Source organism: Heptranchias perlo, chromosome 40 (genome assembly GCF_035084215.1).
Source record: "Heptranchias perlo isolate sHepPer1 chromosome 40, sHepPer1.hap1, whole genome shotgun sequence".
Classification (NCBI taxonomy): Eukaryota; Metazoa; Chordata; class Chondrichthyes; order Hexanchiformes; family Hexanchidae; genus Heptranchias; species Heptranchias perlo.
The window spans coordinates 3250894-3322456 of NC_090364.1; the positions used below are offsets into that span (position 1 = coordinate 3250894).

A 71563-nucleotide genomic window follows, 5' to 3' on the forward strand; every position below is an offset into this window, starting at 1 on the left:
GAGTCTGACAACAAGCTCCCATCACAGCCCAACAGAGGCAGGAACAAACTGACATAACAGAGAATGTGGGAGAACACCTTCAACGAATAATGACCCAAACCAACCCAAGCACATCTTATTCCACCTCACTCACCCCACCTCACTCACCCCACCCCTCCCTACTCACCCCACCTCACTCACCCCACTCATCCCAATCAACCCCACCCAACCCAACTCCACCCCTCCCCACTCCACCTCACTCACCCCACCCCTCCCTACTCACCCCACCTCACTCACCCCACCCCTCCCTACTCACCCCACCTCACTCACCCCACTCATCCCAACCGACCCCACCCAACCCAACTCTACCCTCCCCACTCACCCCACCCCACTCACCCTACCCAACCCAACTCCACCCCTCCCCACTCACCCCACCCAACTCCACCCCACCCCTCCCTACTCACACCACCTCACTCACCCCACTCATCCCAATCAACCCCACCCAACCCAACTCCACCCCACTCACCCACCAACACCCCACCCCTCCCCACCCCTCCCCACTCCACCTCACTCACCCAACCCCACCCCACCCCACTCCACCTCACTCACCCCAACTCCACCCCTCCCCACTCACCCCACCCCACCCCACTCACCCCACCCCACCCCACTCACCCTACCCCACCCCACGCCACGCCACCCCACCCCACTCACCCTACCCCACCCCACGCCACGCCACCCCACCCCACTCACCCCCACCCCACTCCACCCAACTCCACGCCAACGTACCCCACCCCCCACGGCATCCCTAACCCTAACCCTGTCCTGATATGTTCCTCTCCCCACCACCCCACCACCCCACGACCCCCACCTTACCCCAAACCTCTCCACTCCACCCCTCCACCCAACACACACCCCCCACCCCACTCCCCCCCCAGCCCACCCCTCCCCTCAACTGCCTTGAGCCCAAAACATGTCACACTCCAGTATGAGTGTGCTCAGCTACATTGACAGATTCAGTGTGTCGGTGTCCATCTCTGTGAACATGGAGTAAGCAAAATGTACAATAACTACGTCAATATGTTAAACACCGACACCAAGTGGGGGAGAAAGTGACGTGTGTGCGATTGACCTTTGCTCAATGATGTCACTCAAATCGATCCACCCAGTGAGCTCTGACCGTCCCTGTTCACCGGCTGGCCTCGGAAGGGTCTTGATGACCATGTCAGAGGCAGCGGCCTCACTCAGGCAGCCTGACCGGGGGGGGGGGCCCAGGTGACCGCGGGAACCAAGGAGGCGCAGATAACCAGGCAGGGGTCAAAAAGGTTCCCAAACGTGACCCAGGGCAGCTGGGAGGAAGGGAGAGAGACCGAATTCAAACTGTAAAAATGACACAATTTTGTCGTGGTGTCACAGACTGCAGTCAGAAACTGTTCACCAGAAAAAGACAACTTCATTTAACAAAACGGGACCGTGCTTTCATCTGATTTTTAAAAGGACTAATGGAAAACTGGTCTGATTTGACCTTTTTAATGATACACTCAGCTCCAATGTTGCGTCCGTCTCCAGATCCCTACCAACTCTATTTTTAGCTGTTTTGTTTCAAGAATCCTTTTTAAATGCAAAAAAAAAATAGCTCGCACTCCGTGATTTACTGCTGCCTGGTAATGTACAGCCTGCGTGTGTCTCACTGCCTCTCAGTCCAGTTCCCAGCAGAGATCGGCTCATAACAAAGGCTCACTGATTGGTAGAAATAAATTGCTAATGACACTGAGAGGGCCGAGGATGACGGGAGTAAGAAGTGGAGAAGTCGCCTGGCACCAGTAGCAGAAACTCATGAGGTTGGGGCAGAGGAGATGGAGTCGAACTCTGAGTTTAACCCGTGCTGTACCTGCCCTGGGAGTGTTTGATGGGACAGTGTAGAGGGAGCTTTACTCTGTATCTAACCCGTGCTGTACCTGCCCTGCGAGTGTTTGATGGGACAGTGTAGAGGGAGCTTTACTCTGTATCTAACACGTGCTGTACCTGCCCTGGGAGTGTTTGATGGGACAGTGTAGAGGGAGCTTTACTCTGTATCTAAGCCGTGCTGTACCTGCCCTGGGAGTGTTTGATGGGACAGTGTAGAGGGAGCTTTACTCTGTATCTAACACGTGCTGTACCTGCCCTGGGAGTGTTTGATGGGACAGTGTAGAGGGAGCTTTACTCTGTATCTAAGCCGTGCTGTACCTGCCCTGGGAGTGTTTGATGGGACAGTGTAGAGGGAGCTTTACTCTGTATCTAACACGTGCTGTACCTGCCCTGGGAGTGTTTGATGGGACAGTGTAGAGGGAGCTTTACTCTGTATCTAACCCGTGCTGTACCTGCCCTGGGAGTACTGACAACGGGGCAATTTTAACCTAACTCGCTTGGCAGGAAACCAAGGGGATCGGGTGAAATGTTGGATTTACATCCTGCCTGATATTGTCTCTATCGCCTTTCACAACCTCAGGACATCCCAAAGCATTTGATAGCCAATGAAGTATTTTTTGAAGTGTAGTCACTGTTGTAATGTATGTAGTAGAGTACAAAAGCAAGGGAGTTACGCTAAACCTTTATAAAACGCTGGTTCGGCCTCAGCGGGAGTATTGTGTTCAATTCTGGGCACCACACTTTAGGAAGGATGTCAAGTCCTTCGAGAGGGGGCAGAGGAGATTTACCAGAACGGTACCAGGGATGAGGGACTTCAGTTATGTGGAGAGACTGGAGAAGCTGGGATTGTTCTCCTTACAGCAGAGAAGATTAAGGGGAGATTTAATAGAGGCGTTCAAAATCATGAGGGGTTTTGAGAGAGTAAATAGGGAGAAACTGTTTCCACTGGCAGGAGGGTCGGTAACCAGAGGACACAGATTTAAGATAATTGGCAAAAGAACCAGAAGGCAGTGAGTTGTTATGATCTGGAATGCGCTGCCTGAAAGGGCGGTGGAAGCAGATTCAATAATAACTTTCAAAAGGGAATTGGATAAATACTTGAAAAGGAAAAATTTGCAGGGCTATGGGGAAAGAGCAGGGGGAGTGGGACTAATCGGATAGCTCTTTCAAAGAGGCAGCACAGGCACGATGGGCTGAATGGCCTCCTTCTGTGCTGTAAGATTCTTTGATCCCCGCTGGAAAGGTATGGGCGTGGACATCAGATCCGATCACGGCTGCGATGCCCCCTGTAGTCAAATAGCCCGTCGGCACCGATCGCCCAGGCTCGCACGTGACGCGTGGCGGTTTAGGCAGACGGCACCTGGTCCCCGATGGGAGCCAGCACCTTTAGGCTATGTGGATTTATCAAAGCAATAAATGCAGAATTGCTGCTTGACTATCCAGAGGAATGGAACTGCGAGCTTGGTCCTGATCTTCCAAAACTCTTCAGTGTTTCCAGGGCTGCTGCTTGTTTATGTTAAAGTCCCTCCAAGGAAAAGAAAATACTCACTGGAGATGGGGAGAGAAAATGGAATGCCACAAGTAATATCGCTTAAACAGCCCAGAGAGCAGGAGAGCCTGATTAAAGTTGATCATCTCGGCGTAGAGTTGAGTAGAGTTGAGTACCATATAAAAGCTTTATTTCTTCCGCTGTCTCAGTAAACTGTCACTTGAACAAGACAAAGTGCAAATGCAGCAGAGCTGCTCCAGGAACAGATGCAACCAGTGCTCTCAAATTCCAATCACAAGCTTCCCGCACAACGTGCACCCCTCCCCCGAACCAGGCCTCCCCTCCCCCGAACCAGGCATCCCCTCCCCCCGAACCAGGCATCCCCTCCCCCCGAACCAGGCATCCCCTCCCCCCGAACCAGGCATCCCCTCCCCCCTCACTGTGCACCCCTCCCCCCACTCCGTGCACCCCTCCCCCCTCACCGTGGGCCCCTCCCCCTCTCTGTGCACCCCTCCCCCTCACCAGGCATCCCCTCCCCCTCACCGTGCATCCCCTCCCCCCTCACTGTGCACCCCTCCCCCCTCACTGTGCGCCCCTCCCCCTCTCTGTGCGCCCCTCCCCCTCTCTGTGCGCCCCTCCCCCTCTCTGTGCGCCCCTCCCCCTCTCTGTGCGCCCCTCCCCCTCACCGTGGGCCCTCACCGTGCCCCCTCCCCCTCACCGGGCACCCGCTCACCCCACACTGTGTACCCCCTGCCCCAAAACCGTACTCCCCCTCCCCCACATCGCCCTCACCCCACACCACGCGCCCCCCCACACCATGTGCCACCTCCCCCACACCGTGCGACTCCTCCCCCCAAACCGCGCACCCCTCCCCCCACACCGTGCCTCCCCTCCCCCCACAGCGTGCCTCCCCTCCCCCCAGACTGTGCTTCCCCTCCCCCCAGACGTCACCCCCACATGCATGGATTGCTAACTGCTTTTTTCACATGAATACAATTGGTGCATCGCTGTGTTCGGTCACCTGCAAACCTACTTGGTGTTTGCTCGGTATCAGCCGCGGCTCAGTGGGTCTGACTCAGAAGGCCATGAGTTCAAACGCCACTCCACAGACTGGGGCACGTGATCCAGACTGACACCGGTGCAGTACTGAGGGAGTGCTGCACTGTCGAAGGTGCCGTCTTTCAGATGTGACGTTAAACCGAGGCCCCGTCCGCCCTCTCAGGTGGATGTAAAAGATCCTGAGGCCACTCTTTCGAAGAAGAACAGGAGAGGTGTCCTGGGCCAATATTTATCCCTCAACCAACGTCAGTAAAACAGATAATCTGGTCATTTATCACCTTGCTGTGAGCAAATTGGCTGCTGTGTTTCCTACATTACAACAGTGGGCAATACATCATTGGCTGTAAAGTGTTTTGGGATGTCCTGAAGGTGCTGTATAAATGCTTTCTTTCTTTGACAATCTTCAGTGCTACCCAAGTTGTACATGGGCCTGTTCTAATTGACTGGAGATGTTCCCCTCTTCATTGTTAAGCCTGCTTTAAATAAGGTTTTACAAAGACACAGTTAAGCAGCTGATGGCCGATCCTCCCTCTTTCCTCCCGCAGAAAGGAATACCTACTCGGGCCTCCTTATCGGAACTCAATTTGCTTTTCCTCTCAGCTGAAGTATGGCACCTCGAACAATGCAGCACTCCCTCAGCTCTGCACCGGAGAACCGGCCGAGGTTCAACAGCACCCTAGGGCCTTGACCCTGCAGCCCTGTGACCCCGAGTCCAATATGCCAGCAGGTAAGTCATGTAGACGCCTTTCATCTCGTTTATGGCAAATTAAACAGCAATAAAAAAATAACATTGCAGTTGTGAAAGGGAGAGGCACCACCTGGTGGTCACCAACGATGGAGCCAATTCACATGGAAATAAAAAATAGCAAATAAAGCATCAGGGACAATTGAAGGTCGACAGTGGTACTTAGGCCCCAATATGGGAAGAGGAGAATAAAAAGAGCAATATTCAGGGAGGGGTAATCTATGGAATGGTAATTAGGTAGTTAGATACAGATTATTTTTGTTGACACCTATCTGAAGTGACAAGGCCCCAGGCCTTCCGCCCGTGATTTAAGAAAAATAGGAGAGAAGATGAAAAGTTTCGGTGACACCAAACTTTTTTGTGTCAACAGCCTGTGGAACATCGGAGGAAGGGAAGATTGAGGGAGATTTTGAGGTCCCGAGAAAGAATTATTATATAGGGTGGAATTAACCAAGCAAGAACAAAGAAGAAAGGGTTGTGTAAGGCACTTGCACACTGTTAACTGAGCACTAGGTGGCCCCCCCGATGGGAGTAAGCACATCGCAGCAATGACACTCTTGTATTTCTTTTGTTATTCTTTAATGGAATATTCCAAAGGGTCTGGAACTAAAAAAAAAGCAGCTAGTTATTACCACACCAATTCGAGTGTTTATTTGGACATAACAGAAAGATCAGATGAGTACGATTGAGAAAAGAGGAGACCAGGAAGAATGTAATTGAGAAAGAGGTTGGAGGCCAGAGATGAGAGAGGAATCAACTAGCAGATGACAAGCTTTTTCTTGTAATTGATGATTACACAACAGGGGGAGGGGGAAGTGAGAGGAACAGCATGGGGAGGAGGCTAGGTTTGTCGAATGCTCAGAATTAAAATTTAAGATGATCTCCGTAACAAAAAAGCAGCAATTATCAAACAAAATTTTGAGCCACTTAAAGAGATATTAGGACAGGTGACCAAAAGCTTGGTCAAAGAGGTAGGTTTGAAGGACCGTCTTAAAGTAGGAGAGAGAGGTAGAGAGGCAGAGAGGTTTAAGGAGGGAATTCCAGAGCTTAAGCTAGGCGGCTGAAGACACGGCCGCCAAATGGTGAGGGAAGATAATTGGGGTTGCACAAGAGGCCAGGATTGGAGGAACACAGATATCACAGAGGGTTGTAAAACTGGAGATGGTTACAGAGATGGGGAGTGAAGAGGCCATGAAGAGATTTGAATACGAGGATGATAATTTTAAATTCGAGGCGTTGCTGGACCGGGAGCTAATGTAGGTCAGTGAGCACAGGGGCAAACGGGACTTCGGATATGGGCAGCAGAGATTTGGACAAGCGGAACTTTACGGAGATCATAGTGTGTTTTATGGTCTTCATATTAAGACCATTAATGATGGGCGTACGGGACTTAAGATATTTATCCATCTATGGTATATTAAAAGCCTTGCACATAGTTTGCACTTCAAGTAGACATCACACTTACTTCTTGTCACACTTTAATTGTCACACCTTAGCATATCCTCCGACTCACTAATGAGCAGAGTTAACTTTACTCAACAGAGCATTAACTCATTGCAACTAACGAGTTAACAGTCTTTTGACTGTCTCGAACATCCTTTGACTCCTATAAGCATCGAGGCCCCTCCTTACGGCTCAGGAAACACAAAGTACATTTCCAGACACCGTCTTTAGAGACACTGCATTAATTACTCATCACCAACATCCCCAGTGCAGTCTATTATCTCTGACTTGTCCCCTAAACCTCTCAGATGCTCAGCTGCTGAATTATTTAAACTTTAATCTTTTCAATCCCCAAGATATAATGTTCTCAGACAGCTAAATATAACAAGTGTAATTATGCTTCTCTAATTTTCCTTCCAGCGTTGATAAAAGATTATCAATTTTTTGTGAAACATTTTTTTTCAAGAGCTGAAGGAATATAATTAAATGCAAACTTGTATTTCTTTTTGAAATCCTTGGTCATTTAAGGGGTGTAGAGTTGAGGGGTAGTGTGATGCCTCTATAGTGACCTGTGGATGTTATTTGACTGCCTCTTATAAAGTAGCAGTTATATTTTACACAGTTAACTCATCACGTTTGTTCTAAGCAATGTCATGTTATCCCATTTCAGCCACCCAGTGACTTCATCACCCCATATATGGGTGCGATAGTATCGTGGTTATGTCACTGGACTAGTAATCCAGAGAACGTGAGTTCATAATCCCACCACGAGCAGTTTGAGAATTGAATTCAGCTGTAGAATTGTAAATACCCATCTGTTTCACTAATGTCCTTAAGAAAACTTGCCGTCCTTACCTGGTCTGGGCCTAAATGTGACTCCAGTCCCACACTGAAGTGGTTGGCTCTTAACTGCCCGCTGAAGTGGCCGAGCAAGCCCCTCAGTTGTAGGAAACCGCTTAAGAAGAAGGCCCACTACCATCTTCTCAAGGGGCAACTAGAAGGAAGGATAATGAATGCCAGCCTTGCCAGCGACGCCCACATCCTGAGAATGATTTTTTTTTAAACCCCCAGGTCAGGCAGGTGTAGAGTGAAGCTCCCTCTACTCCGCCCCCAAATAGGTGCCTTAGGTCCAACCTCAGAGGAGCAGCCCCTCCTGTACCCAGGTGAAGTCTCCATTTCCCACACCAGCTCTTGCGGCCTCTCTGGGTGAAGCTACCAATTTGCCCCAGTTTTGTGCCATGAGACCCAGACCCATCAGGAACTGGGATGAGGCCGTCCAAACTAATTTGGTTTGGTAGGGTAGGTAGAGAGAAACTATTTCCTCTGGTGGGGGGAGTCCAGAACAAAGGGGACATAACCTTAAAATTAGAGCTCGACCATCCAGGGGTGATGTCGGGAAGCACTTCTTCACACAAAGGGGAGTGGAAATCTGGAACTCTCTCCCCCAAAAAGCTGTTGAGGCTGGGGGTCAATTGAAAATTTCAAAACTGAGATTGATAGATTTTTGTTGCGTAAGGGTATTAAGGGTTAGGGAATCAAGGCAGGTGGATGGAGTTAAGATACAGATCAGCCATGATCTAATTGAATGGCGGAACAGGCTTGAGGGGCTGAATGGCCTCCTCCTGTTCCTAAACTAAGCAGCCATTCCCTCACTGGTACTACCTGCTATAGATTATTCACTACAGTTCAGAAAACTCATCACATTTCATTACACTGTGATTTTGCATATTATTCAAACATTGTAATATGTAATATATGGGTATACCAGATGGTTGAGATTGAATTACCAAAGTGTATGTAGATGCTCAGAATGTACCCCTCAAGCACATACCAGCCACAAACCAACTCAAGACAGCACGCTACAGAGAATATCCTTATCAGGAAAGACTGAACAGGCTGGGGCTCTTTTCTCCAGAAAAGAGAAGACTGAGGGGTGATCTGATAGAGGTCTTTAAGATAATGAGAGCGTTCGATAGGGTAGACGTAGAGAAAATGTTTCCACTTGTGGGGGGAGATCAAAACTAGAGGTCATAAATATAAAATAGTCGCTAATAAATCAAATAGGGAATTCAGGAGAAACTTCTTTACCCAAATAGTGGTTAGAATGTGGAACTTGCTACAACAAGGAGTAGTTGAGGCAAATAGCACAGATGCATTTAAGGGGAAGCTGGATAAACACATGAGGGAGAAAGGAATAGGAGGATATGCTGATAGAGTAAGATGAAGTAGGGTGGGAGGAGACTTGAGTGGAGCATAAAGGCTGGCATAGATCCGTTGGGCTGAATGGCCTGTTTCTGTGCTGTAGTTTTGATGTAACGCAATGAAATTCCTCAAACGCCCCCTCTCTCTGCACCACCAGTGAATGGGAAGCCTTCTTGTCTCCACACTCTGGATTACTTTCCCACCTTGTTGTATCTCTCCCCCCATCCCTTCCAAACCGCTGCAGTTTCCACACAACTCGATGTACTTCTTAATATGTTTCCCGCCAGCTGTCGTCTATCTGCACTGAACCATTGGCCGTCTCTCTTAGGGCTGCGACTCTGGACAGGCTCAGCGTTTCTCCGGGATCATTCAAATCAAACCAGAAACCGGAGCTCCATCAATCCCATTAAAAACACTCGGCCAAACCACACCAAACATGCCCCAACAAATCAAACCAAAAGTACACCAACAAACACTCCAGCAAATCGACACCTAACACATGCGCAAATCTAACTAGACAAGGTAGACTGTGACAGGCTTGTTTCTCCTTGTCCAGAACAGTAGATCCCGAGGACACGGCCCGCGCTTGAAGGGGGTAAATTCAAAACTAATCTGTGGAAACAATCTCTCAGTGAGCGAGTGGTCAGTCTATGGACCGGGCTCCCTGGGGAGACAATGGAAGCAGAGAGTGTTGATTCATTCAAATGCAAATTAATATTTTGCGATACAGTATATGAATGATTTGAGACATGACGTGGTGAGTGTAACAGGCTCGGGAGGAACGGGTGACTTTGGACCTATGGTTCGCAAAGCTCTCCACCACTGGGGGTTTTCCTCGTGTCAATATCCATATCATTGTGTCGTGTGACTACCAGGATGGCAGAAGGTGAACTTGGTCTTCTTGCATCTAGCAATTTCTATATTCTTACCCAAAATACACCAGCAAACTTGAGGGAGCTTTACTCTGTATCTAACCCGTGCTGTACCTGCCCTGGGAGTGTTTGATGGGACAGTGTAGAGTGAGCTTTACTCTGTATCTAACCCGTGCTGTACCTCCCCTGGGAGTGTTTGATGGGACAGTGTAGAGGGAGCTTTACTCTGTATCTAACCCATGTTGTATCTACACTGGGAGTGTTTGATGGGACAGTGTAGAGGGAGCTTTACTCTGTATCTAACCCGTGCTGTACCTGCCCTGGGAGTGTTTGATGGGACAGTGTAGAGGGAGCTTTACTCTGTATCTAACCCGTGCTGTACCTGCCCTGGGAGTGTTTGATGGGACAGTGTAGAGGGAGCTTTACTCTGTATCTAACCCGTGCTGTACCTGACCCTGGGAGTGTTTGATGGGACAGTGTAGAGGGAGCTTTACTCTGTATCTAACCCTGTACCTGCCCTGGGAGTGTTTGATGATGAAATGGTTCGTTTTCCAGTGGCGGCTCCTTTCGAAAAAAAAATTAAAAACAGTAAAACAAGAATCCTTTCAAAGGTTAGACTATAAACAGTGACTGAGTGGTATAATTTTTCCAGGTCAGTTAAACTGTGTTCTTTCACACAATGGAATGAGCCAGGTGCTTCTAATATTCAGTTTGTAAGTGATTTTTTGTGTTACATTGTGCACTCAACCTGGCTGTGAATGTTTCAGTTAACAATGGGGTAGATTCCACAGACAATAAGACTCTAATCATCCCATTACCCGTAGAATAAACAGCACTAAAAAAATAATTAAAAGGATTGTGCAATGTTGCAGTTCCTTGATGCTCAACCCTGTGCCACCTGGCAGAATGGCATCATGTAGACACATCTCCTACCAATCCTGGAGTGTCGGTAAGACAATAAAAGTGAAGCCAGAGGGTTTCATACTGTGCCAGCTTGGCTCAGTGGGTCGCACTCTCACCTCTGAGTCAGAAGGTCGTGGGTTCAAGTCCCACTCCTGAGACTTGAGCACAAAATCCAGGCTGACACTCCCGGTGCCTCGTACAGAGGGAGCGCTGCACTGTCCGAGAGGTCGAATTTCAGATGAGTCCTTAAAACGAGGCCCCGTCCGCCTGTTCTGGTGGATACCAACACATGTTGTGCAAGAAAAGACAGGCTGGTCCAGTAAGCCTACCCTACACTCAAAATGCCTCAAGCATCAGAACCAGACACTTCTAACCCTCACTCCCCAGCAACCATATAATCCCCTGGGGGAGGCCAGAGAATGAAATCCAGGGCCAGATAAGGAAAAAAATAAAATCTGGAAAAATTCCTCTCCAATGCCCTCAGGTGATCAAAACCAGTCCAAGAGGCGAAAGATCCCGTGCCACTAGTTGAAGAAAATCAGGCCGTTCTCCCAGTGTCCTGGCCAGTGTTCCTCCCTTAACCAACACCACCCAAAAAATCTCATTTGCTGTTTGTGGGACCCAGCTGTGCATTTATTGGATTTCACCTTTGGCTACATGAGAACAGTAATTACACTTCAAAAATTAATGAATTGGCTGTGAGACACTTTGGGGATATGAGGCATTACATAGAATTTACAGCACAGAAACAGGCCATTTGGCCCAACTGGTCTATGCTGGTGATTATGCCTCCTCCCTCCCTACTTTATCTCACCCGATCAGCATATCCTTCTGTTCCTTTCTCCCTCATGTACTTATCTAGCTTTTCCTTAAATGTATCTATGTTATTCACCTCAACTGCTCCTTGTAGTGAGTTCCACATTCTCACCATTCTCTGGGTAAAGAAGTTTCTCCTGAATTCCCCATTGGATTTATTAGTGATTATCTTATATTTACGACCTCTAGTTCTGGTCTCCCCCACAAGTGGAAACATCTTCTCTACGTCTACCCTATCAAACGTCTACCCTTCCCTACATCTACCCTACCCTTCCATAATTTTAAAGTCCTCTAGCAGACCACCCCTTGGCCTTCTCAACCCCAGGCCTGTTCAGCCTTTCCTGATAGGTATAACCTCTCAGTTCTGGTATCATCCCAGTAAATCTTCCTTTAATATAAAGTTCTTTCGTTACACGCTGAGGTCAAGGCCTCAGAGATTGGTTTATCAGCAATCCTCCCAACCCGTGAGGGGAAATTCACCCCCAAGGGTGGGAAAAGGTACGGAAAATTAAATTAAAGCAACAGCAACAAAAAAAATGTACTTGCCTCAAGAATATTTGAGAAACAATTATTTGATTAGTCTCAGATCTCCCGAAGGAAATCAGACTAGGCAAGATCACTAGATCTTTGTAATTTAAATTACATTAACCACTTGCCTGAAATAATACATAACATTCATTAATGTTGTTTTTTATTAAGATTAACTGTCACCCTGTACAGTAGACTCAGAGAGATCGGTGTCCTCCTCTTGAGTAGGGTTACAATCTTTGCAGGTCCGGGCAGAGTAAGGGAAGGGGGCAGAGGATGGGTAGAGAGTTTGGGCACTGAGGTGTTGCTTTGGAGCTGATGAAATGGGGACACAGAAATGAGCAGAAATGTGGTCTTGTTTCAAGTGCCAGGTTGTGGGAGGTAGAATTTCCTCTCTGTTGCCGGGGTGTAAGGGATTGGGAGGGCAGAAACCTGCATCACAAAAACTGGGCATAAGATGCTCATAATTTAGCACCACTCTAACGATCCTCATTTAGGAGATCGCAGCCTTGTCAACAACAACAACTTGCATTTAAATAGCACCTTTAGTGTAGTAAAACATCCTAAGGCGCTTCACAGGTGCCATTGTCAACTAAAACTTGGCTCCGAGCCAAATAAGGAGGCATTAGGACAAGTGACCAAAAGTTAGGTCAAAGAGGTCGGTTTTAAGGAGCGTCTTAAAGGAGGAGGTTGAGAGGTTTAGGGAGGGAATTCCAGAGCTTAGGGCCCAGGCAGCTGAAGGCACGGCCGCCAATGGTGGAAAGATGAAAATCGGGGATGCGCAAGAGGCCAGAATTGGAGGAGCGCAAAGATCTCGGAAGTTTGTAGGGCTGAAGGAGGTTACAGAGATAGGGAGGGGCGAGGCCATGAAAACAAGGATGAGAATTTTAAAATCGAGGCGTTCCCAGACCGGGAGCCGATGTAGGTCAGCGAGCACAGGGGATGATGGGAGAACGGGACTTGGTGCGAGTTGGGATACGGGCAGCAGAGTTTTGAATGAGCCTCAAGTTTACAGAGGGTGGAAGATGGGAGGCCGGCCAGGAGTGCGTTGGAATAGTCGAGTCTGGAGGTAACAAAGGCACGGATGAGGGTTTCAGCGGCAGATGGGCTGAAGCAGGGACGGAGACGGGCGATGTCAGGCCAGACCTGAGCTTGGATATGATGCCAGCCGACTCCTGTGTGGGCTCTGATCCAAAGAATGGGCTAGGCGTACGGGAGGATTCGAGCCAGGGCAGCAGCCGGAGGTGGAACCTTCGAGGTGGGGGGGGGATAAAAGGAACAAAATTCTCCAATTTCACGGTTAAAGTTGCTCAGAGAAGCTTCACAGTGATGAGATCAGAGTGGGTTCAACAAACCTAATAATCTCGGAGAAATGAAAACGATGTCAGTAATTTAAAAGTGTGAAGTGAGGCAGTTACTGTCAACCGGGTCAATGGAGAGAGTTTGGTCCAACAAAGCAGATAGACACAATTGATTGTCCGTCCAACTCCATCACAGCGTCTTCATGCTGAAATACGTTTGATAATCTCACTCCTATTAAAGAGAGGAGCTGGCCATCAGTATCCTTCCCTTCTTCCTCCCCTCCCTCTCCTGAAGGCACTGCTGCACACCGGGCTCCAGTTCTGAAGGGAGTCATGCACCTATCAGACTCCCCCAGCCCCTTCAAATGGTGACTCTTTATGTGGGAGACTAAACACTAGGGGGTTGCCAACCCTCCAGGATTGTCCTGGAGTCTCCTGGATTTGAAGATTAATCTTCAGGTCACTGCTGCCAGCAAAACCCAGGGAGAAAAATTATAGGGGCATAAAAAAAAACTGTGTATAATTTTCATTTTCTTTGAACATTTTCATTTTTTAGTTGCAAAAATATTGGCGATGGGGGGGGTAAAAGTGCAGTTTCACTAATGGTCAAGATTAATCCCATTGGGTAACAAAGAGTCCGTTCGCTTTCCCATTGGCCGTGGGGAGGCAATGACGCCTGGAGGATGAACCAATGGCGGGAGTGTGGGGCGGGGCAGTTCGAGGCAGGAGGTCATGTGACGAGACCTCCAGGAATACGGCCAACCAGAGCTGTCAGGCTATTGGACCTCAGGAGGGCATCACAGCCAAGCTGAGTTCTGTCCTCGCCCAACACCTACACGTACATCAACTTTCCAGCGGAGGTCACGGGATAGCGATCAGGAGAAGGAACTCTGGCTAATTTAATTCTCCTTAGCCCAGTGGGTCAGACACCAAGCAGTGCACCCGAACCATGTCCTGGCTGAGGCCGGTTAACGCAGTGCAGAGCTCATGATTTGTATGGCTCAGTACCGCACCGTTAATCTCCCCACGATTGATACTGCACTGGGAGTGTTAGCCTGGATTATGTGGTCAAAGTCTCTGGAGTGGGGGCTCAAACCCACGACCCCCTAACACAGAGGCAGGAGTGCTATTCACTGAGCCACAGCTGGCACCTAAATAGCAAAGAGAGGAATTTAATACAGATGTGTTCTGTGCTCGCGCAATAAGGTCGTTCCACAACTTCGGAGGCTACAGTGTGTCTCCCTCTGTGATTTTAGCCCATGGTTTAGGAGGAAAATGAGCTCGTCAGAAAAACAATGAAAACCCATTCTGATAGCAACACATCTCTAAGGAAGGGGACGCAGTTCATTTAAAATATGGGATTTATTATTTTAAAGCTGAATTACCATGTGGCAAAAACCAGAACAATTTAGACATGCGAAATGAAATATGTTGTTGACTGTCAAACCATACAAAAAACACTTTATAGCGTAAACTTTACTAGAATGACTATTGACTCCAAGATATGCTTTGGAAATAGATTGGAGGTGCCCAGGTGGTCTGGAGGCCAACACGCAGTGTATCTTTTAACAGGGAGAGTGAAACTCATTTTGAATTTCATTTAGATATCCAATTCAGTCCTGACAACCTCTTGCATTAAATCACAGCCCGGGCTCCTTTGTGAGATCAGATCTGCGGACTGACAATACAAGTCTCATTATAAAGTCATTACTTTGGTGTCAGTTTTCCAAACACATGGCTCTTGATGGACAGGTGGGGGCGTTCAGGGGGTGCCGCAAGTTTCAAGGGAAATATTAATCTTTGTCAAAAAAAGAAACAGGCCAGTGTGGAGGCCACACATAGTAGAGTTACTGTAGTGTTGAGGCGATGGGCTACTAGTTTGGTATAGCATAGTGGTTACCTCACTGGACGTCAAGAGTTCAAATCCCACCATGGGCGGTTTGAGAATTTGAATTCAATTTTATAAAATGCTGATCCCAGTAAAAGTAACCGTGAAGCTGTCGGATTGTCATAAAAACCCAACTGGTTCACTGATGTCCCTTTAGGGAAAGAAACCTGCCGTCCTTACCCGGTCTATGTGACTCCAGTCCCACACCAACGTGGTTGACTCTTTACTGCCCACCGAAGTGGCCTACCAGTTGTATCCAGGGCAACTAGGGATGGGCAATAAATGCCGGCCTTTCCAGCAACACCCACATCCCGAGAATCAATAATCTTGCAGCACCAATGAGGGCTTGTGCCAATTAAACTCAGTAGCACAGTAGGCTAGAGCATTAACCCCAATGGCTAAGACATGGATTAAAATCCAGTCCGCAATGATAGGAGAAAAGTCTCCCCTAGTAAGGGACCTGCACCAGATTAATTAGAAGCATCAGTGGGTCGCACTCTGGCCTCAGCAGGTCGTGGGTTCAAGTCCCACTCCAGAGACTTGAGCACATGATCCAGGCTGACACTCCCAGTGCCAGCACCGAGGGAGTGCTGCAGTGTCGGAGGTGTCGTCTTTTGGATGAGACGTTAAACCGAGGCCCCGTTTGCCCTCTCAGTTGGACGTAAAAGATCCCACAGCGCCATTTTGAAGAACAGCAGGGTCCTGGGGCCAATATTTACCCCTCAACCAACATCGCTAAACACAGATTATCTGGTCATTTACCTCATTGCTGTTTGTGGGATCTTGCTGTGCGCAAATTGGCTGCCGCGTTTCCTGCATTACAACAGTGACTACACTTCAAAAAGTGCTCCATCGGCTGTGAAGCACTTTGGGACGTCCTGAACTGGTGAAAGGCGCTATAGAAATGCAAATCCTTTCTTTCATACGGATGAGCACCGCTCTTGTGGTGTGGCCGGTTGTACCTGTCGCGGCCGCGGGGAGGCGGTGCCGGACCGCTCTTGTCAGTTTCCATTGAAAGTGACGAGCTCACTGTTTCAGTGTCATTGAGGAATGCGGAAAAGCAGGTCTCACAGTCCCTGCCTCTCGCACACCTCGCCTGCCACTTCCTACGATCCCAGATTTTGTTGCACACCAAAAAAAAAAGAGAGAGAAAAAAGTCATCGTTCCTGTCCTGCAGAATCCGAGGAAGGGGAAAAACCAGCAGCTCGGACCGTCACAGCAGGTGGTCGCTTAAAAAGGACTCTCGTTTTATTTAAGTTTTCTTTTGCAACTTGCAATTGAACCAAAAAAAAAGTTATGTCAGCTGAAAAAGAACGGATTTTCAGAGCTCTTAAGGAAATTGTGCAGAAACCTGGGAATGGGATCTGCGCTGATTGTGGGCTCCCAGGTAAGTGATACTTTTACCATTACAAAATCAGACTCTCACCTGTTACAAGTCTATTTTAAACTCCACAAGCTTTCGGAGGCTTCCTCCTTCCTCAGGTGAATTCACCTGAGGAAGGAGGAAGCCTCCGAAAGCTTGTGGAGTTTAAAATAAATTTGTTGGACTATAACTTGGTGTTGTGAAATTGTTTACAATTGTCCATCACCGGCATCTCCACATTATAGTTACAAGGACGGTTCTCTCTCTCTCTCTCTCAGTGAGACAGACCCGAGTGGGCAGCAGCACAGCTCATGCTTTATTACAAAGTTTTTATGCAACAGCTGGATGATTGCAATCAGGAGGCTCCTGAAGAGGAGGGGAGGTCTCGGAAGAGAATTCCAGAGGGAGATAGCATGCTGACTGAGTCAGAACTGTCGGAGGAGTTCAAGTCCCCACTCCAGAGACTTGAGCCCCATAATGCAGGCTGACACTCCCAGTGCAGCCCTGAGGTGCCGTCTTTCGGACGGGACGTTAAACTGAAGCCCCGTCTGCCCTCTCAGGTGGGTGTAAAAGATCCCATGGTGCTACTGTGAAGAGGAGCAGGGGAGTTCTCCTCTGGGCCCTGGCCAATATTTATCCCTCAACCAACATCACTCAAAATCAGGATTATCAGGTCATTGCTGTTTGTGGGATCTTGCTGTGCACAAATTGGCTGCCGAGTTTCCTTACATTACAACAGTGACCACACTTCAAAAAAAAGAAGTTACTTAATTGGCTGTAAAGCTTTGGGACATCCTGAGGTTGAGGGTTATTCTCGGGACAGCTGCATCACACGGTGATGGGACGGGGGTCTGTGTCTGTGATTCCCCCACACGGTGATGGGACGGGGGTCTGTGTCTGTGATTTCCCCTCACGGTGATGGGACGGGGGTCTGTGTCTGTGATTTCCCCCCACACGGTGATGGGACGGGGGGTCTGTGTCTGTGATTTCCCCCCACACGGTGATGGGACGGGGGGTCTGTGTCTGTGATTTCCCCCCACACGGTGATGGGACGGGGGTCTGTGTCTGTGATTTCCCCCCACACGGTGATGGGACGGGGGTCTGTGTCTGGGATTTCCCCCCCACACGGTGATGGGACGGGGGTCTGTGTCTGTGATTTCCCCCCACAAGGTGATGGGACGGGGGTCTGTGTCTGTGATTCCCCCACACGGTGATGGGACGGGGGTCTGTGTCTGTGATTCCCCCTCACAGTGATGGGACGGGGGTCTGTGTCTGTGATTCCCCCCTCACGGTGATGGGACGGGGGTCTGTGTCTGTGATTCCCCCTCACGGTGATGGGACGGGGGGTCTGTGTCTGTGATTCCCCACATGGTGATGGGACGGGGGGTCTGTGTCTGTGATTCCCCCACAGTGATCCAAACTACAAGGAGCACTAGGTCAGTGGGCTTCAGGTGAGTGGGAGATTGGTTGCAAATGGCAACCAAGCTTTATTATGTCAAGCACTGCAGTTAATTATACACGGGTTGAGAAGGGGGGATGGGTTTGATGGACCAAATGATCATCATAGAATTGTACTGCACAGAAGGAGGTCATTGAGGACCTAAAAGGCACTTTCTAAACACAAGTTCTTCTTTAGTACGGTGCAGTCATACTGATAGAGAGCAGCGTTTCAAAATAACTCCCGACTCTGCAGTCTGCTGACCAGCGATGCTGCACAGTTTGGATGAGCGCACAAGACAAACCAAGACTGAACTGAGCTGTTTAATTTGGGTGCAAAGATTCTTGCAAGGCCTTTAGGCAAGAGGTGAGAGACCAATCTCAGTAGGTCTTCGAGCCAAGTTTTAACTTTCATCTTTAATGAAGCAAAGAGTCCTATCAGTGACCTCCAGACATTAAATATCACCCAGCATTTGGATCACTTGTCACCCATCTGGTTTTAAGACTAGATGTTTCATTTTTATGTAAACTGGCCATCAAGTATGGTCTTCATTTGGCTTTCCAACCCATACAACAACAACTTGCATTTATATAGCGCCTTTAATGTAGTAAAACGTCCCGAGGCGCTTCACAGCAGCGATTATCAAACAAAATTTGGCACCGAGCCACATAAGGAGATATTAGGACAGGTGACCAAAAGTTTGGTCAAAGAGGTAGGTTTTAAGGAACGTCTTAAAGGAGGAGAGAGAGGCGGAGAGGTTTAGGGAGGGAATTCCAGAGCTTAGGGCCCGGGCAGCTGAAGGCACGGCCGCCAATGGTGGAGCGATGAACAGCCGAGCTTTAATTTTAAGGTTACAAGGCCCCCGCTTCGAGACACCACACCCAGGATACAGGAGCGTGAATATATCACTGGCTTAATCATGATGCCTCGGGGCAGTATATACTTTGTCTGGTGCCAATAATTCTCTTCAATCCTTCACTCGCTACAGTGAGACAGATTTGGGCTTGTGCGCTCGAGGTTCACCAGCTTGCCCTGACACGCCAGGAGTGATCACGTGGCAATCAGGAGAGGTGATGTGGGGCCCACGCGTCTGTGCTCGGGGATGTTCATGTCAAATCAACACCACTTGTGAAGATATTTGCTCTGAATCGCCTCTCACCGTGCCTCAGGCAGCCCTGCCGGGGGATGATAATTGCAAGCCGCCCCCTCCTCACGGTTGCCATAGCTACTTGTTCCTGGAATGGGCATGGCATTATGGTTTGGGTGTGTTGCATGGTGTGTTCAAAGTGTTTATTAAAAATAAACAGTGAATTACGGTGTTTGTCAAAGTTGCCGAAATTAAGGCTGGGGAATAGAACGCTTGCAATTTCAGGCCCGCAGTGTCCCATCAAACACTCCCAGGGCAGGTACAGCACGGGTTAGATACAGAGTAAAGCTCCCTCTACACTGTCCCATCAAACACTCCCAGGGCAGGTACAGCACGGGTTAGATACAGAGTAAAGCTCTCTCTACACTGTCCCATCAAACACTCCCAGGGCAGGTACAGCACAGGTTAGATACAGAGTAAAGCCCCTCTACACTGTCCCATCAAACTCTCCCAGGGCAGGTACAGCACGGGTTAGATACAGAGTAAAGCTCCCTCTACACTGTCCCATCAAACTCTCCCAGGGCAGGTACAGCACGGGTTAGATACAGAGTAAAGCTCCCTCTACACTGTCCCTACAATGTGCCTCAGCTTGAAGCGCAGGATAGCGCGCCGTACTGCATCAGCCTCCGTTAGTCCTGCTGTCAATTCGTGCGGACAGTTTTGTTCTGTAGGTCAATGCCCACGAGAAACTAGGCTGAGGCTTCCAGTCGATCAGTTTGAGCTGGATTCAGACCTAGGTTCAGGGATGTAAAAGGACTGTACGCCAACCCATCCCCCAGAGAGTGAGTTAGCAAATTGCAGTTACCTGCGGAATTCTATTCCCCCAACCCCCTCCCCACAGATAGTCCAAACAGCCAGTAAAACTCATCAGTCACCTCTTGGACCAGTGCACAAATGGAGCGGGGGGCATTCAGAGGAGGGGAGGGGGGTCTCTGATGATGAGACCACCCCCCTCATCAAACCATTAAGTTTCTGCGGTGCGCTAATCTTGGATTCTTACTTTCAGAACCTGAATGGGCCTCATACACGCTGGGCACCTTCATTTGCCTAAGCTGCTCAGGGATTCATCGGAACATTCCAGATGTGAGCAAAATCAAATATCTACTTCAGGACCCCTGGGACGATGCCCAAATTCAGGTAAAAGACAACTGGATAAAGCTCACCTCTGGACAGGGGATCATCTGACATTTAATCCTTCTCTCACATCTGGTTTATTTTTTAATTTTTTCTCGGGATGTGGGCATTGATGCCAAGGCCGGCATTTATTGCCCATTCCTAGTTGCCCCTTGAGAAGGTGGTGATGGGCCTTCTTCTTGAACCGCTGCAGTCCGTGTGGTGACGGTTCTCTCACAGTGCTGTTAGGAAGGGAGTTCCAGGATTTTGACCCAGCGACAATGAAGGAACGGCGATATATTTCCAAGTCGGGATGGTGTGTGACTTGGAGGGGAACGTGCAGGTGGTGTTGTTCCCATGTGCCTGCTGCCCTTGTCCTTCTAGGTGGTAGAGGTCGCGGGTTTGGGAGGTGCTGTCGAAGAAGCCTTGGCGAGTTGCTGCAGTGCATCCTGTGGATGGTACACACTGCAGCCACGGTGCGCTGGTGGTGAATGTTTAGGGTGGTGGATGGGGTGCCAATCAAGCGGGCTGCTTTGTCCTGGATGGATTTGGTCCATTTTAACTGCCCACACCCACCCCCCAAACCCCACTCTGCTCCTTTCCCACTGATCAGCAAGAGATAAAATTTCCCCTTCTCTCTCTGTGTCTCTCTCACTCTCTCGATCTCCCTTTCAATCTTTCATTCTGTGTCACTCTCTCTCACTCTTTCACTCTCTCTCACTCTCTTTCACTCTCTCTCGATCTCTATTTCAGTCTTCCTCAAATAAGGAAATGACAGACTTGTTGAATTATTACTTTGTGTCAGTCTTCACAGTAGAGAAAGAGGATAATATACCTGACATTCCAGGGAAAATAATAATAAATCAAGGACTGGAACTCACTGAAGTTAACGTAAACAAGAAAACAGTATTAGAAAAAATAATGGCACTAAAGACTGACAAATCCCCAGGACCTGATAGTTTCCACCTCAGGGTTTTAAAGAAAGTCAATGAGAAAATTGCAGATGCTTTAGCCATAATCTTCCAAAGCTCCCTCGATTCAGGAATTGTCCCTTTAGATTGGAAAATTATAAATGGAACTCCATTATTTAAGAAAGGTGAGAGCAAGAAACCAGAAAATTATAGACCTGTGAGTCTAACATCTGTTGTGGGGAAGTTATTGGAATCTATAATTAAGGACAGGATGACTGAGCACTTGGAGAAATTTGAGCTGCTTAGAGAGAGCCAAAATGGATTTGTAAAGGGCAGGTCATGTCTAACGAACCTAATTGAATGTTTTGAGGTCGTAACTAAAGTAATAGACAGGGGAATGTTTATGGATGTAAATTATATGGCCTTCCAGAAGACATTCAATACGGTTCCACATAAGATAAGACAGGACAAATCCAATCCGGCCAATTACCGCCCCATCAGTCTACTCTCAATCATCAGCAAAGTGATGGAAGGTGTCGTCGACAGTGCTATCAAGTGGCACTTACTCACCAATAACCTACTCACCGATGCTCAGTTTGGGTTCCGCCAGGACCACTCGGCTCCAGACCTCATTACAGCCTTGGTCCAAACATGGACAAAAGAGTTGAATTCCAGAGGTGAGGTGAGAGTGACTGCCCTTGACATCAAGGCAGCATTTGACCGAGTGTGGCACCAAGGAGCCCGAGTAAAATTGAAATCAATGGGAATCAGGGGGAAAACTCTCCAATGTCATACCGAGCACAAAGGAAGATGGTAATGGTTGTTAGAGGCCAATCATCTCAGTCCCAGGACATTGCTGCAGGAGTTCCTCAGGGCAGTGTCCTAGGCCCAATCAGCTGCTTCATCAACGACCTTCCCTCCATCATAGGGTCAGAAATGGGGATGTTCGCTGATGATTGCACAGTGTTCAGTTCCATTCGCAACCCCTCAGATAATGAAGCAGTCCGAGCCCACATGCAGCAAGACCAGGCTTGGGCTGATAAGTGGCAAGTAACATTCGCGCCAGACAAGTGCCAGGCAATGACCGTCTCCAACAAGAGAGAGTCTAACCATTTCCCCTTGACATTCAACAGCATTACCATCGCTGAATCCCCCTCATCAACATCCTGGGGGTCACCATTGACTAGAAACTTAACTGGACCAGCCACATAAATACTATGGCTACAAGAGCAGGTCAGAGGCTGGGTGAGTGACTCGCCTCCTGACTCCCCAAAGCCTTTCCAACATCCATAAGGCACAAATCAGGAGTGTGATGGGATACTCTTCAGTTGCCTGGTTGAGTGCAGCTCCAACAACACTCAAGAAGCTCGACACCATCCAGGACAAAACAGCCCACTTGATTGGCACCTCATCCACCACCTTAAAAATTCACTCCCTTCACCACCGGCGCACCATGGCTGTAGAGTGTACCATCTACAAGATGCACTGCAGCAACTCGCCAAGGCTTCTTCGACAGCATCTCCCAAACCCGCGACCTCTACCACCTAGAAGGTCAAGGGCAGCAGGCACATGGGAACAACACCACCTGCATGTTCTCCTCCAAGTCACACACCATCCTGACTTGGAAATATATCGCCGTTCCTTCATTGTCGCTGGGTCAAAATCCTGGAACTCCCTTCCTAACAGCACTGTGGGAGAACCTTCACCACATGGACTGCAGCGGTTCAAGAAGGCGGCTCACCACCACCTCCTCAAGGGCAATTAGGGATGAACAATAAATGCCGGCCTCGCCAGCGATGCTGAAATCCCATGAATGAATTAAAAAAAAGAGACTGTTAGCTAAAACTAAAGCTCATGAAATTGAAGGCAAATTATTGACCTGGTTAGGAGATTGGTTAGGCGGTAGAAGACAGAAAGTAGGGAGAATGGGTATGTACTCGAATTGGAAGGAAGTGGGTAGTGGCGTCCCACAAGGATCTGTGCTGGGGCCTCAACTATTCACTATATTTATTAATAACTTAGATAACACAATAAGGAGCCATATATCCAAATTTGCCAATGACACAAAGATTGGTGGCATAGTAAGTAATGTAGATGGAAGCATAAAATTACAAAGAGATAATGATAGATTAAGTGACTGGTCAAAACTGTGGCAGATGGATTTCAACGCAGGTAAGTCATCCATTTTGGACCAAAAAAGGATAGATCCGAGCATTTATTAAATGGTGAAAAGCTAGGAACAGTGGAGGACCAGAGATTTAGGGATCCATGTACACAGATCACTAAAATGTAGTGGTCAGGTACAAAAAATAATCAAAAAGGCTAATGGAATGTTAGCCTTTATAACTAGAGGGCGAGAATGTAAAGGGGAGGAAGTTTTGCTACAGTTATACAAAACCTTGGTTAGACCTCATCTGCAGTACTGTGTACAGTTCTGGGCACCGCACCTTACAAAGGATATATTGGCCTTGGAAAGAGTGCAGCCCAGATTCACCAGAATGTTCCCAAGACTCCAAGGGTTAAATTATGAGGAGAGATTCCATAAACTAGGTTTGTATTCCCTGGAATATAGAAGGTTAGGGGGTTATTTGATTGAGGTTTTTAGGATTTTGAAGGGAATTGATAGGGTAGATAGAGAGAAACTTCTTCCACTGGTGGGGAGTCAAGGACAAGGGGACATAACCTTAGAATCAGAGCCAGGCCATTCAGGAGAGAAGTTAGGAAACACTTCTTCACAAAGGATGGTAGAAGTGTGGAACTCTCTCCCACAAAAAGCAGTAGACACTAGCTCAATTAATTTTAAATCTTGAGATCAATCGATTTCTGCTAGCCAAGGGTATTAAGGGATATGGAGCCAAGGTGGGTGGATACAGATCAGCCATGATCTCATTGAATGGTGGAACAGGCTCGAGGGGCTGAATGGCCTCCTCCTGCTCCTATGTTCACTATGTCACTCTCTCACTCACTCTTTCACTCTCTCGATCTCTGTTTCCGTCTTACACTCTGTCACTCTCATTTTCTCTCACTGTGTCACTCTCTTGCACTCTGTTTCAGTCACTCCCTCTCACTGTGTCACTCTCTCTTGCTCTCTGCTTCCATCTCTCTCTCACTCTGTGTCACTCTCTCTCACTCTGTTTCACTCACCCATCTCACTCTCTGTTTCACCCATCTCACTCTCTGTTTCACCCATCTCACTCTCTGTTTCACCCATCTCACTCTCTGTTTCACTCACTCACTCTCTGTTTCACCCATCTCACTCTCTGTTTCACCCATCTCACTCTCTGTTTCACTCACTCACTCTCCCTCACACTCTCTCATCTCTCATGCTGTCGCTTCCTTCCACTCCCTTGGACCTTGAAAGTCCCCCTAGCGTCATGAGGTATAGGTCTGAAAACATCCTGTGGGTGATTTGCAAATAAAGACTAGCAGCCATGGGCAGACCAGATGTAAACCACAGGCAGACCAGGAACGGAGGCACACAGATCGGGGAAATGTCACTGTACTTTTGCGGTGTTCATTTTCTGTTTCTCAGCAAAAGACAGAACGAATTAGGCAGCTCACAGTCTGACAGCCAACGAGACTGGGAGGGGCGATTGCAATTTTGAACTGGAATATGAGGGTTGCTACTTAGGACTCACAATAGACAGCGTCCAGGGGCGGGGGCGGGGGGGGTAGGGAATGTGAAATTGCACAGATCAGCCTTTCTCGGTTCAGCTGCGTGCGGTGCGGAGGGTCGCCAACTCTCCAGGATTGCCTGGAATCTCCAGGAATCAAAGATTAATCTCCTGGACGCTGCTGCGAGCAAAACCCGGGAGAAAAGTCATAGGGACGTTAAAAGACAATTGTGTGTTTTTTATAGAAATATTGGAGATGGGAAAAGACGACGGGGGGTTGGAGGTGGGAGGTCGGAGGTGGGAGGTCATGTGATCAAACCTCCAGAAATAGGTCCAATCAGAGTTGGCAACCCCTGGCTGTGAGTGATTGTTTTGTGTGTGTGTGGTGCACTGGTTGTAATCTGTGATTTCAAAAAGGCTAATAATATATAGACCTCCCAATTTTCTCAACCCTTTCTCCTTAGGACAATAACAACAACTTGCATTTATACTGTGCCTTTACCGTAGAATAAAATGTCCAAAAGCACTTCATGGAGGGAAAAAATGGACAACGGACCAAAACAAGGAGACTTTGGGAGGGGTGACCTAAAGCTTTGTCAAAGAGTTTTAAGGAGGGTCTTAAAGGCGGAGAGAGAGGGGTAGAGTTCCTGAAGACTTTATAGAGGGAATTCCACAGCTTACGGCCTAGACGGCTGAAGGCACGGCCACCAATGGGGGGGTGAAAGGAGAGGGGGACGCAAAAGTCGCCGGAGTTGGCAGAACACAGAGGTCTCAGAGGGTTGTAGGGCTGGAGGAGTTTGCGGAGATTAGGTGGGGCGAGGCCACGGAGGGATTTAAACCCAAGCTGCTGATCTCGCTGGTGTATGATTCCACAGGTACAAACTGCACTCTTCATGTGAGAGCCTGGACCAAGGAGAGTAGATGAGCTATTTGACTGTGACAGGTATCACAACCAAACCTAATCGTGTTCCACACCCAGCATTCAGACACGCCCACTTCTGACACATTTCTGCCCTTTAAGGAAAGTCAGTGCCACGTCTGAGTGGAGCGGTAACTGCCCCTGTGGTTATCACACTCATTGAAGCACCAATGTAGAGAACGAATTCTCAATGTAGAGAACGTGCAAAATTAAAGTTGCACGTGGAATTTATTCCGATAGTTTAGTGGTGAGAAGCAGCTTAACTTTCACAAGAACAGGGGGCGTGTTGGTTGTTGGTGATAATATTTTTCTGGATTTACACCAGTTGGAGTAGAATCCGATTTCGCAGGATCCGTTCAGTTGAAGAAAAGCCCTCAGCCCTTCAGATGCCGTCCTTCCAGAGCACCAACCCAGCCCACCCACCCCGCAGTACAGCATCCAGCTGTTTCTTTGACAGCACCTCCCAAACCCGCCACCTCCACCACTTAGAAGGGCAAGGGCAGCAGGTCCATGGGAACACCATCACCTGCACGTTCCCCTCCAAGTCACACACCATCCCGACTTGGAGATATATCGACCGTCCCTTCATGGTCGCTGGGTCAGAACCTTCACCGGTTCAAGAAGAAGGCGGCTCACCACCACCTTCTCGAGGGCAATTAGGGATGGGCAATAAACGCCAGCGATGCCCACATCCCGAGAATGAGCCAGCGTCCTGGTACCCCTGTTCCAGATGTTGAGCGGACTCTGCAAAAGGGAACACCCTCTGTCCTAAACTTATCGGGTTATCTCTCTTCCAGTATATGGACCAACATGGAAACAAAGCAGCCAGAGCAAAGTATGAAGCATTTGTGCCTGCATATTACTACGTCCCAACCTACACCGACTGCCAGTGAGTACAGTACACCACCTAACGCTGCTTGTGTGTGTCTTTCTATTGGATTTAAGGATGGAAGGTGACCGTCATTAGGAAAGGATTTGAGTCGCTCGTACCAGTTCACCTAAGACATTTTTTGGCAACATTGTTCATTTTTATTTTGCTCCTTTCTTTTGGTTTACGCGTGCCCTGTGTGGCACCAGCCGCACTGCACACTGGGCTACCTGTGCCCCACACTGGGCTACCTGTGTCACACACTGGGCTACCTGTGTCACACACTGGATTACCTGTGTCACGCACTGGGCTACCTGTGTCACGCACTGGGCTACCTGTGTCACGCACTGGGCTACCTGTGTCACGCACTGGGCTACCTGTGCCACACACTGGATTACCTGTGCCACACACTGGGCTACCTGTGTCACGCATTGGGCTACCTGTGTCACACACTGGGCTACCTGTGTCACACACTGGGCTACCTGTGTCACACACTGGGCTACCTGTGTCACACACTGGATTACCTGTGTCACACATTGGATTACCTGTGTCACACACTGGGCTACCTGTGTCACACACTGGATTACCTGTGTCACACATTGGATTACCTGTGTCACACACTGGGCTACCTGTGCCACGCATTGGATTACCTGTGCCCCACACTGGGCTAACTGTGCCCCACACTGGGCTAACTGTGCCCCACACTGGATTACCTGTGCCCCACACTGGATTACCTGTGCCCCACACTGGATTACCTGTGCCCCACACTGGATTACCTGTGCCCCACACTGGATTACCTGTGCCACACACCCTACAATCTATTGGGTGGGTTGGGGAAAGTGGAGAGGAACAGATAGCATGGGATAGGAGGAGGAAGGGTAAGGAGAGGGTGGGAATGGGGAAAGGAGAGGGTGGGAATGGGGAAAGGAGAGGGTGGGAATGGGGAAAGGAGAGGGTGGGAATGGGGAAAGAGGAAGGGAATGAAGTGGAATGGGTAGGATGGGGAAGAGAAGCAGAGGAAGATTTTGACAGCAGGGTAAGAATTGCTGACATTGATTTCCTTTGGATGCTGTAGGGTTCTGCGAGAGCAGTGGATTCGGTCCAAGTACGAGCGCAAAGACTTCATAGAGGCAAATAAACCCCTGCCATACGCTACTGGTAAGTGGGGCAGCTTGGACCATTTCTCAATATTCCCCCCTCCCCAAAAGGTGCTGACTCGTGCTTGGCTATACTTCCACAGGGGCCCTCAGTACCTCGAGCCGGGTGATCTTCATGTGCTGGAGTTTTGGTGGAGAGGTAGACCTGGAGTTTTGGTGGAGAGGTAGCGCTGGAGTTTTGGTGGAGAGGTAGCGCTGGAGTTTTGGTGGAGAGGTAGCGCTGGAGTTTTGGTGGAGAGGTAGAGCTGGAGTTTTGGTGGAGAGGTAGAGCTGGAGTTTTGGTGGAGAGGTAGATCTGGAGTTTTGGTGGAGAGGTAGAGCTGGAGTTTTGGTGGAGAGGTAGAGCTGGAGTTTTGGTGGAGAGGTAGAGCTGGAGTTTTGGTGGAGAGGTAGATCTGGAGTTTTGGTGGAGAGGTAGATCTGGAGTTTTGGTGGAGAGGTAGAGCTGGAGTTTTGGTAGGCTATTTGGCCAGTTCTGATCCTGTCCTCACCCAAGCTCCACATGACAGGGGTCACCAGCTAGCATTAGGAGCAGGGACCCTGGCTTGTTTTCCTTCTCCCTATTGACTACGGTTCCCCTACAGGCATGGGGGTACAGTACCATAGTGGTTATGTTACAGGGTTAATAATCCAGAGAAGGGAGTTCAAATCTCACCACAGCAGTTAGAGAATCAGATTTTAAAAATGGGACCAATAAAAGTGACCAAGAAGCTGTTGGATTGTCATAAAAACCCAACTGGTTCACTAGTGTCCCTTTAGGGAAGGAAACCTGCCGTCCTTACCCGATCTGGGACTACATGTGACTCCAGTCGCACACCGACGCGGTTGACTCTTAACTGCCTTCCAAAGGGGCCGAGCAAACCACTCGGTTGTATCCAAACCGTTACATCAGCAGTTCAAGAAGAAGGCCCACCACCACCTTCTCAATGGGCAATAAATGCCGGCCTTGCCAGCGATGCCCACATCCTGAGAACGAATAATGGAAAAGAAAACAGAGATCAGCTCACTCAGTGTAGATCAGGGATCCAACATGGAACCTTCTTCTCTGACTGGCTCAGCTGAACACTGGCTACAGCAACTCAGCAATCTAGGGAGCCAGAGCAATGATTCCTATCAGGGATATAACACCCAGAATATTGTAAGTTGTACACTTCTGTTGAGTGTTTTTGAGTTTCCAGAACTGAATGGCTGACTGACACAGCGCAGTGTGGTTCAATAATTTGCAAATGTTCATTTTTAGATACGTATTTAGAAGCCGCAGTCTTATCAGTTAATCAGCCTGCCTGAAATTAGTACAGTTTTTATAAAGAGGAACTGCATTCCTCAGAATTACCATAAGCAATTTAATAAGACAAGTTATCTGCACGCTGCTTGCTGTCTCTCAGTGCCCCTCCCTCGAAGGGGTGTTGGTCGGGCTTGTTTTGTTGATCAGTCATGTGTCTGACACCCATGGAATCCCATCCCCCGCGTCTCCAAACCAAACCAAACCAGTGGGAAATCCGCACAGGAAGAGTTTCTGTCAGCCTGATCTGGAGTGCACACTCTCTCTCTCTCTCTCTCTCTCTCTGTAGGGGTAAACTCCATTTACCCAAGACCAGAGGGCTTTGGTGGAGTTTGGCCCAGCCAAGATTTAGGGACTTAAAAAAGAAAGACTTGCATTTATATAGCGCCTTTTACAACCTCAGGACGTTCCCAAAGTGCTTTATAGCCGATGAAGTACTTTTTGAAGTGTAGTCACTGTTGTAATGTAGGAAACGCAGCAGCCAATTTGTGCACAGTCCCCTCTCTCAGAGAGATATCTGTTCACTGACTGGTGTCTCTCAGTCCCCTCTCTCAGAGAGATATCTGTTCACTGACTGGTGTCTCTCAGTCCCCTCTCTCAGAGAGATATCTGTTCACTGACTGGTGTCTCTCAGTCCCCTCTCTCAGAGAGATATCTGTACACTGACTGGTGTCTCTCAGTCCCCTCTCTCAGAGAGATATCTGTTCACTGACTGATGTCTCTTAGCCCCTGTTCCTCAGGGAGATATCTGTACACTGACTGGTGTCTCTCAGTCCCTCTCCCTCAGGGAGATATCTGTACACTGACTGTTGTCTCTCAGTCCCTCTCCCTCAGGGAGATATCTCTGCACTGACTGTTGTCTCTCAGTCCCTCTCCCTCAGGGAGCTATCTGTACACTGACTGGTGTCTCTCAGCCCCACTCCCTCAGGGAGATATCTGTACACTGACTGGTGTCTCTCAGTCCCCTCTCCCTCAGGGAGATATCTGTACACTGACTGGTGTCTCTCAGTCCCCTCTCCCTCAGGGAGCTATCTGTACACTGACTGGTGTCTCTCAGCCCCACTCCCTCAGGGAGATATCTGTACACTGACTGGTGTCTCTCAGTCCCCTCTCCCTCAGGGAGAAATCTGTACACTGACTGGGATCTCTCAGTCCCTCTCCCTCAGGGAGAAATCTGTACAGCATCTCAACCTTTGACGAGTCATGGTTTGAAGAGGTCTGTTTGGAGACAAAGAGAAAATAAGTGGTGGTGGGGGGGGAGTGGAGAAGAAGCATAACCCTTGAAATAGCAACAAGTTGTAAGAGGTTACCGGGGAGGAGATATTTTATACAGAAGCCCTGTCCAGGGAAATAATCAGGGCCACTGGTTCTTAGTGACTGAACACATCAAGTAGCAATTTATCACATGGGACTTGGGGAACTTTACCAGGATTTTGGGGATTGCTTCACCCGATTCTATTATTTTTTTTAGTTAAAGCTGCGAAGTAATGGACTTGGGTCTGGCTGAAATCAAATTCAGGACTGTGAATATTCACTCCTGTCCAATAAAAAAATACTTCAGGCAACATACTCCTGACAACACACACCCATCAAGCCCTGTCAGCAGTCAGCTCGGTTCCCAGCGAGCTCAGGGTGTGGCAAAATCATCTCAAAGTTCAGTTCTTTTTTGAAAAAAAGGAAAAGATTGCTAGAATTCTCAATGAGTTTTATCCGATTGTGTGAACCATAAAATAGAGCTAGCTGTTGATACAGATCCTGTGTCGGCCAGCCTCGCGAAAACAAGGAGGGGGCAAACTCCTGCCCGGAACGTAGAGGGGAATTTGCAGACAGAAACCTCAGGGTTAATCGGGCTTTAGTCAGTCTGGCCGAGAAAGTGGGTAATCCAATCTGAATGGGAATGAGAAGGAAAGCAAACTTCTTAAGGTTAAGGTTGGCTTCAGTACTGGTTAAAGACTCTACATCAAGTAGGTGCAAAGGAGCACACACCCCACACCCACATGGCTCAGTTGGTAAAGGCAGACTGTGTAACTGAACCCAACAACTTTGATCCCTGGTCTGTGCTGAGTTAATGGGAGCACCACCACCTCCAAGATGCCCTCCAAGTCACACACCATCCTGATTTGGATAAATATCGCCGTTCCTTCATCGTCCCCGGGTCAATATCGTAGAAACTCCTCTCCAATACCCTTCAGAAAGAAAGAAAGGTCTTGCATTTATATAGCGCCTTTCACAACCTCAGGACGTCCCAAAGCGCTTTACAGCCAATGAAGTACTTTTGAAGTGTAGTCACTGTTGTAATGTAGGTTTGCTTTTACATAGAATGATACTTCAGCTGCCATGTGCTTTCTCCCCCAGGTTACAGAGAAGGGTTTCTATGGAAACGCGGCCGGGATAACGGACAGTTCCTCAATAGGAAGTTTGTACTGTCAGAGGCCGAGGGAGTCCTGAAGTACTTTACGAAGAATGACGTAGGTTTAGCCTTGTTCTGGGATTATTCCTGACTCAATCATCCAGTTTGGAGGGTGGGGGTGGGGAGAGGGCCTCAGGGACTGTGACAAAAGTGTGGAGAAGTCCCACAGATCCCTTTCTTCCACTTTTTTCAATGCAGACGCTTAACATAAGAACTAGGAGCAGGAGTAAGGCCATTCGGCCCCTCGAGCCTGCTCCGCCATTCAGTAAGATCATGGCTGATCTTCTACCTCAACTCTACTTTCCCCGAATGGTTTTTGTTACAATATCCAGCAGGAGGACTTTATTATCAATGGGAGTAACACAGTCATTGCTCACGTCACACACAATAGTTTCAACCCAAAAGTCGTGAGAAAGAAAGAGCTTGCATTTATATAGCGCCTTTCACGATCGCAGGACGTCCCAAAGCGCGTTACAGCCAATGAAGTACTTTTTGAAGTGTAGTCACTGTTGTAATGTAGGAAACGCGGCAGAAAATTTGCGCACAGCAAGATCCCACAAACAGCAATGTGATAATGACCAGATAATCTGTTTTTAGTGATGTTGGTTGAGGGATAAACATCGGCCAGGACATCGGGGAGAACTCCCCTGCTCTTCTTCGAAATAGTGGCCGTGGGATCGTTTACTTCCAGCCGAGAGGGCAGGCGGAGCCTCGGCTTAGTGTCTCATCTGAAAGACGGCACCTCCGACAGTGCAGCACTCCCTCAGTACTGCACTGGGAGTGTCGGCCAGGATTATGGGCTCAAGTCTCTGGAGTGGGGGCTGTGCACAAATTGGCCTGCCGCGCTTCCTAAATTATACTTCAAAAGTACTTCACTGGCTGTAAAACGCTTTGGGACATCCCGAGGTTGTGAAAGGTGCTATATAAATGCAAGTTCTTTCTTTCTTTCTGAATTATTTCAAAGATGATGCTGCTCCACTTCCCTCATTACATAAAAAGAAAAAGGATGAGTCATAGTTCCTTTAACTGATGAGTTAATGAGGATAATGTGAGAATGGCATACAGGAACTGACAGCACAATGGTCCAAGTATAGCAACTGTTACTGGCATTGCCCCACACTTTTCATTCTCTCTGTCCTCCTCCCCTTAAGGCACTATGTTACTCTTCCTTTGGCACAACAACAATAACTTGCATTTATATAGCGCCTTTCACGTCGTAAAAAGTCCCCAAAGCCCTTCACAAGAGCGATTATCAAACAAAAAATTGACAGCTTGGTCAAAGAGGTAGCTTTTAAGGAGCGTCTTAAAGGAGGAGAGAGAGGCGGAGAGGTTTAGGGAGGGAATTCCGGAGCTTAGGGCCGAGGCAGCTGAAGGCACGGCCGCCAATGGTGGGGCGATGAAAACTGGGGATGGGCAAGAGGCCAGAATTGGAGGAGCGCAGAGATCTCTGAGGGCTGTAGAGCTGGAGGAGGTTACAGAGATAGGGAGGGGGGCGAGGGCCATGGAGGGATTTGAAAACAAGGACCGGGAGCCAAAGTAGGTCCACAATTCTACACATGCCATCTGCCCTTTTGGTAAGCGGCCCAAGTGGTGATTCTCAGCCAGGCCTGGAGTGTGAAGGTCAGCAGACTATTCGGCCGTGGGGTGGGATATCACAGCCAAGTCAACCCTGTTCTCACCCGATATTGGGCACACTTTTCCACAAGGGTCACCAGAGAGCCAGATTAGAATGTGAGCTTCCCTCTCTCTCTAGTCCCGGGAAACTGACATCAATTGTCGCACCCCTACTGTCAGAGGTTCAGTGTTTCGAAAGAGATGTTAAACCAGGGCCCCATCTGTCTGTTCAAATAGATATAAAAGATCCCAGGGCACCATTTGAAAAGTCCTGGCCAATGTCCCTCCCTCAACCAACACCACCCAAAAGAGGCTACCTGGGCATCCATCTCAGAGCATTGTTTGGCCAATAACAACTTGCATTTATATAGCGCCTTTAAGATAGTAAAACATCCCAAGGTGCTTCACAGGAGTGTAATCAAACAGAAATTAACACACAGCCAAAGAAGGAGAAATTAGGTCAGGTGACCAAAAGCTTAATCCAAGAGGTAGGTGTCAAGCATTGTCTTAAAGGAGGAGAGAGAGGCAGAGAGGTTTGCGGAGGAAATTCCAGAGCTCAGAGCCTGGATGGCTGAAGACATGGCCGCCAATAGTGGAGAGAAGGGAATGGGAGATGCACAAGAGGCCAGAATTGGAGGAATGCAGAGATCTCGGAGTGTTGTCGGACCGGAGGAGGGTACAGAGATGGGGAGTACCATTCCACATGTAAAGAATCAATGGCCCATCCTTGGACTCATACATTGTGCTTCTGGGAAATGCGTCGTTTGCACCTTTGATTAACGTTGATTTGGTAATTAAATGGGGACTCATGTCCTCCTGTCGCTCTTCACAGGCTAAAGAGCCCAAGGCTGTGATTAAAGTGGACAACATCAACGCTACTTTTCAAACAGCCAAAATCGGGAACCCCAATGGCCTTCAGTTGACGTACCTGAAGGACAACAGCACGCGGAATATCTTCGTCTTCCACGAAGAAGGAAAGGTGAGCCAGTCGGATGAGAAGTTAGTGATGCCGCTCAGCGCTGTGCGGTGGTGCATTCTGTGGCTGCAACTTATTTTTCCTTGCATTTTCAAGAGCTTGAACTCAGATATATACTTTGTGTTCCCATCGTATGTTTTGATTACATGTTGCTCGGGGTGAGGGGGTGGGGGAAGAGGTGTGCTTTAATGAGTTGAGGTGTGGAGATGCCGGTGATGGACTGGGGTTGACAATTGTAAACAATTTTACAACACCAAGTTATAGTCCAGCAATTTTATTTTAAATTCACAAGCTTTCGGAGGCTTCCTCCTTCCTCAGGTGAACGATGTGGAAATGAAATCCTCGAAATGAAATTGCATTTATAATTCACAGAACAACGCTTGGTGATTACAGACAGTTTTTTCAACTGCCCGTTGCCAAGGCAATCAGTGTGCAGACAGACAGGTGTTACCTGCCAGGTCTCAGAATATAAAAATCACCAAAAAAAACAACAAACAAAAAAAAAACAGAGATAGAGAGGTAGAAACATAGAAAAGACAGCAACTGACCCGTTATATTAAAAACAGATAACATTTGTTCGCTGGTGGGGTAACGTGTAGCGTGACATGAACCCAAGATCACTTCAGCAGTCAAGGACATTCAGCCACCGACCTTCGGGTAAGCGTACTCCAAGGCGGCCTTCGAGACACACGACAACGCAAAATCGTCGAGCAGAAATTGATAGCCAAGTTCCGCACCCATGAGGACGGCCTCAACCGGGATCTTGGGTTCATGTCACGCTACACGTTACCCCACCAGCGAACAAATGTTATCTGTTTTTAATATAACGGGTCAGTTGCTGTCTTTTCTATGTTTCTACCTCTCTATCTCTGTTTTTTTTTGTTTGTTGTTTTTTTTGGTGATTTGTATATTCTGAGACCTGGCAGGTAACACCTGTCTGTCTGCACACTGATTGCCTTGGCAACGGGCAGTTGAAAAAACTGTCTGTTATCACCAAGCATCGTTCTGTGAATTATAAATGCGACTTCATTTCGAGGATTTCATTTCCACATCGTTCACCTGAGGAAGGAGGTAGCCTCCGAAAGCTTGTGAATTTAAAATAAAATTGCTGGACTATAACTTGGTGTTGTAAAATTGTTTACAATTTAATGAGTTGAGGTGTGTATGATCTGCTAACCATATAAAATTTGCATTCATATAGCGCCTTTAAGGTAGGAAAATGTCCCATGGTGCTTCACAGAGGCGTAATCAGACAAAAATGGACTCCAAGCCACATAAGGAGACATTAGGAGGGGTGACTAAAAGCTTGGTCAAAGAAGTGAAATTTAAGGAGGATCTTAAAGGAGGAGAGGGAGGTGGAGAGGTGGAGAGGTTTAGGGTGGGGATCCCAGACGGCTGAAGGCACGGCCGCCAATGCTGGGGTGAAGGGAGGGGAGAATGCACGAGGCCAGAGTCAGAAGAACGAAGAGTTCTGGGGAGGGATTGGAGGGCGGGAGAAGGTTCCAGAGATGGGGAGGGCAAAGGCCATGTAGAGGTTTAAACACAAGGATGAACATTTTTACTTGGAGACATTGGGAGCAAATGTAGGTCAGCAGGGACGGGAGTGGTGGGAGAGTGCGATAGGAATTGGACAGCAGAGGCTTGGACGGGAGTGGTGGGAGAGTGGGATAGGAATCGGACAGCAGAGGCTTGGACGGGAGTGGTGGGAGAGTGGGATAGGAATCGGACAGCAGAGGCTTGGACGGGAGTGGTGGGAGAGTGGGATAGGAATCGGACAGCAGAGCTTGGACGGGAGTGGTGGGAGAGTGCGATAGGAATCGGACAGCAGAGGCTTGGACGGGAGTGGTGGGAGAGTGCGATAGGAATCGGACAGCAGAGGCTTGGACGGGAGTGGTGGGAGAGTGGGATAGGAATCGGACAGCAGAGGCTTGGACGGGAGTGGTGGGAGAGTGGGATAGGAATCGGACAGCAGAGGCTTGGACGGGAGTGGTGGGAGAGTGCGATAGGAATCGGACAGCAGAGGCTTGGACAGGAGTGGTGGGAGAGTGGGATAGGAATCGGACAGCAGAGGCTTGGACGGGAGTGGTGGGAGAGTGGGATAGGAATCGGACAGCAGAGGCTTGGACGGGAGTGGTGGGAGAGTGGGATAGGAATCGGACAGCAGAGGCTTGGTCGAGTTGAAGTTCAGTAGAGATATTTCTATATCTTCCTTGGTGATTTAAAAAAAATGTAAATTGTGAGACTTGAAATATTTATAGGGAATTTGTACTAATTGGACTCAATTTACATCAACAAATCAGGTCTATTAGAAAACAGAGTTAAAGGCTCCAAATAAGACCAATGTACATGAGGGAATATGATGTATATTAAAGAGACTGATTAATTCATCCCACATAGTGCTATTTTAATGAATCTCCCATGCCTCTTAATTTCTCTGCAATTAAAGTTAATCACATCTCTCTCTCTCCATCTATATATATCCCTATATGTACATATACTCACATTATATTATATTTTATATCCTACACATACATATGTACATTCACATATCTAATACATATCTGTCATGCTTCGAAGATATTAAAACGTTCAACCATTTCCCGTTGGGGTTTTTTTGACCTTGCAATAATCTGGCCTCTTCCCAAGACCAGGAGCTGGGGATTCACAGCCAGCCACTAATCCAGGGAAATTTCCTTTGGAAATTAGTTCCCAAATGATCCCAGGATTCGCCTGTGTAGACCACTTCCCCTTAACGGAGGTGAGGTTAAACACAGCTCTGTCTGGACATCTAACCGGGCTCCAGACCCCAGGCTATCCCTGAGCGTTGCCACGGGAGACCGGCCTAGTATCGTGACAAAAATAGGTGTAAATGGGACCTTTCACATCGGAATGTCACCAAGCAGTTCACACAATGGATTAGTATTTGGATTGTAGTGACCATCAGGGAGCTAAACTTGGCACCAACAGTGATGCCTGAGGGGGGTCGAGGAGGAATTTTCCAAAGGTTTTTTTTCCCTTATTGGCTGCGGGTTTTCCTCTGCTTTCTTTTGCCTCTCCCAGGAGATTACATCGCTGCGGGAAGTGTCCAGTCAGGATGGTCCGGGCACCATGAGTGTGGGGCAGGTTCGATGGACCTGCTGGTCTTTTCCTGCCCCGTCATTTTCATCTGTTCGTAACAGCAATGAGACGAATGAACGATTTATTCTTAAAGCTGGTTGGAGGAAGGAGGAATGTTGGCCAGGACACTGGTACATTTCTTTACTCTTTTTCGAACAGTGTCAAAGGGGTCTTTTACATCCACCTGAGAGAGCAGACAGGTCCTCGGTTTAATGTCTCATCCGAAAGACGGCATCTCTGACAGTGCAGCACTCCCTCAGTACTGCACTGGGAGTGTCAGCCTGGATTATGTGCTCTGGAGTGAGACTTGAAACCACAACCTAGGAATATAGGAATTTCCGGACGAAAATAGACCAAGGTCCCTCTAGTTCACCTTCTATCATCCTGGTAGTCACATGATACGATGATAATGGATTTGTTGACTAATCATTACGATCAATCTCTATCAACAACAGACTCAGACATGAGGCGAGGAAAATTTCCAGTGGTGGAGAGCTTTGGGAACCAGAGGTCCAAAGTTACCTGTTCCTCCCGAGCATTGTTACACTCACCATATGTCATGTTGCAAATTACTCAAACACTGTATCCCAAAATGTTATTTTCTGAAAGAGATTGATCTAATTTGCATTTGAATCAATACTAACTGCTTCCACCCTCTCCCCAGGGAGCCTGTTCCATAGACTGACCACTCGTTCACTGAGATATTGTTCCCACAGATTAGTTTTGAATTTATCCCCTTCAAGCACAGGCCGTGTCCTCGGGATCTACTGTTCTGGTCAAGGTGAAATAGCTTGTCATGGTCAACATTATCCAGACCTTTCAGAATCCTGAAAACAGCAATCTTATCACCTCAACCTTCTCTTTTCCAGTGAGAACATGCCCAATTTATATAATCGCTCCTCAAAGACTGTCTCTCACACACACTTTTTAAATTAGTCAGTCTAAACTAGGGATATGATTCACATTGTGTGCAGGAGACACTTAGAGCAGGATTCGACTTGTTTGATAGAGAGATGTGTAATTACATGTTGTTTCATTCCAGTCAGAACTAAGCACTCCCATGTAGATATAATGGAAAAGTAGATTAAAGTTCTCTCAGGAAGTTCCACTAGACGGGCAGTGTGACTTATAGAACTGAGCCATCGAGACCAGGAAGCTCAAGGTTAGATTCCTGGTCTGTGATGAGTTATCCCTCATCCATGTCTTTGTTGTCTCCAGGCTCAACTATTCCAATGCTCTCCTGGCCGGCCTCCCGTCTTCCACCATCCATAAACTTTAGTTCCATCCAAAACTCTGCTGCCCGTATCCTAACTCGCACCAAGTCCCGTTAACCCATCACCCACTGTGCTCGCTGATCTTCATTAGTTCCCGGTCTGGCAACGCCTCGAATTTAAAATTCTCATCCTTGTGTTCCCTCCATGGCCTCGCCCCCTCCCTATCTCTGTAACCTCCTCCACCCCTACAACCCTCCGAGATCTCTGCACTCCTCCAATTCTGGCCTCTTGCGCATCCCCGATTTTCATCGCTCCGCCATTGGCGGCCGTGCCTTCAGCTGCCTCGGCCCTAAGCTCTGGAATTCCCTCCCTAAACCTCTCTACCTCGCTCTCCTCCTTTAAGACCCTCCTCAAACCCTCCCTCTTTGACCAAGTGTTTAGTCACCCCCTCCTAATATCTTCTTCTTTGGCCCGGTGTCACCTTTGGCCTGATTACACTCCTGTGAAGCGCCTTGGGGACAATTTTCTACATGAAAGGCGCTATATAAATGCAGCTTGTTGCTGTTAATTGCCATCAGCTTAGTGGCGACCGGGTTGCTACATTTGGCCTGAGTGTCCTTCCACGGGCCGGAGAGGGGACGAGGCAGGAGCGCTACTGCTGATCTGGTGGCCCCTTCAGGAAATAGCACGTGTGTGTGTGTATGTGTATATGTGTGTGTGTGTGTGGGTGTGGGTGTGTATGTATGTGTGTGTGTGGGTGTGTATGTATGTGTGTGTGTGGGTGTGTGTGTTGGCGTTGGGCGAGGATAAGGTAGGGATTGGCTGTAATGCCTTCTGTGGTTGAATATCCGGCACCCACCGTGTAGACCACTTGGATAAGGTGTCGGGGAGCAGCTGGCCCAATGCAGCAGCCTTCGGGTGATGAGGGGAGATGACTGAGGGGAAGGACAACTGGTTTCTGCACTTGCAGTGATTTTCAGTTATACTGATTTCACGTTAAGATATACAAGGCCAGATCGAGGTTAGATGTCAGGAGGTGGTTCTTTTCCCAGACAATAGTGGGCCTCTGGAACAGGCTGCCGGCTCGTGCGGTGGACGCCGATTCGCTGAATTCCTCCAAGCGAGAGCTGGACCTGTTTCTGACTGGGGCGGAGATCACCTCGTACAAGAGGGAGGTGCCGGGTAATGTTAATCAGGGCCGGAGTGGTCTCCTGGTCTGGTTTCAATCGCCAAAGGCGGGGGCAGAGATGAATTTCCCAGATTTATCCCCTCCCCGAATTGTCCTGGGTTTTTATCTGGTTTTTCGCCTCTCCCAGGGGATCGCACGGTTTCGGGTGGGACGGGGAGGGTATATACTGTGATACATATATTGTGTGGGACAGGCTGGATGGACCAGAGGGTCTTTTCCTGTTACTCGTTTTTCATAAGCAATTTAATACCTGTGTCAGACTAAACTGCTTAATGAGCACATTTCCGTGCTAAGTGAAATGTCCCAATTTGTTCCTAATAAGCTCATTAGAATCCACAACCATCCTCCATCAAACTTATAATAGAGAAACAAAGCTTAAACACAAAGGACCAGCACAGACTCTGACAAAATATTCTGTTCAAGCAGAGAGGCTTTTGCAGGTTAGGTTTTTATTTTTTCAATACCTTTTACCTCACGGAAATCGTCTAAGAACAGTTTCTGGAGTGGACTGTGACCTTCGCCAACTCAAACCTGCATTTTGTTTTCTCAGGGCTGTACCAAATAAGGACAAATTAATTAAATCTGTTACATACCTTGCCCCGCTTTCAAAGACCACGCAAACCCTTTCGCTGTCAGCCGTGGCTCGGTGGGTTGCACTCTCGCCTCTGAGTCAGAAGTTCATGGGTTCAAGTACTGAGGGAGTGCTGCACTGTCGGAGGTGCCGTCTCTCGAATGAGACGTTAAACCGAGGTCCCGTCTGCCCTCTCGGGTGGACATAAAAGATCCCATGGTGCTATTTTGAAGAAGAACAGGGGATTTCTTCCTGGTGTCCTGGCCAATATTTATCCCTCAAACAGATTATCTAGTCTTTATCGCATTGTGGGACCGTGATGAGCATAAATTGGCTGCCATATTTCCTACATTACAACAGTGACTACACTTCAAACTTACTTCATTGGCTGTAAAGCGTTTTGGGACGTCCTGCGGTCGCGAAAGGTGCTATATAAATGCAAGTTCTTTCTTTTTACCCTGGTCCCAAACCTCAACAAGACCATGGTCTCATTTCACCAGTCCGCTTTATCACTTCCATACCCCGCCACCCACAGGAGGGGGCCATGATGGAATCAGTAAAGTCTGGGCAAGTCTTGTTGTTATAGTCTCAGTAGCCATGGCAACAATCGGGGGCCTAGTGATTGGTCGATGTAGTGTAAAATTTAAGGTAGCCAATAAAGAGTAGTGTACCTGAGTAACACGGTGTCATTAGCACAACATTCAGAGCCTGAGGCCTATTCTCAATACACCTATTTCTTATCCCCGCAGGAAATCGTAGACTGGTTCAATGCCATTCGTGCCGTCCAGTTCCATTATTTGAAAGTTGCTTTCCCAGGGGCGAGTGACCACGAGGTAAGTGAGGACCGTTCGACTAACGGAGCGTCCGAGGGCTGAAATTTCAACCCAGAATGTTCCGATTCCAGCCGGCAGCTTTGGGCTTAGTGTGCAACTCGTGTACCACTGAGGCACGCTGCCTTCTTCAACCTCTTTGGAAATGAGTCCCGAACCGGCTGCTCAGTGTCGCGTGTGCGTGCGTGCGTGTGTACGTATGTGCGTGCGTGTGTCTGTGCGTGCGCATGAGTATATACGGGCACGTGCATGCATGTGAGTGTGCCCAGAGAGTGGTGAGATGTGGAACCACGTGGAATGGTTGAAGCAGATAGTATCGATGTATTTAAGATGTGGAGATGCCGGTGATGGACTGGGGTGGACAAATGTAAGGAGTCTTACAACACCAGGTTATAGTCCAACAGTTTTATTTGAAAATCACAAGCTTTCGGAGCTTACCTCCTTCGTCCCTCACTCACCTGACGAAGGAGGAAAGCTCCGAAAGCTTGTGATTTTCAAATAAAACTGTTGGACTATAACCTGGTGTAAGATTCGATGTATTTAAGGGGAGGCTTGATGCATACATGGGGGAGAAGGGAATAGAGGGATGGGGGGGGAGGCAGGTTGGGAAGAGGTAATTAGAGTGGGAGGAGGCTCTTGTGGAGCATAAACACCAGCACACACCAGATGGGCCGAATGGCCTATTTCTGTGCTGTAGATTCAATGTAATTAGTCTGATTCAGCCCGAGGCAGTGGCCAGGGGTGTGGAATGGAATGTAACACATATTGACACGGAGGAAATTAAAATTGGATATCTTTTTCGGAACATACAGCAGGTCTCAGTCTCAGGTGCGTGTTAATATTTGATTCATTTATTACTAGATGATGTTTCCATTCACAGCTCAAGCACAAGCTGACCAGGAATTTCCTGAAGGAAGGTTACATGGAAAAGACTGGACCCAAGGTAAGAGGCCCATAACTCCTCTTCATTCAAAGCCACAGCTGCAAAATGGCTCTGAACTATTGCACACGCCCACCCCGCCCAGTAACAGGAGGGCAGAACATGAGGACGCTCAGCGACGCCAATTATTCAGATTGGTTTCAGTTCACATTTTCTGTTGCGATTGGAGGCAGAGTTTTTCCTTTGGAAATTCACAGTTCAGATGGAGAACTGGGGGAAGGCTCCTTTCAGCAATGGGGAACCTTTTTTCACCAATGGGGGCCTTTTTTCACCAATGGGGGCCTTTTTTCACCAATGGGAACCTTCTTTCACCAATGGGGGAACCTCCTTTCACCAATGGGAACCTTCTTTCACCAATGGGGGCCTTTTTTCACCGATGGGAACCTTCTTTCACCAATGGGGGCCTTTTTTCACCAATGGGAACCTTCTTTCACCAATGGGGGCCTTTTTTCACCTATGGGAACCTTCTTTCACCACTGGGGGCCATCTTTCACCAATGGGGGAACCTCCTTTCACCGATGGGGGAACCTCCTTTCACCAATGGGGGCCATCTTTCACCGATGGGGGATCTTCTTTCACCAATGGGGGATCACCTTTCACCAATGGGGGATCACCTTTCACCAATGGGAGCCACTTCCTGTCATCACCCACAGCTGCCTCTGCCCATTGATGTCGGTGTTAATGATCCAATGCCTCTATTCGAAGAGCGGGGAGTTTTCCTGGGATAGTGACCAAATTCTTTCTACAACCAACACCACCAAAAACAGGTCACCAGTCATTTGTCACATTGCTGTTTCTGAGATCTTACTGTGCGCAAAATGGCTGCAGCGTTCATCTACATGACAACAGTCACCGCACTTCAAAGTTGTTCATTGAGTGAAGAGCCTAGATTCGATTAAGCAATGTGCCATGGGGCTATATAACTTCAACTCTCCTTAAGAATCCTTTCCAAACTATACCCCTTCTCCAAGGGCAGGGGTTAGGTGGGCCCCATGCCAGAGGCTGGGTCAGGTATTACGTTGTGTCAGAGGGAGGGAGAGAACTCTACAGTCAGTCAATCCAACTCGGGCACACACCTGGTCAGCTGGGGCTTGATGTTGCGCGTTGGTGAAATTCAGAAGATACACTCATGAGCTTGCACAACTATTGGTGAACACAGCCGATCGATACAGATTCTCACGCACACAAAACTGAGTGTTGCACGTGCAACTGGGTCCTGAAGAAAATTCCTTTCAAATTCCTTTCACGTCAACAACACGTTGACCAGAGGACACTTGCTCAATGAATATCAGCGTCAGCTCCGTGACTAGCTCCCTCTGCTAGGTCCATGTGCACTTACATAACGTACAAGCTTAAAACTGACAGACTTCTACAGGGTAGACGTAGAGAAAATGTTTGCACTTGTGGGTGAGTCCAAAACTAGAGATCATAAATATAAAACAGTCGCTAATAAATCCATTAGGGAATTCAGGAGAAACTTCTTTACCCAGAGAGTGGTGAGAATGTGGAACTCGCTCCCACAAGGAGTAGCTGAGGCGAATAACATAGATGGATTTAAGGGGAAGCTCGATAAACACATGAGGGAGAAAGGAATAGAAGGATATCCGGCTGGGGTTAGATGAATTCGGGAGGGAGGAGGCTCGTGTGGAGCATAAACACCGGCATAGACCAGATGGGCCGAATGGCCTGTTTCTCTGCTGTAGTTTCAACGTAACTCGATGTAATTCCTCAAACGCCCCCTCTCTCTGCACCACCAGTGACTGGGAAGCCTTCTTGTCTCCACACTCTGGATTACTTTCCCACCTTGTTGTATCTCTCCCCCCATCCCTTCCAAAAAGTCTCCTGAAAAACCCACCTTTTCAGCCCCTGCCCCTAACCCTTCCTAGGGTTTGGTCCACCCCTTTTGTGATGTGTCCTGGCTCGTTTCGCTCATTCCTGACCTTAGTGCGAGTTGTAAAAAAAAAACCTGCAACAGTCTGCAGTTACTGCTCGGGATTTTACACCATATGCAAGTGTGACACAAGTACCAGAAGAGAAGAACTTGCATTTATATAGCGCCTTTCACAACCACAGGACGTCCCAAAGCACTTTACAGCCAATGAGGTACTTTGACAATGAAGTGCAGTCACTGTTGTAATGTGGAAAACGCGGCAGCCAATTTGCGCACAGCAAGATCCCACAAACAGCACTGAGATAATGACCAGATAATCTGTTGGTTTTTTTTAAGGTGATGGTTGAGGGATAAATATTGGCCAGGACATCCGGGAGAACTCCCCTGCTCTTCTTCGAATACTGCTGTAGGATCTTTTACGTCCACCTGAGAGGGCAGTCGGGGCCTCGGTTTAACATCTCATCTGAAAGACGGCACCTCCGACAGTGCAGCACTCCCTCAGTACTGGCACTGGGAGTGTCGGCCTGGATTATGTGCTCAAGTCTCTGGAGTGGGAGTTGAACCCACGACCTTCTGACTCAGAGGCTGGTATAATTTTCACTGCTCGGACAGAGAAGATAATTCCTCGTGGTAACACCCCAGGGCTCCCAACCCTGATCCTCCACCCTGGGCTAGATTTGAGTACCAGTGAAGCACCAATTCCTAATATCAGCAAAGACACTCCATCAGTGTGTGAGACTGTACTTCCTGTGTAAGCAACACCTACAAATGTACCAACACGTGTCAAACACTGATAAATTAAGCTATGAAGCTGAAGTAATCTCTCACTTTTTCTTGCCCAAAGCAAACCGAAGGATTCAAGAAACGATGGTTTACACTCGATCACCGGCGTCTGATGTATTACAAGGATCCCCTGGTACGTACAAGAAGAAACGGAGCTCAAACCTAGCCCAGGGTGGCAGGATGAAGGTCTCTTCTCTCTCTCCTTCTCTCTCTCACACTGCCTCTCTCTCTGTCTCGGTCTCTATGTTTCTCTCTTTCTCACACACTCTCTCACTGTCTCCTGACTAGAAGGGTCTTGTGTGAAAGATTTTGGAGCGCTATCATTCCAGCCCTTAGTGGGACCATTTTACTAAGCCAGAGGTGCTGTATTAATGCAAGTCATTGTTGTATGGGACCCACTGCACAAATTTACTGATCTGACACTAAATTGCGAAACTCACACAGGGTGGCCACAAGATGGCTGGTGCGGGGAATGAGTTGGCGCAGTTGGGGGCAATCTTTGTGAGGCAGCCATATTGTTGGGACGGTGTAGCGGGATGTGGGGGTAGAGGTAATCAGAGTGGGAGGAGGCTCGTGTGGAATATAAACACCGGCATCGACCAGTTGGGCCGAATGGCCTGTTCCTGTGCTGTAGAATTCTTTTTAATTCTACGTAAGCGGGCAAATTGAGAAACTTGAGCGAGTTTTTACGGTAATTCGAACGGCGAGTGAGGCAAATAATGAGCTTGAGGCTGGAGTTTGGTTCCTGTATTAAACAGGATGTTACGTAGTTTCCTGCCTTGTGCATTTTGGCTCAGTTTAGTGTCATGTCATTTTGCAGAAGCCTCCGTGTATTGCTGTGTGAGGCCAGGAGCTGCGCTGAGGACCCAGCCTGATACTGGAGTAATGTGGCCAATTCTGGGGCAACACATTAAATTTAGCAAGGATGTCAAGGCCTTGGAGAGATTTAATAGAGGTGTTCAAAAATGAGGGGTTTTGATAGCGTAAATAGAGAGAAACTGTTTCCAGTGGCAGGAGGGTCGGTAACCAAAGGACACAGATTTAAGATAATTGGCAAAAGAACCAGAGGGGGAGATGAGGAGAATTTTTTTTACACAGCGAGTTGTTATGATCTGGAATGCGCTGCCTGAAAGGGCGGTGGAAGCAGATTCAATAATAACTTTCAAAAGGGAATTGGATAAATACTTGAAAAGGAAAAATTTGCAGGGCTGTGGGGAAAGAGCAGGGGGAGTGGGACTAATTGGATAGCTCTTTCAAAGATAACGTGCTAACTGCTGAGCGTCCCCAGCCCCACTTTTAAGAGGTATCAAAGTGCCGCTGTGCTTGTTATCTCCGCAGGATGCGTTTGCCAAGGGCGAAGTCTTCATTGGAAGCAATGACAACGGCTACCAGGTCAAAGCGGGCCTGCCCTCCAATGCCCAGGGCAACTGGAACTGGCAGTACGGCATCACCATAGTAACACCAGAGAGGGACTTCCTGTTCACGTGCGAGACAGAAAGAGAGCAGCGGGATTGGATGACAGTGTTCAGCGGAGTGATGAGTCAACAGATGTCACCCCAGGAATACACAAGTAGGAATCTCCCCTCCCCCCAAGCCCCCAGCTTCAGTTGGCCATTTATTCATTGCTATGACTTTGGAGGTCTACTCTGTATCTTAACAATCCTATTGGCGCTCCCTCACTGTAGCCACATGGAACAGGAAGATTATCGTCTTTTGCAGATGATGTCAAGACTCTGCTGCTTTTCTAAGGCATTTCCACTATTTGTCTTTATGTTGGTCTCCCCATCACTGGGCCCCATATCACACCCCTGGGCCCCATAATCACACCCCTGGGCCCCATAATCACACCCCTGGGCCCCATAATCACACCCCTGGGCCCCATAATCACACCCCTGGGCCCCATAATCACCCCTGGGCCCCATAATCACACCCCTGGGCCCCATAATCACACCCCTGGGCCCCATAATCACACCCCTGGGCCCCATAATCACACCCCTGGGCCCCATAATCACACCCCTGGGCCCCATAATCACACCCCTGGGCCCCATAATCACACCCCTGGGCCCCATAATCACACCCCTGGGCCCCATAATCACACCCCTGGGCCCCATAATCACACCCCTGGGCCCCATAATCACACCCCTGGGCCCCATAATCACACCCCTGGGCTCCATAATCACACCCCTGGGCCCCATAATCACACCCCTGGGCTCCATAATCACACCCCTGGGCCCCATAATCACACCCCTGGGCCCCATAATCACACCCCTGGGCCCCATAATCACACCCCTGGGCCCCATAATCACACCCCTGGGCCCCATAATCACACCCCTGGGCCCCATAATCACACCCCTGGGCCCCATAATCACACCCCTGGGCCCCATAATCACACCCCTGGGCCCCATAATCACACCCCTGGGCCCCATAATCACACCCCTGGGCCCCATAATCACACCCCTGGGCCCCATAATCACACCCCTGGGCCCCATAATCACACCCCTGGGCCCCATAATCACACCCCTGGGCCCCATAATCACACCCCTGGGCCCCATAATCACACCCCTGGGCCCCATAATCACACCCCTGGGCCCCATAATCACACCCCTGGGCCCCATAATCACACCCCTGGGCCCCATAATCACACCCCTGGGCCCCATAATCACACCCCTGGGCCCCATAATCACACCCCTGGGCCCCATAATCACACCCCTGGGCCCCATAATCACCCCTGGGCCCCATAATCACACCCCTGGGCCCCATAATCACACCCCTGGGCCCCATAATCACACCCCTGGGCCCCATAATCACACCCCTGGGCCCCATAATCACACCCCTGGGCCCCATAATCACACCCCTGGGCCCCATAATCACCCCTGGGCCCCATAATCACACCCCTGGGCCCCATAATCACACCCCTGGGCCCCATAAACACACCCCTGGGCCCCATAATCACACCCCTGGGCCCCATAATCACACCCTGTCTCCTTGCACCAACACCAACTTCACATCTTCAATGCGGTTTCACCAATTCAATGGGCGACCTTAAAATCCTTTGAAGTTGCTCTTGACAAAAAAGATTTGCTGTTGGTTTTGTGTTTGGGGCGAGGCCCGGTTCCCTTTTACTGGTGACCGTCTCGGCCTGTTTTACTGGTAAGTAAACGAGCTTAAGTGTTAACTCAGGATGTGCTGAGGTCATCACAGCCCCTCCCCCCCCCCCCCCCCATTCCCCGAAATTCTGAGAAACTCTGCATTCAGACCAAAGTTTTTAATTTAATGTCAGCAATTGAGGAAGCTGGAGATTGTGACCCCTCCCACTCCCCACAAAAAAAGTCAGCCAGCCTGCACTGCACCTCATGACCCAGAGTATTCCAGAAATATCTTTAGAGTTTCCAGTTGAGGGAGTCAGACAGCACTGTAAACTCCCAGAGTGAATTCTACAAGATCACAAGACAGTTACTGATGAGGAAAGGCCATTCGGCCCATCTTAGTCCATCCAACCAGAGCGATCCAACAGTGCCCTCATTGTAACATCTACTTGTTTCTTAAATAATTCCTGTTTTTTTTGGCACCAATGTCTTTACCAAGTGTTGATGTCTTTCTATGTGAAAGGAGAATTTCCCAATATCAGTCTTAAATTTATCTTATACTAGTTTGCACCTGTATCTCCTTGTCCATTCTCGCTATTCACCTTAAAGTCATCTTCCAGATTTACCTTTTCCGTTCCCTTAACTACCACCTCTCTGGTGCCTCCTCTTCAGGTTGAAGAGTCCAAGTCTCTCCTCGTAACTCAGACCCCTGACACTGGGAACCGAGCCTTGTGATTCTTCTCTGTTCGGCCTCCCAGTGCTCGAATGTCTCCCTTCTGTCTCTCAGTGACCAGAACTGGACCCAGTACTCGAGGAGGGTCTGACCAGAACTGGACCCAGTGCTCGAGGAGGGTCTGACCAGAACTGGACCCAGTGCTCGAGGAGGGTCTGACCAGAACTGGACCCAGTACTCGAGGAGGGTCTGACCAGAACTGGACCCAGTACTCGAGGAGGGTCTGACCAGAACTGGACCCAGTACTCGAGGAGGGTCTGACCAGAACTGGACCCAGTACTCGAGGAGGGTCTGACCAGAACTGGACCCAGTACTCGAGGAGGGTCTGACCAGAACTGGACCCAGTACTCGAGGAAGGTCTGACCAGAACTGGACCCAGTGCTCGAGGAGGGTCTGACCAGAACTGGACCCAGTACTCGAGGAGGGTCTGACCAGAACTGGACCCAGTACTCGAGGAAGGTCTGACCAGAACTGGACCCAGTACTCGAGGAGGGTCTGACCAGAACTGGACCCAGTACTCGAGGAAGGTCTGACCAGAACTGGACCCAGTACTCGAGGAAGGTCTGACCAGAACTGGACCCAGTGCTCGAGGAGGGTCTGACCAGAACTGGACCCAGTGCTCGAGGAGGGTCTGACCAAAGCCCTGTCCAGTTTGGTCATGACTTGCGTTCCACTGCTCAACGTCCTATTAGCTTTGTTGATTGCTGCTGTGCATTGATTGGACATGTTGAGTCTACTAAGACTTGAGGGTCTCTTTCACCTTCATCCTTGGTTAGTTCAACACCATTCATGGAGTATGCGTGTTGTTCATTTTTGTTTCATGTGTGCAATTCTTCACACCTGTTTGTATTAAATTTGATCTGCCATTGTTCTGGCCGTTTATATATTTTGTTCAACTCATGGTATAATTTATGAGCTGCCTCCTTCAATCCCACCCCCTCCGAGTTTGGTGTCATTTGCAAATTTGTCCATTTCGCGTTGAGTACCTGAATCCGGGTGAATGATGTAAATTAGAAACAGTGGTGGTCCCTGCACTGAACGTCCCCCGCCCCCACACACCCCCACCCCCATCCTGGCATAATTGCTCTAACGAGTACTCACTGTCTTCTATCTTCCAGCCACTTTCTTATCCATTCCCGAGATTTACCCTGAATCCCCACAGCTTTGAGTTTAATTAACAGCCTTTCATGTGGAACTTTATCGGAAGCCTTCTGGAAGCCGAGCTTCATGGGACTTCCCATAGTCCACTTGTCGCTTCCCGGAAGGAGCCGGGGAGGTCGGTCAGGCGGAAACTCCTCCATCTGATTCCGTGCTGACTGCTGCTAGTTAGGTTATTGTTGTACAGATTAAACCTCGAGGAGAGGAGACAGGCCGGAGAGGGGAGAAGGAAAATCGAAGCAAAAAAGTGAATTACAGGGCTACTCACTTGCCCTGTGTATATTTCTTCCTAGATTTAGTTAATTTATTTTCTTTCCTCTCTTTCAGTGGAAGCCTATTTCAAGCACAAACGATAAACCGCCATCAAGCTGACCTCCAACCTCTGACCTGGCCTTCACAGATAAATACAACACAATGCCATAGAGATGCTGCTGGAAGGTGTAACAGTCCCAGAACCCCCCCCGCAAAACCCCGACCCCCACCCCACCCCGGCACACCAACGACCCCAATTATTTCTGATGAAAGTAGTCACCAATTCTCCTGGGGTCTCGGCTTCGTAAACTTGTGGCTGATCTTTGAGAACGTTCCAGAACAGATGCAGGACACAAATCATTGGGCGAGTGCTGAGTGTTTTCTATCACTGACTAAGCTAAGGTGACTAACCACCTGGGTTTTGAAGTGGTTGCTCAATAATCAGCTGGTTTGAAAAAGGGACATTAAAGGGTGGAAACTCCAGATTCACACACCAGGAGAGGAGCTTCACGTGCTGGGAGCACTAAAATCAGCATTCTGAGCAGAATTTTGTGTCCAATGAGATTAATTTAGAGAAACTGGAGAATAGATGCGGTGGGAAATTGAAAAATGTCATACTGGAACAGTAAAGGGGCATTCTTTAGAGGCTGGATCTGAGGTGCATTGATGGGAGAGTGTAGAGGGAGCTTTACTCTGTATCTAACCCTGTACCTGCCCTGTGAGTGTTTGATGGGACAGTGTAGAGGGAGCTTTACTCTGTATCTAACCCTGTACCTGCCCTGGGAGTGTTTGATGGGGCAGTGTAGAGGGAGCTTTACTCTGTATCTAACCCTGTACCTGCCCTGGGAGTGTTTGATGGGACAGTGTAGAGGGAGCTTTACTCTGTATCTAACCCGTGCTGTACCTGCCCTGGGAGTGTTTGATGGGACAGTGTAGAGGGAGCTTTACTCTGTATCTAACCCTGTACCTGCCCTGTGAGTGTTTGATGGGACAGTGTAGAGGGAGCTTTACTCTGTATCTAACCCTGTACCTGCCCTGGGAGTGTTTGATGGGGCAGTGTAGAGGGAGCTTTACTCTGTATCTAACCCTATACCTGCCCTGGGAGTGTTTGATGGGACAGTGTAGAGGGAGCTTTACTCTGTATCTAACCTGTGCTGTACCTGCCCTGGGAGTGTTTGATGGGACAGTGTAGAGGGAGCTTTACTCTGTAACTAACCCCTGCTGTACCTGCCCTGGGAGTGTTTGATGGGACAGTGTAGAGGGAGCTTTACTCTGTATCTAACCCTGTACCTGCCCTGTGAGTGTTTGATGGGACAGTGTAGAGGGAGCTTTACTCTGTATCTAACCCTGTACCTGCCCTGGGAGTGTTTGATGGGGCAGTGTAGAGGGAGCTTTACTCTGTATCTAACCCTGTACCTGCCCTGGGAGTGTTTGATGGGACAGTGTAGAGGGAGCTTTACTCTGTATCTAACCCTGTACCTGCCCTGGGAGTGTTTGATGGGACAGTGTAGAGGGAGCTTTACTCTGTATCTAACCCTGTACCTGCCCTGGGAGTGTTTGATGGGACAGTGTAGAGGGAGCTTTACTCTGTATCTAACCCTGTACCTGCCCTGGGAGTGTTTGATGGGACAGTGTAGAGGGAGCTTTACTCTGTATCTAACCCTGTACCTGCCCTGGGAGTGTTTGATGGGACAGTGTAGAGGGAGCTTTACTCTGTATCTAACAGTGTTCTACCCAACCTGAGAGTGCCAACACTGGGTCCCTGAAACAGGAAAGTGTTCCGTTCCTCAGCACTGACAGCCCTCATCTTGATCAGTGTGACATCCAGAAGTACAAAAGTGAAATAAATGAGAATTCCCATTTGAGTTAGAGATTGGTGCAGCCCTTGGAAAAGGAGAGGTCCTTCAGGCAGATAGATGGACACCTCACAGTTGACCCCGCCAGAGTCTGTAGGCATGTGTCAGTCACACGGAGGCCACAACCAGGGGAAGTGCCGCTGACAGCATGGTGAACCCTCCTCATTCTTGTGATTAGCCACATTAAATGTTTCACCACAATATTCCGAATGTTCAATAAAAAAAGACAAAGTGCAATTAAACACTGGTTTCATGTCAAAATATAAAATTGGACAATCTCCATGATATATTGTGTTGAAGATGATTAAAGGATTTGATAGGGTAGATAGAGAGAAACTATTTCCTCTGGTGAGAGAGTCCAGAACAAGAGGACATAACCTTAAAATTAGAGCTTGGCCGTTCAGGGGTGATGTCAGGAAGCACTTCATCACACAAAGGGGAGTGGGAATCTGGAACTCTCTTCTCCCAAAAAGCTGTAGAGGCTGGGGGTCAATTAAAAATTTCAAAACTGAGATTGGTAGATTTTTTGTTGGGTGAGGGTATTAAGGGTTATGGAACCATTGCGGGTCGGTGGAGTTAAGATACTGATAAACCATGATCTAATTGAATGGCGGAACAGGCTCGAGGGGCTGAATGGCCTCCTCCTGTTCCTAGATCGTCAATGCAGCAGATTGTCATGCTATGATATGTAATGTTACCAAGACCCCGTCTGACCCTCTCAGGTGGACATAAACGATCCCACGGCCACTATTTCGAAGAAGAGCAGGGGAGTTCTCCCCGGTGTCCTGGCCGATATTTATCCCTCAACCAACATCAATAAAACAGATTATCTGATCATTTATCACATTGCTGTTGGTGGGATCTTGCTGTGCGCAATTTGGCTGCTGCGTTTCCTACATTACAACAGTGACTGCACTTCAAAAGTACTTCATTGGCTGTAAAACGCTTTGGGACGTCCTGAGATCGCAAATAAAAGATCAGAAATAACAGATCAGAGGCGAGCTCCGCCAACAGTCCAATTGGTAAGGCATCAAAGGGTTAGTTTGAACTCATGCAGACCCGAAATTCCTGGGTCAGCCTGTGCTGTGTTTGCTGTTGTTAGTCAGGTGAGGACAGGATCGGGCTCTCCTGTGAAGCCTTCCAGAACGCAACATCTAGGATTGGACTTGAAGATTGGCCACTCAGACAATGTACTACAGCTGCAATTGACAACTTGCATTTATATAGCGCCTTTAACGTAGTAAAACGTCCCAAGGCGCATCACAGGAGCGATTATCAAACAAAATTTGACACCGAGCCACACAAGGAGATATTAGGACAGGTGCTTGGTCAGAGGTAGGTTTTAAGGAGCCTCTTAAAGGAGGAGAGAGAGGCGGAGAGGTTTAGGGAGGGAATTCCAGAGCTTAGGGCCTAGGCAGCTGAAGGCACGGCCGCCAATAGTGGAGCGATGAAAATCGGGGATGCACAAGCGGCCAGAATTGGAGGAGTACGTGTTATACTTGGCCAGGGAGTGCTCGATGCTGGCACTGGGTGGTTGGGATGGAAAACTGTCGATTCCCTCACCTCGATGAGCACAAAAATTAAAAGCAATCAAAAAAAAAATCATTTTCGAACCTGTGCGGCAGTTTAATGCGTTGATTAGCTGCTCGCTGTGGTGTGTGACACAGAAGCCTGATGTCAGGGACAGCGTGTTTATTGGAAGGGGAGCCACGCTGAGAGGGAGTGAATCAGTATTCACAAAGTTACGAGATGCAAGTTAATCGATTAAACTCAAACAGAGGAAAGCGTAGAGGGGAGGGGTAGAGCAACACCACAGGACAGGCTTCAGATCAGTCAGCTGTCAGTCAACGCAAATCAAAGATTCAAAAGAAAATACAGAAATTTCTTTAAATGCAGAGAAATGAAAAGAGTTTAAGAAAGAACGAATTTGCATTTCTTCAGTGCCTTTCATAACCTCAGGATGTCCCAAAGCGTTTTACAGCCAATTAAGTACTTTTTTAAAAATGTAGTCACTGTTGTAATGTAGGAAACGCGGCAGCCAATTTGCGCACAGCAAGATCCCACAAACAGCAATGTGATAATGGTCAGATCATCTGTTTTAGTGATGTTGGTTGAGGGATAAATATTGGCCCACTCCAGTATGGTACTGAGGGAGTGCTGCACTGTTGGAGGTGCCGTCTTTAGGATGAGACGTTAAACCGAGGCCCCGCCTGCCCTCTCAGGTGGACGTAAAAGATTCTACGGACACTATTTGAAGAAGAAAAGGGGAGTTCTCCCCGGTGTCCTGGGCCAATATTTATCCCTCAACCAACATCACTTAAAAAAAAACCAAATTATCTGGTCATTTATCACATTGCTGTTTGTGGGATCTTGCTGTGCGCAAATTGGCTGCTGCGTTTCCTACATTACAACAGTAACTAAATTTCAGAAGTACTTCATTGGCTGTAAAGTGCTTTGGGACGTCCTGAGGTTGTGAAAGGCACTGTAGAAAATGCAAGTTCTTTCTTTGCTGTTCAAAAACACCTAAAACATAAATAAACACCTCCACATCGTTGAACACAAGAGGAAGTGGGGTAAAGATGGACTTCTAATTTGAAAACTGAGCTTCTACTGTCCAATTTAGACTAACCACAGAGAAACCAGACAGCCCAGGACGCAAATAAATATGCGGCAATCCTATTTATAAAATCACTGTGAAGTATTCCTTTAATTGAAGTCACTGTCAACTTGGTTACCTCCCTGCAAACATACCCCCACCCCAGTTAGTGTTGGAAGCAACTGCATGCTTGGGGTTTGCCAACTCTGGTTGGACATATTCCTGAAAGTTTCATCACATGACCTCCTGTCTCCAGTCAAACAGCAGTTTTTTTCCCATCTCCAATATTTTAATAATGTTTAAAGAGGATTTTCTTGTAATGCCCCTATGATTTTTCTGCAAGGTCACTCACAGCAATGTCCAGGAGATTAATCTCTAATTCCTGGAGACTCCAGGCCAATCCTGGAGAGTTGGCGCCCCCCACCTCAACAACAACAACTACTTGCATTTATATAGTGCCTTTAACGTAATAAAACAACCCAAAGTGCTTCACAGGAGCGGTTATCAAACAAAATTTGACACTGAGCCACATAAAGAGATATTAGGACAGGCTTGGTCAAAGAGGTAGGTTTTAAGGAGCGTCTTAAAGGAGGAGAGAGAGGTAGAGAGGAGAGATTTAGGGAGGGAATTCCAGAGCTTAGGGCCTAGGCAGCTGAAGGCACGGCCGCCAATAGTGGAGCGATTAAAATCGGGGATGTGAAAGAGGTCAGAATTGGAGGAGCGCAGAGATCATGCAGGGTTGTAGGGCTGGAGGAGGTTACAGAGATAGGGAGGGGCTTCAGGAAAAAGGTTGCCAGGGTTCGAGGGTTGGATTTTCAGGGTTCGAGGGTCGGATTGCCAGGGTTCGAGGGTCAGATTGCCAGGGTTCAGAGAGTGGTAGCATTCTTGCCTCTGAGTCAGAAGGTCCTGGGTTCAAGTCCCACTCCAGAGACTGGAGCATATAATCTAAGCTGACTCTGCAGTACTGAGGGAGTGCTGCACTGTTGGAAGTGCCGTCCTTCGGATGAGAGGTTAAACCGAGTCCCCGTCTGCCCTCTCAGGTGGACATAAAAGATCCCAAGGCACAATTTTGAAGAAAAGCTTCAGCATTACCATCACCGAATTCCCCACCATCAAAATCCTGGGGGTCACCATTGACCAGAAACTTAACTGGACCAGCCATATAAATACTGTGGCTACAAGAGCAGGTCAGAGGCTGGGTATTCTGTGGCGAGTGACTCACCTCCTGACTCCCCAAAGCCTTTCCACCATCTACAAGGCACAAGTCAGGAGTGTGATGGAATACTCTCCACTTGCCTGGATGAGTGCAGCTCCAACAACACTCAAGAAGCCCGACACCATCCAGGACAAAGCAGCCCGCTTGATTGGCACCCCATCCACCACCCTAAACATTCACTCCCTTCACCACCGGCGCACAGTGGCTGTAGTGTGTACCATCCACAGGATGCACTGCAGCAACTCGCCAAGGCTTCTTCGACAGCACCTCCCAAACCCGCGACCTCTACCACCTAGAAGGACAAGAGCAGCAGGCACATGGGAACAACACCACCTGCACGTTCCCCTCCAAGTCACACACCATCCCGACTTGGAAATATATCGCCGTTCCTTCATCGTCGCTGGGTCAAAATCCTGGAACTCCCTTCCTAACAGCACTGTGGGAGAACCGTCACCACACGGACTGCAGCGGTTCAAGAAGGTGGCTCACCACCACCTTCTCAAGGGCAATTAGGGATGGGCAATAAATGCCGGCCTCGCCAGCGATGCCATGAACGAATAAAAAAAAAATTCTCCCCGGTGTCCTGGCCAATATTTATCCCTCAACCAACATCACTAAAATAGATTTTCTGATCATTTTTTTCATTGCTGTTTGTGGGATCTTGCTGTGCGCAAATTGGCTGCCTCGATTCCTACATTACAACAGTGACTACACTTCAAAGAGTACTTCATTGGCTGTAGAGCGCTTTGGGTCATCTGGAGGTTGTGAAAGGCGCTATATAAATGCAAGTCCTTTCATTCTTATAGGAAAGGTGTGCCTGGTTCCTTTAATAAACACGAGAGAATGAGAAGGAGAGAAAGAGCAAGAGAGAGAAATAGAACAAGAGAAAGTTCAAGAAACAGAAAATGAAAGAATATTAAAAGAAAACAAAAAAAAAAGAGATTGAGAGAAATATTGAACGAGAACGAAAGATGAGCGTGAACAGGGAATGGAATTTTACTGGTCGGGAGAGGATGAGATACTGAAAATTACATTTTTTTTCTCATGTAGCTGTTGAGATTAGAGTCTGAGAGAACAATCAGCAGGCAAACTCAGACAGCAGTAACCAAACTAAACGGAGAGGGGGAGAGAGAGAGAGAGAGAGAGGAGAGAAAGAGTGAGAAGGAAAGAGAGAGAGCACGAGAGTGTGAGCGATAGAGCGAGGGAGAGAGAGAGCGCGAGGGAGAGAGAGAGAGCGCGAGGGAGAGAGAGAGCGAGGGAGAGAGAGAGAGAGGAGAGAAAGAGTGAGAAGGAGAGAGAGAGAGAGCACGAGAGTGTGAGCGATAGAGCGAGGGAGAGAGAGCGCGAGGGAGAGAGAGAGAGCGCGAGGGAGAGAGAGAGAGAGAGCGAGGGAGAGAGAGAGAGCGCGAGGGAGAGAGCGAGAGCGCGAGGGAGAGAGAGAGCGCGAGGGAGAGAGAGAGCGCGAGGGAGAGAGAGAGAGCGCGAGGGAGAGAGAGAGAGAGGAGAGAAAGAGTGAGAAGGAGAGAGAGAGAGAGCACGAGAGTGTGAGCGATAGAGCGAGGGAGAGAGAGCGCGAGGGAGAGAGAGAGAGCGCGAGGGAGAGAGAGAGAGAGAGCGAGGGAGAGAGAGAGAGCGCGAGGGAGAGAGCGAGGGAGAGAGAGAGCGCGAGGGAGAGAGAGAGCGCGAGGGAGAGAGAGAGAGCGCGAGGGAGAGAGAGAGAGAGGAGAGAAAGAGTGAGAAGGAGAGAGAGAGAGAGCACGAGAGTGTGAGCGACAGAGTGAGGGAGGGAGAGAGCACGAGGGAGGGAGAGAGAGCGCGAGGGAGAGAGAGAGCGCGAGGGAGGGAGAGAGAGAGCGCGAGGGAGGGAGAGAGAGCGCGCGAGGGAGTGAGAGAGAGAGCGCGAGGGAGGGAGAGAGAGCGCGAGGGAGGGAGAGAGAGAGCGCGAGGGAGGGAGAGAGAGAGCGCGAGGGAGGGAGAGAGAGCGCGCGAGGGAGGGAGAGAGAGAGAGCGCGAGGGAGAGAGAGAGAGCACGAGGGAGAGAGAGAGAGCGCGAGGGAGGGAGAGAGAGCGCGAGGGAGAGAGAGACAGAGCGCGAGGGAGAGAGAGTGCGAGGGAGAGAGAGTAAGAGCGTGAGGGAGAGAGAGAGAGAGCGTGAGGGAGAGAGAGCGCGAGGGAGAGAGAGAGCGCGAGGGAGAGAGAGCGCGAGGGAGAGAGAGAGCGCGAGAGAGAGAGAGAGCGCGAGAGAGAGAGCGCGAGGGAGAGAGAGAGAGCGTGAGGGAGAGAGAGAGAGCGCGAGGGAGAGAGAGAGAGCGCGAGGGAGAGAGAGAGGAGAGAAAGAGTGAGAAGGAGAGAGAGAGAGAGCACGAGAGTGTGAGCGATAGAGCGAGGGAGAGAGAGCGCGAGGGAGAGAGAGAGAGCGCGAGGGAGAGAGAGAGAGAGCGAGGGAGAGAGAGAGAGCGCGAGGGAGAGAGCGAGAGCGCGAGGGAGAGAGAGAGCGCGAGGGAGAGAGAGAGCGCGAGGGAGAGAGAGAGAGCGCGAGGGAGAGAGAGAGAGAGGAGAGAAAGAGTGAGAAGGAGAGAGAGAGAGAGCACGAGAGTGTGAGCGATAGAGCGAGGGAGAGAGAGCGCGAGGGAGAGAGAGAGAGCGCGAGGGAGAGAGAGAGAGAGAGCGAGGGAGAGAGAGAGAGCGCGAGGGAGAGAGCGAGAGCGCGAGGGAGAGAGAGAGCGCGAGGGAGAGAGAGAGCGCGAGGGAGAGAGAGAGAGCGCGAGGGAGAGAGAGAGAGAGGAGAGAAAGAGTGAGAAGGAGAGAGAGAGAGAGCACGAGAGTGTGAGCGACAGAGTGAGGGAGGGAGAGAGCACGAGGGAGGGAGAGAGAGCGCGAGGGAGAGAGAGAGCGCGAGGGAGGGAGAGAGAGAGCGCGAGGGAGGGAGAGAGAGCGCGCGAGGGAGGGAGAGAGAGCGCGCGAGGGAGGGAGAGAGAGAGCGCGAGGGAGGGAGAGAGAGCGCGAGGGAGGGAGAGAGAGAGCGCGAGGGAGGGAGAGAGAGAGCGCGAGGGAGGGAGAGAGAGCGCGCGAGGGAGGGAGAGAGAGAGAGCGCGAGGGAGAGAGAGAGAGCACGAGGGAGAGAGAGAGAGCGCGAGGGAGGGAGAGAGAGCGCGAGGGAGAGAGAGACAGAGCGCGAGGGAGAGAGAGTGCGAGGGAGAGAGAGTAAGAGCGTGAGGGAGAGAGAGAGAGAGCGTGAGGGAGAGAGAGCGCGAGGGAGAGAGAGAGCGCGAGGGAGAGAGAGAGCGCGAGGGAGAGAGAGAGCGCGAGGGAGAGAGAGAGCGCGAGAGAGAGAGAGAGCGCGAGAGAGAGAGCGCGAGGGAGAGAGAGAGAGCGTGAGGGAGAGAGAGAGAGCGCGAGGGAGAGAGAGAGAGAGCGCGAGGGAGAGAGAGAGAGCGCGAGGGAGAGAGAGAGCGCGAGGGAGAGAGAGAGCGCGAGGGAGAGAGAGAGCGCGAGAGAGAGAGGGCGGGAGAGAGAGAGCGGGAGAGAGAGGGAGAGAGAGCGAGGGAGGGAGCGAGGGAGAAAGAGAGGAGAGGGAGTGAGAAGGAGTGAGAGCACGAGAGAGAGCGAGGGAGAGACAGAGAGTGGGAGAGAGAGAGCGAGGGAGAGCACACGAGAGAGAGAGCGAGCGAGCGATAGAGAGAGCGTTCGAGAGAGAGCGAGAGAGGGAGGGAGAGAGAGGGGAGGGAGGGAGAGCGAGAAGGAGAGAGCGCGAGAGAGCGAAAGAGTGAGGGGGGGAGGGGGAAAGGGAGAGAGAGGGAGAGAGAGCGAGGGAGGGGGGGGGGGGGGAGAGAAGGAGAGCCAACAGGATAAATAGGGAGAGAGAGCTCGACACCAGACCAGTAGCCCTTCTCTCTCCTCACCATCTGAATCGCTCCACCCTGTGACTCTCAGACCGTACGGGAGATGATGGGTTTCACGACTGACGAAAACCCCTTGTTTAAAGCTGACGGTGTCGTGCTGTTGGTCTGGAATGAGCCGGATGGGAAATAGATGGAGTTCGTTGCCATGAGGTCGGGACGGACACCCTGAACTTTGTCTGTGGATCGAGTTCCTTTAAGAGGAAAGCTGAGGAGTTTTATTCTGGAGCAACGAAGGCAAATTGCAGGAATTCATCTGGAGACTAGATAGAATGATCAGGATGGGAGAGACTGAGAGCTGCAACACTGGATAAATGTAAGCTGGCGTTAATATATTTTATTTATTACCTGTATATATATATATATTTAACTTTCATTTCTTACATTCCTCTTTATTTTCCCCTCCCGTATTTTTCTCCCTCCCTCCCCTCGGGGACTGGCTGCTCTCCCCTAATTCGCCCCAAGTGGTCATTCTTTGTGTGCGCCTGTCCCAGATGGCATGCGTTGGCAGGCTATTCCACTGTGTGAGGCATCACGGGCTGGCCTCAGCCGACATCCTCACACAAACGCAACGCACTGTCTCTAGCAGAGAGCGCTGGATAGTGATCAGGAGCAGGAAGCCTGGCTGATTCCACCCCCCACCCCCTCGCCCGCCCGCCCACTCCTCCCCCCCACTTCCCCAGCTGAGGGGCACTGAGGTAATCACAGCACTTCTGCTACCCCGACTGAGGTCAGTTGACTCGGCACAGACTGCGAATCGAGTGCGCTCCATTTTAACATGGACCCTCTCCCCCCCTCCGCTCAACCAAAAGGCTAACGTTGGCCTTTATCTCAAGGGGGTTGGAATACAAAAGTAGAGGAAGTGATGCTCCAGGTGTACAGAGTCCTGGTCAGACCCCATCTGGAGACTGCGTTCAGTTCTGGGCACCGCACCTCAGGAAGGATATATCGGCCTTGGAGGGGGTGCAGCGCAGATTGACCAGAATGATTCCCGGCCTTACAGGGTTAACTTATGAGGACAGGTTGCATAAATTTGGCTTCTATTCCCTTGAGTTTAGAAGATTGAGGGATGAACTTATTGAGGTGTTTAAAATGATAAAAGGATTCAATAGGGTGGATCTGGAGAAACTATTGCCTCCGGTGGGAGAGTCCAGAATAAGGGGGCGCAATCTTAAAATTAGAGCCAGGCCATTCAGGGGTGATGTCAGGAAGCATTTCTTCACACAAAGGGGAGTGGGAATCTGGAACTCTCTCCCCCAAAAGGTTGTGGATGCTGGGGGTCAATTGGAGCTTTCAAGACTGAGATCGATAGATTTTTGTTGGGTCAGGGTATCGAGGGATATGGAGATAACACGGGTTAATGGAGTTGATGTGCAGATCATCCATGATCAAATTGGATGACAGAACAGTCTCAAGGGGCTGAATGGCCTCCTTCTGTTCCTACGTAAAATAAGGAAGCATTTTCGTATAGCAAGTAGGGCATGTGCCAAACAAGGGTCAGAGGCTTGAGATGGAGGGAGGGCAGAGAGAAAATCAGAGGAGAAACTCATGCCTTGGTGACCTATGGCCTCTCCTGGTGGCAAGGTACAGGAGCATGGGCAGAGAGGAGACTGCTCTATGCATCAGAAGTGGGAGGCCATGCAGATGAGAAGGAAGATATATTTATGGGATAAAGCAAAAAATGTACCTTGAAAATGTACCCATGAGAAAGGAAGGCCAAAAAAATCTCTAAGGACTCATACTTTGTTGATTTTTTTTTTTTAAGATGCTCAGGAATGGGATAGCAGGAAGTGAAGATGCCTTAAGAAGTCATGAGACAAAACTGAGAGACAAAATGGAAGCAGTTGTTAGTGGCCAACTATTAAAAGGCAACTTAACCAGCAATTCGTCCCTTCAAACTCAAGGTAATATAAATGAGATCCTGATTACCTCTGTCCTCGGAGTAACCCTGGCCATCATGTGCATCTTTGGTATAGTGGGTAACATGTATACCTTGATAATCACCAACCAATCAATGAGGTCGACCGGCTCCATGTACGTCTACATCACAAACCTAGCGCTGGCCGACCTGCTCTACTTGTTCACCATCCCTTTCGTGGTGTGCACCTATTTTGCCAAAGATTGGTACTTTGAGGACGTGGGGTGTAGAATTCTCCTCAGCCTGGATCTCCTGACCATGCACGCCAGTATTTTCATACTCACCGTCATGAGTATTGAGAGATACAGGGCCGTGGCAATGCCACTGGACACCAGGCATTCGAGGACCTACAGAAAGATGATCACTATGGTCATTTGGGTGTTGTCCTGCCTTTTGACCTTACCAATGATGATTATGATCCATTTAAGAGAAAGCACCAACCCTTCAGGGTCATTGAAGAGAATTTGCTACCCAACTTGGAAGCCCAAGGCCTACAAAACGTATCTCACCATTTTATTCAACACTAGCATCCTAGCTCCAGGCATCATCATCGGATACTTATACATCCGACTGGCACGGACCTACTGGATCTCAGGTAGGACAATTCTGAACAAGAAGAATCGTACCCTGAAGCATAAGGTTTTGTATATGATTTTTAGCATTATCGTGGCGTACTGGACCTGCTTTGTTCCCTTTTGGGTCTGGCAGTTGGTGAAGCTTTATAGCCATGAGTCGCTGTCGGTCCACACATACATCAACTTCTTTGTGACCTGCCTGACCTACAGCAACAGCTGCATCAACCCGTTCCTCTACACTCTACTCACCAAAAATTACAAGGACTACTCGACCCTTCACGGCAGAAGTTTGGCTGAACGGGCCACCATTAAGAGGTCGCAGAGAGAGAGTCAAGGGACCGAGAGGTCAACTGCACAAAGAGTCACCATGAAAGCAACTCGAGTGGGTGTACAAGGAGAGACATTGGGCTGCAGCGTCCAATTCCAATCTTAATGGATTCCGTTTTCAGTGACCACCGGTACGAAACTAGACTGAGTTGTTGTTGAATTGCGCATCATTTTATCTTCATATGTTTTCAAGATAAACAGACAGCGGTGTTGTCTCCCCATTTTAGAGCTAGTGATAACACAACATAGGAAGGAACATAGGAACAGGAGGAGGCCATTCAGCCCCTCGAGCCTGTTCCACTATTCAATTAGATCATGGCTGATTGTCTTAACTCCATCTACCCGCCTTGATTCCGTAACCCTTAATACCCTTACCCAACAAAAATCTATCAGTCTAAGTTTTGACGTTTCATGGGTTAAATGAAGAGTAAAGCTCCCTCTACCATATTCTATCAAACACTCCCTGGTCAGGTACAGCATTAGTTTAGACACAGAGTAAACCTCCCTCGCCACGATCTTGGCATCTTTCCGAAACTAAGATGTCTGAATCTGGCACAATATCCCGACTGTGGCCTAAACGATGATTTGTGAGAAAAGTATAATTTTTTTTTAAAAAAGAAACTTTGAGACCCTTAAGGAGAGGAGAGACGGTCCTCAGTTCTCTGGGACAGTTTCAATCCAGGTAGGAGAGATAGAATAACAAAGCCTTTACAGCGTGTAACCCACTCCCCAATCAGACAGAAAGATGCCTTCATCCTTTCCACTGTTTGATCTGACCCAGATTCCAAGGGTCATAGACGAGTGTAACCAAACACACTGTGCCAGCCGCTGACTGTGTTGTACTTTGACCTGTGTCATTAATCATTGTGAGAGGCCCAACATGCAAATAACCCTCTCAGACATCGAAGTGAGAATTACTGCAATCTCCCACAGCACCTTTTAAAGTGAAGGGCATGATGGTGATGCCATTGGGTGTTTTAGAAAAGTCCATCTCTCACCCACCAATTTGGACTCCCCAACGCACTCACGGTCCTGCCAGCTGACGGGGCTTGCATGACAGCTTGGCTCGGTTGGTAGCACTCTCACGTCCGTGTCAGAAGGTTCAAGCTCTACTCTGCACATAATCTAGGCTGACACTTCAGTGCAGTACTTGAGGGAGTGCTACATTGTCGGAGGTGCCATCTTTCAGATGAGATGTTAAACCGAAGCCCTATCTGCCTGTTCAAGTGGATGTAAAAGGTCCCTCGGCCAACATTAATTCTTTCAACCAACACCACCACAACTAATTAAACTAGTCACTAACTCCACTGTTGTCTGTGGGACCTTGCTGTGTGCAAATTGGCTGCTGCGGTTGCCTGCATAACAACAGTGTCTACACTTCAAAAGTACTTCACTGGGGACATCCTGAGGATGTGAAAGGTGCTATATGAATGCAAGTTTGATCTTTCATTTTCCACAAGGCTGTCACCAGTCTACAGGAACAGGTTTCAATAGCATAACTGGCAGGAGGCAGTTCACAGGCACAAAGCTTCAAAAATACAACTAAAAGGAAGAGGATTACATAGAATTAACAGCACAGAAACAGGCCATTCGGCCCAACTGGTCTATGCTGGTGTTTATGCTCCACACGAGCCTCCTCCCTCCCTACTTCATCTCAACCTATCAGCATATCCTTCTATTCCTTTCTCCCTCATGTGTTTATCTAGTTTCCCCTTAAATGTATCGATGTTATTCGACTCAACTACTCCTTGTGGTAACAAGTTCCACATTCTCACCACTCTCTGGGTAAAGAAGTTTCTCCTGAATTCCCTATTGGATTTATTAGTGACTATCTTATATTTATGACCTCTAGTTTTGGTCTCCCCCACAAGTGGAAACATCTTCTCTATGTCTACCCTATCAATCCATAATTTTAAAGGCCTCTATCAGGTCACCCCTCAGCCCTCTCTTTTCTAGAGAAAAGAGCCCCGGCCTGTTCAGTCTCTTCTGATAGTTATAAACCTCTCAGTTCTGGTATCACCCCTGTAAATCTTTTTTGCACCTTCTCCAGTGCCTTAATATGCTTTATGTAATATGGAGACCAGAACCGTGCACAGTGCTCCAAGTGTGGTCTAAACAAGGTCATTTAGAAAGCTGCTTAAAATCTGCACAGACCACGGATTGAAATCGGGACTACCCAATGAGAGTAACTTAAAAAATATCAAGAACCAGGAAAGGCCAATGACCCCCAACTTGGTTGAACTCGACCCTAATATTCCAACTGGCCCAGCTCAAGGACATTGTCCACATGGCCCAGTAGGGACCAGATGGGATCACTTGCTCACTAAGTCACAGGTTTCCTTTAAATGAGGGCAGTGCCCCTTTAAATATTCCCTCGGTTACAAACAAGGATTCCTTTCTCCCCGTGTTTGGCTTACCTCATGCTACCGTGGAATTTCTTGTACAGTGCGGAGACTTCAAATGTCAGCTATCTAATAAAGTTTGCTTTGAATTAATGATACACAGATCACTGTAGGACGTGAACAGCCAATGGCTTCAGAGTTTATTTATGCCCAGTACAAAATCTTGGATCAATATTTCTGGGACATCGCTGCCCCCAACAAACAGTTCACATTTTGCCGTAAGATCTACACAACGTTCCAAGGCCCAGAGATGGCCCAAACTATTGGGGGGGGGGGAGGGGAGGGGAAGATTACAAGGGCAATGAGCAGAACCAAAACGATGAAGCAGATGACCCAAACCTTATAGTGGGCAAAGGGAGCTATTTATCCACATGGGAGATCCAACCAGAAGTCAGATATAATTTGGTTCGATACAGAGTAAAGCTCCCTCCACACTGTCCCATCAAACACTCCCAGGGCAGGTACAGCACGAGATACAAAGTTTGTGGGATCTTGCTGTGCGCAACTTGGCCACCACGTTGCCCTACATTCCAACAGTGACTACACTTCAAAAGTAATTAATTTGCTGTGAAGCAGGTTGGGACGTCCTGAGGTAGTGAAAGGAGCTTATATAAATTCAAGTTCTCTCATTACTACTCTGTTGGGATATAAAAACCGACTTTAGTGGTGCAAATACAATGAATCGGCACTCAGATTCAAGGGTTGGGAGAGGGTGCAGAGGAGATTTACTAGAACGGTGCCAGGGATGAGGGACTTCAGGTACGTGGAGACTGGAGAAGCTGGGATTGTTCTCCTTAGAGCAGAGAAAGTTAAGGGGAGATTTGATCGAGGTGTTCAAAATCATGAAGGGTTTTGATAGAGTAAATAAGGAGAAACTGTTTCCAGTGGCAGAAGGATCACAGATTTAAGGTAATTGGCAAAGGAGCCAGAGGTGAGATGGGGAGAATTTTTTTTAACGCAGCGAGTTGTTCTGATCTGGAATGCGCTGCCTGAAAGGCCGGTGGAAGCAGATTCAATAATAACTTTCAAAAGGGAATTGGATAAATACTTGAAAAGGAAAAATTTGCAGGGCTGTGGGGAAAGAGCAGGGGGAGTGGGACTAATTGGATAGCTCTTTCAAAGAGCCAGCACAGGCACGATGGGCCAAATGGCCTCCTTCTGTGCTGTAAGATTCTGAGAGATCACTGTCCCACACACTTAAACCAAACCAGCAGCACTCTCTACACTAGTTGAGCCTCAAGGACTGGTGACAGAGTCCTTCTCGCTGGTGTAGAGTGTTGCTGGAGAGGTGTCAACATCTCTACTACACCTCGGACAGCAAATACCTCTCCGCGTTTACCCGTCACAAGTTCCAGCTAGAATCTGCCATCTTCTTCTGTGGCTGGCAATCACTAATCGAATCGGGCCAATCTGTGGCAATGTGCCACTGTGACCTCCCAAATTCCACCCAGGGATAATTTAATAAGAGCTTTGAAGATTCTGCCGGAAGTTTTAATTGTGCTCCACTCACCCACAGAGTTCGAATTGCTCTGACAGCGTTGCTCTGTGTTCTAGGAGGTGCTATTACTGTTGCCACACACTAATACCACCTACAGTTTTTTTTTAAAGTCTCATCTGACAAAATGTGGTCACAAATGGAAACAAATGTTTTGCTTTCGTTTAGGTGCTAATGTTTAAATGAGGCAGCAGCATCACAACCAAGTCCAAAGCAGGTATTTTTTTTTGGGGGGGCGCAGTTTGAGGTCTGCTTTGCGATCAAAACTCAATTGAAAACCTGAATCATCCACATTAAGTGACCTGAACATGAAGCACAGAAACAAGTGGGAAGAATGTTCTTTTTAATTTGAAAAAAAAACTTTCTGTATTCAGTTTCTCTTAGAAATTTCTGGAAAGCCCATTCAAAAATTGGACAGGTGGCAGCCCATCAGCCCCAGCTACTTCCCACCCATTGTAACATCTGGCTGTGGAGCACCAGGGGTTGAGATTGGGGAGTCCAGGGTTACCATCTCCTCTTAGCTGGTGAACAGCACAGGGAGAATGTAAAAAGGAAGAGAGTCTCTATCCTCAGAATCTTACCATTCAGCCCATTGTGCCTGCTCTTTAAACTATCCAATTGGTTCCACTCCCCTCCTTCTCTCCCCCCCAGCCCTGAAAATTTTCCCCCTTACAAGTATTTATCCAATTCCCTTTTGAAAGTTACTGAATCTGCTTTCAGGCAGTGCATTCCAGATAGTGACAATTTGCTGAATATAATTTTTTTTCCTCATCTCTGGTTCTTTTGCCAATTATCTTACATCTTTGCCCTGATTACCAACCCTCCCACTGGTTGAAACAGTTTCTCCCTATTTACTCTACCAAAACCCCTCCATTTTGGACGCCTATTAAATCTCCCTTTAACCATCTCTGCTTTAAGGAGAACAATCCCAGCCCCTCCACATACCTGAAATCCCTCATCCCTGTTGCCATTCTGGTAATCGCCACTGCACCTAAGGCCTTGACATCCTTCCTAGAAAGGATTATTAACTGCATTAAACTACTTCCACTATCTCACACTACACTGCAGCGTTCACCTGTTAACATGCTTAGATGAGAGACTGTGGGAGCAAGAGACTTAAATTAGTATCAAGAGTAATAGAGTTTAAAAATGTTTGTGTTGGCTGGGGTTAGAATGTAAATGATGGGCAGAATGTTATTAAACCAGATGGATTATACCTGACAGCACTTGAAAAGTAAAAAGGAGCAGAGAGATTAGGGAAGGAATGGATTTGGGAGGGAGGAGAGTGAAAACAAAAAGACACGGGCTAAGGAGGAAAGGGAGAGAGACAGAGCAAGGAGAGTAGTGAAGGAATGGGGAAAGGAAGAACAGCAAAGTGGAGTGAGGAGAAAGGAGAGATAAGTTAGTGAAAGTACAATGACTAGAGGTGGAAGATGGAAACAGAAGGGAAAGTTATGTGGGATAGAAGGGGAAAGGAGAGATAGGAAAGAGGGAAGGTGCAAGAGAGCAATTAGCTGATTCAGTTTGGACCTGGGACTTTGAGCTTGTACAATTTGGACAAACAGCAGCTGATCAGACAAGTGTCAAGTACAGCAAATAAGAAAAAAAAAAGCCAACATAAGTATTACATGAATTGTTTTGAAATAGCCCAAAATGGACTTGGAACAATTGAGGATTTGGTAAGCTTGATGTCTAATCACTGCAGAACAGCAAATCAACAAAAACAGAATGCTGAACTATAAAACAGAGTATAAAGTACAGACACCATGTTAATCTGTGTGTGCCTAGCCAGACCATAGCCCAAGTATTGCATGTGGTGCTCATCAAACGCTAAGGAGACTGAAGTTCAGGAGGTGGAGAACCAGGAGGCTGATCCCCAGTGTCAGGGAGACTGAGCTACAAGGAAAGTTGGAGAAACTTTCTAGCCCAGAAAAGGAGGCAACTGAGGGGAGACCTTATAGGACAGCACTGGAAAAAAGGAAAATTGAGAATGTCACCTTGAACTAAACCAGTTAGAAATGGGCACAAAGTAGGAAAAGGTAAATTTAGAACTGATGTCAGGAGGTATTTCTACAGAGTGACACAGAATTAATTTCTCATTTAAACAGCAGAGTGATGTGATGAGGGGGCAGGGAGGAACGGTCAGGTTTTCCCAGATGGAAATCAGTAATTGATCTAATGTATCTTTCAATTCCACATTTGGCAGAGTTGGATTTGAAATGAAGCTCACCACAGGGGGAAAAATCCTGACATCTGCTAGAGGAATGAGCTACAAGTCAGAACTGGCCCACAGATCTCACAGCCAAGTGTTAAAGAGTGTGACAGGAATCTTCCAAGTAAACCCAAGATTCCTCCTTGGATATTGGAACGTCCTGTACAGATGCATTTCTGAACAGTCCTCAGATTTATGGCATTTGCTGGATAATTGCAATTTTCACACAGCTACTAAGAAATGGGATTCAAGACCCTGAATAGCTGACTTCATTATTTACAACTTATCACTGTGATGAGAGAGTTAGCAGTGTGCAGAAAATGCTCCAGTTTCCACAGTGACATTAATATCATTGCACGTTTCCTTCCATCCTCTTTCAGGAGTGCAGCGAATGCGCCACTGGTCGTGTTATCAAACCTTGCTCTTCAACAACAGAAAGACAACATGATAGGTAAACCATTAGGCCCAACTGAGCCAATTCATCCAGCACAAAATACCTACATTCCCATCGTGTCATCTAACAGCCTAAGAGGAGTCTAAATGTTTCACCTCCACTTCTCAGGAGGGAGATCACTCCCAGTGTTGAGTTGTTCTTTAGTACTTATACAATGTACTGAAGTTATCAGCTGGCCCCTCACTTGGGTAAGGAATTCTTCTAAAGGGATATTTCTCCAGTGAGCAAGTGACCTGATCACTCAAAAATATAACTGGACCAATCAAGATATTTTATTGCCCTGATCCAAGGACTCAATTTTGCAATAAAACTCCAGGTAGCCTGTTCAGATAGATTGCACTGCTGGACTAGAGTAGGTTTTTGGTTGAATGAGCTCAAACACAACCATCCATGTCTTTAACAGACATGAAAAGGCTGAGACTCACTCCAAGCCAGAGAACATTGAACTGTCAAACTACCTGGTGTTCAGAGTCAGTCACAAAACTAGGCCATTGAATGAACACAGTGCACAATGAAAAGCTGCCACAGCACAAAACTTCAAAATGATTTCAGTGAATGAATCAATTATGTAACTCAAAAGACAAGTGAATTGTGCACAATCTTTAGATTTCCTCAAAGTAAACTTTATTCAGAGATCACAAGCAAGCCTGAATTGGCCATTTTGGGTTGTCAGCTTAGTGACTTGTCCCCCTCTTCCAGTCAGCTTGATGTATTTTACAAAGATTTAATTTAAAAATGACATTTGGATAGTGAAGTAAATTAGTGCACCAATACTAAACAGGAAATGTACAACAGTGCAGGAATAAATATTTCTCCAACAAACTCATCCAGACAGCTCTTTAGTCTGTCCAAGTGGAAACATTAACTAGTGTACCTCAGGATTAATCTGTCCCCAGTTAGAAGGTGGGCAGTTTTAAGTGCCAGGAACTCTAGGCAAACATTGCTCAGATGCTGAACTGTGACCCCCCCGACCCCCCCCACCTCAAAACATCATTGAATTACAGGAGCAGTTCTCCCTCTTTAGGGGGACTTGAGATGAATAGGTAGATGTGACAAGACTAATGGCCTCATGGCCCCCATTTGTCCTCCCCTCTGGAAGGAGGTAGCCAAGATCAGATTCTGCTGACTCAAGTCAGGGATCAGTTGCCTGATCCAAAAACAAACCCATCCATAGCACCCACACTGCATTTTACACCACTCCTAGTAAACCTGTTCAGGAGGTCCTAATGGCAGCAGCCATGTAGTTAAGTTTGAACTGAGGTCATTCGGTCTTGGTCACTCCCTCCCCTCCAAACCCCAGGTACAAGTAGTCTCCAATTACTCTCCTTCCTCTATAGGGTGCAGAATGGGCAGTCTTTACTCAAGACATGGGTCAGGAGTAGGCCTTGGTTCCTGCAGACACAAACAAAATGTAGAGATACATGGGGTTGTTTAAGAGGGGCTAGAGGTCAGTCCTCTGCCCCCATATCCAAGGGGAGGAACATGTGCTCTGGGCATTCACCCATTCTTCTTCCTGGTTGGCACAGGGGTGTTGAGTGCAATTGGCAGTTGAAAGTCCTGCAGGAATTTGCACTTTAGAAAATCTAGAGCCAGGGTTGAAGAATTGGAGGCCAAGTGTGGAAATCAAAATATTTATTGTTGGAGAATTTAATAGATTTTAAAAACCCTGCAAAGAGGGTCAATACTGGCATTTCAATATTGGCATCAGTGGGTGAATACCCTCATGCCTGAGGTAGCAGCATGCCACATTGGAAGCAGGCAGCCAATGAGTGGCAATTAGAGAGGGACGATAACATACAAGTTACGGCTCAATTTTTCCCACAGGGAAGCTGGGTGGTAGTTATTGGTCTCAAGTTAAATCCATTCCAAAAGGGGGATTAGGATTGATCATTTAACCAAATTAGAAGTGTAGAAAGGAATGGTAGGTCCTGGTGGGACTGTGCTATAGTTTGTGAACAGTCATTAGCAAAATTAGTGAAGACAGACCAGCAAGTCAATGTAGCCCAGGGTAGACTAGTCTAGAGACTCAGCAGATAATATTCAAAAACATGGTTACACCCAAGAGACCCGAATGGATGGTCAACAGTAGGAAACCTATTCTGGCTACAGCTGATTTAGAAATTGAACAGATAGAAAGGGGAAAATGCTGAGCATGTATCCCAAGCCCCAGCCAGGTCAATGGCCAAACCATTTTGAAAAAGTTATTGCCTTGTTAAAACAAACAGTTTTTGCCTAGCTCCTCAAACAACTCCCAGCACAAAGCAGCCTTCTAAAATGTGGCACCAGTTGTACCCACTCATCCCCAAAAAACAAAACTTCTTCCACTGAAGGGGTTTGAAGTCCCACAGCAGCCAGAGTGAAATGGTGAATTTGTCAATAATCAAATTTCAGGGCCTTCACCCTAACACTGCCTTCCACAGTGAGGACAGTTATGGTATCCATCCAAGAACGGTTAGGGAACTCCAGAAAACAGTCATCGCTCAACTTGATCTCAAACTTGTCTCCTTGGAATGTAATGGAAAGCTGTCGAGACAAAATGAGAGGCAAGGTATCAGTCAGAAAGGGAAACAATTACATATAATGTACAGCACAGAAACAGGCCATTCAGCCCATTGGTCTGTGCCAACATTTATGCGCCACATGAGCCTGCACCCACCCTACTTCATCTAACCCAGATCAGCATAGCCTTCTTTTCCTTTTCTTCACCCACCCCCCCCATAAATGTATCACTTCCCCTCAAAGACATCTATGGTGTTCACCTCAACTACTCCACGTGATAGTGAATTCCACATTCTAACCACTCTCTGGATAAAGAAGTTTCTCCTGGAGTTCCTTATTGGATTTTATTAGTGACTCTTTTCAGGCTACATTAGTAGTTTTGCACCTATAAAAGTTTTCAAAAAACTG

General features: G+C 48.3%; 3 protein-coding genes across 3 annotated transcripts in view; 2 read left to right on the forward strand and 1 right to left on the reverse strand.

Annotated features, from left to right (window-relative positions):
• The first annotated feature begins 16190 nt into the window (after window positions 1-16190).
• Window positions 16191-51804, forward strand: zgc:92360 (uncharacterized protein LOC436988 homolog). The gene is made up of 11 exons (XM_067974340.1): window positions 16191-16517; window positions 20085-20215; window positions 26433-26524; window positions 27579-27661; window positions 31298-31410; window positions 33799-33945; window positions 40783-40866; window positions 41744-41806; window positions 44539-44610; window positions 45816-46047; window positions 49782-51804. The coding sequence occupies exons 1-11, from the start codon at window positions 16427-16429 to the stop codon at window positions 49808-49810; spliced, it is 1137 nt and encodes a 378-aa protein (XP_067830441.1). The 5' UTR covers window positions 16191-16426; the 3' UTR covers window positions 49811-51804.
• Window positions 51805-59535: 7731 nt separating this feature from the next.
• On the forward strand, window positions 59536-62199 carry LOC137305405 (urotensin-2 receptor-like). Its single transcript, XM_067974235.1, has 2 exons — window positions 59536-59589; window positions 61039-62199. The coding sequence occupies exon 2, from the start codon at window positions 61039-61041 to the stop codon at window positions 62197-62199; it is 1161 nt and encodes a 386-aa protein (XP_067830336.1). The 5' UTR covers window positions 59536-59589.
• Window positions 62200-69257: 7058 nt separating this feature from the next.
• LOC137305493 (galectin-1-like) overlaps window positions 69258-71563 on the reverse strand; it is a 10780-nt gene continuing 8474 nt past the window's right edge. The window contains exon 4 of the mRNA XM_067974341.1: window positions 69258-71179. Within this exon, the coding sequence (XP_067830442.1) occupies window positions 71030-71179 (150 nt within the window). The 3' untranslated portion in view covers window positions 69258-71029. The remainder of the gene's footprint in view (window positions 71180-71563) is intronic.

Coding starts and splice junctions, on each gene's coding strand:
- zgc:92360 (XM_067974340.1), top strand. CDS start 16,427: ATGTCAGCTGAAAAAGAACGGATTTTCAGAGCTCTTAAGGAAATTGTG. Junction 26,525..27,578: donor CCAACCTACACCGACTGCCA/GTGAGTACAGTA, acceptor TGGATGCTGTAG/GGTTCTGCGAGAGCAGTGGA. Junction 41,807..44,538: donor TGGAAAAGACTGGACCCAAG/GTAAGAGGCCCA, acceptor TCTTGCCCAAAG/CAAACCGAAGGATTCAAGAA.
- LOC137305405 (XM_067974235.1), top strand. CDS start 61,039: ATGCTCAGGAATGGGATAGCAGGAAGTGAAGATGCCTTAAGAAGTCAT.